Source organism: Salvelinus sp. IW2-2015, linkage group LG3 (assembly GCF_002910315.2).
Source record: "Salvelinus sp. IW2-2015 linkage group LG3, ASM291031v2, whole genome shotgun sequence".
NCBI lineage: Eukaryota > Metazoa > Chordata > Actinopteri > Salmoniformes > Salmonidae > Salvelinus > Salvelinus sp. IW2-2015.
Genome location: NC_036840.1, coordinates 30,153,655 through 30,225,743, shown reverse-complemented (window position 1 = coordinate 30,225,743; position 72,089 = coordinate 30,153,655). Strand labels below are relative to the sequence as shown.

Here is a 72,089-nt window from a genome sequence, read left to right as displayed (position 1 = left end):
TAGAATGTGTTTGTATACGGTATCAGGAGAAGGTGCCTCTGGGTGTTTACAGATCCCTGTTTGTGCTGTAGGATATGTTTGGGCAGAAGTAGGATGCGGTGTCAGTGTAGACACTCGACTTTGTGAGCGTGTACATTCATATCTGGATGCATACTGCGTACTGGTGGGATATCTGTCTCAGTGTGTCCCTGCATGCCTGGTGTGTTTGTGTATATGATTGTATGCAAGAGTGTGTGTGTGTGCCTGTGTATGTGTGTATGAGATGCGAGAGTGTGTGGGTATCTGCCTGCCTGTGTGTATGCATTTGTGTGTGTGTGTGTGTGTGTGAGGAGGAATGGACGGGCAGCTGTCAGGAGGGTATAAAGCCAGTCCTCCACACCTCCTCCCGAGCACGGCGTGTGCTGAAGACCTGCTGTGCTCAGCCCGGGCTCTGCTCTGCATACATAATAACCACCTTATTACTGATTTAAAAAGCATCCTGAACAACTTACAAGTCACCAAAGGCCTTCTCAACTCAGAGAGAGCAAATCTCTCAGCCAGTATAAGGGATATTGTCACAAGAAAAGTTTGTTTTTAGCACGTGGTTCAGTTTGTAGAGCATGGTGCTTGCAACACCAGGGTTGTGGGTTCGATTACCACAGGGGACCAGGATGAAAATGTATGTACTCTCTACTAAGTCTCTAAATTCCTTTTCTTTTTAAATGTCAAATGTAGGATATGCCTTGCCATTGCAAGGATCCCAATGGGTGTTTAAGACAAATGTGCTAACATGAGAAATGAGTGTACAGAAAAGGGACTGCGGTGAGTCTTTGTCTATAAACACCTTTAGAGGAAAGAAAAAGGGTAYACTGTACAAGAAAATCAAGGCACTGTCTGCAACCATTGCCATACAGCAGATTGATTTGAAGTGGAATTGACCCCAACCCCTGATATACTACAGAAAAGATGAGCAGTGCCCTGCATTCATGGTTGCCATTCATGAAACTGAAAAATTATATTGAAACGTGCCATTGAAACATAATATTGAAACGTGCCACTGAAACTTGATACTGAAACATGATATTGAAATGTGCCATTGAAACATGATATTGAAACGTGTCATCATCCATTTTTGCATTCTTCTGTTTTTGTTTGTGTTTCACACTTRAGTGCACCTAGAAGTGGTTTTTGTCTTGCGTCCAGTGATTGTGTGTGTTTGTCTGCGTATAAATGCATGTGCGTGTGCGATGTCTGGTATARGGTGCACGGTCCCCTATGAGTAGCATATGGCGTCAGCCCAGGAGGCGTGCAGCCATCACTAATGAAGACGGATGACAGGGAACTGTAGCCACTTCCTGTGAGCACAGTTCTGCGTGTGTGTGTGCGTGCATTTGYATGAATATGACTTTATCTGTGTGTCGGAGAACACTCRGTCCTTACCTGCTTACGCCTGAAAACCCCCCTCATGTCATTCTGTTTTTAGCTTCTGTGTCTGTTGGGTATTTGTYTTTTGTGACTTTGTGGGGAAAACTTAGTGGAAGGTAACTCTTCTTCCCAATGGAGTTGTTGGTTAAGAAGAAAGAGACACCATTATGCTGAGCGAGAGCCAGCGACCCGAGCTCCTTTCGCCCACTGCCACATCGTGCCCGCCTCAGCCTCACGTTCATGCCACAACACAACCACCCAAAGGGAAGTATGTAATCATGTAACTGGGTTCCACTGTTTGTTGAACGGCGCCCTCGGCCGGCAGCTAAAACGCTGTAATTAGCTCCTCCCCCCTCCCCCCACACACCCCTCTACATTTGACCCCTTTCCCGCCTCTCCCTCAGCCCTGGCCTCTCATTGGTGCTGACAAATAAGAACCCGATGCTCCTCAAATGCCATGGCATTTTGGAAATGCGTGCACGATTCTCGCCTGCTGACATTCAAAAAGTTGGGGCGTGTTTTTGGAAGGAGGGGCCCCATAAATATGGATGCCAGTGTGAATTTTATTTTCCTATTTTGGGTGGGGCAGGTGTACTCTGTGTGCTGTCTCTAACCTTTTTAGATGAACATTCACAAATATGGGTCAGTAATCCGCGGAATGGGAGCATATTTTGGAGAGGTGGCAGAACTAAGCTGTTGCCATCGCTGGGATAGTGGYGCGTCACGCTTCCCTGTCCCCCGTCTGGGCGCTCATCACCGCCGCACTATTTTTAGCCTGTTGCCATGGAAGTGCTTCAGTCACATAAGTAATCAAAATAACTTTGGCGATTGACACCGCCCCCCAACTCCAAAGAGAAGTAGTTAGTTACGCAAAGCTGTAATGTCATCTTCATTCTCTCAATTGAAAGTGAGGATTTAAGCAAGGACCTTTTACAGACGCTCAGAGAGAATGATATGATGTGGAGTTGTGTTTTGAATGTCTGTAACGTTCAAATTGACTCACTCACTTTTCTTGAGTGATTTTCAAAGCTTACACTGATACGTTATCTGTTTACACAGCACTACATGCACCGAGGCTGTTTTGGATGTAGCATGTGGCTTAACGATCAACAGGAGTTTGGTTGCGTCATGACTCTTTCCCAAGTCATTTTTACTCGATTCCTCCCATCCTTTACCCTCACCTCCTTCTCAAAAGGCATTGGATGAGAAGGTCTGAGGGGAGGGACCTTGGACTTTCTCCTCCAATATGATTGAAAGGAGGCGAGGAGATTTGCAGAAAGACAAATTGAGAAAGAGCCAGAGTCTTTGACCACTATCAAGCTTTGCTGCCTGCGACATACAAATATCAGTTGGACATTTACCCTGTATAAAAGTAACCACTAGCTGCCTGAGACTGTTCAGGTATAGGCACTGCAGTAGGAACAGCTCAACCTACTTCCCCAATGGGCTTTGGGTTACTTTTGTTACAGCCCTGCTCGATCACACCTGATTCAATTATTCTTATGATTAGACTATTCCTCGGCTGCTCATCAGAACCTTGATTAGCTGAATCAGCTGTGGTAGAGCAGAGCAGGAGTATGAATACAAAATGTATTTGAGTAAAAACCTGCACACCAAGTAGCTCTTCAGAAGGACGGTTGACCACTCCAGAGGTTTAGAGGGAGTTGCAACTTAATTATAAGTGTACTCTCACCATGACCTCTTCTCCCAATGTGACCAGATGACAGAACGGGAAGTTCTGGAGCGTCGTCGTGGGAACGGGCCACAGCTGGCGGCGACTTTGGAGCAGATGGCAGCAGCGGGGAGGGCGCCCCCGAGTTCAACAAAGAGGCGGAGACTAACTGCTTCTGCCCGAGTGACAGGCGGGAGGAGGGGGGGGGGGTTGTGACGCTGTCCGAGGAGGGGTAGAGTCCTGTGGAGGAGGAGGGGCATGAGGTGGAAGTGGTGGAGGGGGCGGCCCTGGCACTTAACACCCCGCCCTTAGAGGAGGAGTCACACTTGGTTAACCTCCCACAGCTACCATAGACCACACCCTTGAGGCGGGTAATTRGACCTGAGACAGAAGATGCCTCTAAGCCAGCTTCCGTTTTCAAAACCCAAGACTGGGGCGGCAGAGAGGAGTGGGACCTACACTGTCAATCAGGCCATGGCGACAGCTTGGCATAGTCAGGTACAAGGGTTGACTACATTCATTGCAATTCAGAAGATTCATTGAGAGTCAATTCAATCATTGAAAAGTGATGTTTATCTTGGTAGTTGCTTTAGTACTCACTAGCGACGTTTCCGCAACGTAGACCACATCCCCGTTTGTGTTCCCAACCATTATCTGCGTGAGTCTATAGAACGGATAGAGAAAACTCTCCCTCAGCCTCGCATTCACAGTCGGAGCATCTAAACAGTGCTGTTGCTCTGAAAAGAGCAGACAATCTTCAAATCAATCCAGTTGCAAGCCTAATGCCCTACAGAAAATAGTCAAGATAACAAAGCCCCCCCAAACCCTCTCCCATCATACGATAATCCCATCTGTTCGCGTCCTGCTTATTCCTATGGGTTGCTAGTAAAATGAGAGCTGTTTTTTTTACTGTTTCCCACATAGAGGAGCCCCAATGTGATGAATATATTAGATTTGCATGGAAATCTGCGAAATATATTGTTCCAGAGTTTGGAAACACAAAAGAATGCATTTGTTCTGTATTGATATATCTTTATGTATATAGATGATAGTTCCAGTCACAGATCAGGTATGGTGCCATTTACATATAATTTTCTCTAATCGACAAATAGAAAATGTGTCACGCCCTGGCCATAGAGAGGGTTTTAGTCTCTATTTTGGTTAGGCCAGGGTGTGATTAGGGCTCAGCACTCCTGGCCTCCAGTGTGTCTCTACGGCCAGGATATCCTGCGCCGGCTCTGCGTACTGTGTCTCCGGTGCACCTGCACAGCCCAGTGCGTCCTGTGCTAGCGCCCCGCATTTGCCGGGCGAAAGTAACCATCCAGCCAGGACGGGTTGTGCCAGATCTACGCTTGAGACCTCCAGTGCGCCTCCCCGGCCCAGTGTATCCGGTGCCTGCTCCACGTACCAGGCCTCCAGTGTGTCTCTCCAGCCCGGTGAGTCCTGTGCCTGCTCCACAGACCAGGCCTCCTGTATGTCTCCCCAGCCTGTTGAGTCCTGTGCCTGCCCCACGGACCAGGCCTCCTGTGTGTCTCCCCAGCCTGGTGAGTCCTGTGCCTGCTGCACGAACGAAGCCTCCAGTGATGATCCATGGCCCGAAGCCTCCAGTGATGATCCATGGCCCGAAGCCTCCAGTGATGATCCATGGCACGAAGCCTCCAGTGATGATCCATGGCACGAAGCCTCCAGTGATGATCCATGGCACAAAGCATCCAGTGATGATCCATGGCCCGGAGCCTCCAGCGTCGATCCGTGGTTCAGAGCCTCCAGAGACGGTCCCCAGTCCGGAGCCTCCAGCGACGGTCCCCAGTCCGGGGCCTGCTGCGAGGGTCCCCAGTCCGGGGCCTGCGGCGAGGGTCCCCAGTCCGGGGCCTGCAACGAGGGTCCCCGCACCAGAGGCACCAGCAAAGTGGGGGAAGCCAGAGGTGGAGCGGGGTCTACGTCCCGTACCGGAGCCGCCTTCGTGAATAGATGCCCACCCGGACCCTCCCCTTTAGAGTCAGGTTTTGCGGACGAAGTCCACACCTTTGGGGGGGGGGGGGGGGAGTACTGTCACGCCCTGGCCATAGAGGGGGTTTTAGTCTCTATTTTGGTCAGGCCAGGGTGTGATTAGGGTGGGCATTCTATGTGTTATATTGCTATGTTTTGGCCGGGTATGGTTCTCAATCAGGGACAGCCGTCTATCGTTGTCTCTGATTGGGAATCATACTTAGGCAGACTTTTTTCCTTTGTATTTTGTGGGTAGTTGTCTGTGTTAGTGGCCTGTATAGCCCTAGTCAGCTTCATGTTTGTTTTTGTTGTTTCTTGTTTTTGTTGGCGACATTTATAAAATAAAAAGAAATGTACGCTCACCACGACCACGCTGCACCTTGGTCCGGTCATTTCCACCTAGACGACGAGCGTGACAAAATGACCTGTGACTGCATGTACCTTACACACCAACACATGATATGCTGTATTTTTTTTGTTGCAAAAGTTGTTTGAATGAACCTGCATGACAATCTTTCAAAGTCACATGTCCAACTTGTTGCGTAGGAGCATAGACAGGTAATTAATATGGGCATCAGTGCTGCACGAGGAACGTCAAAGTCCTTGTTTTCACAATTAACTGATTATCATAGTTGTCTATTCTTATATCAAGCTTTGTATACCGGCTGCATAACCACACATACTCACACACACTCGCTTGTCTTAAAACCAAAGTCCAGACCCTGCTACGGTATTCTGATTCAGTTCTCTCCACATTCAGGTGGCAGCTGGCCTCTCCATGCAAGCATACCATCAAAGCCAGAATCCATGAAGTGCTTATTCTGCAGAAGGCTGTTTGCTATTTTTAAATCTTTGACACAAAATAGAAGCCTTGGCGTGTACACACACACACACACACACACACGTACACACAGAGTGTAGGCCCGCTGCCAGCCAGCTGATTTGGAATATTGGCGAGGTGTTTCGAGGAATCTGATGACTTTATAAAGCAGATGGGATTTGTCGCTAATGAAATTGTGAAGCGACGTGGCGCCTTGGGCTTTAGCAAAACGCCCGAACAGCGTGCCAGTTCACCACGATAAGGGAGTGTATTAATGACATCCTCAGGTGTCTCGCCTATTTGGACTTTTTCTATGTGTCTGTTTGAAATGAACAAATGGACAGAAAAAAAGTTTCAACTAGCATTTTTGTTCAATTCAGGGCAGTGGCGTAGAGTTGATTGTTGTCTTGTTCTAGAAGTGAGATGGTAGCCTACAATGTGAGCCCTGCCCTGTGGTAGTCAACCAAACTGACTGCCGCTCAGAGAGACCTCCATCTGYGCACACACTTGTTGAATCAACGTTGTTTCCACGTAATTTAAATTAAATTACATTGACCCAATGTGGAATAGATGTTGAATTGGCGTCTGTGCCCAGCCGGCTGGGTATTGAAGAAGTGAGCAATGTCAGCAGCTCTCATGGGGTTGCTTGAGTTGTGACATGGATTGAAGGTGACGTTTTACTTTTTTTGTCCCCCCCTCCCCCTTCTGACAGATACGTTATTGTAAATAAGCTAACCGGTATGCAGGCTTTTGCTCCAGCCCTGCTTTTACACACCTGATTTAGCAAATCAATGTTCTGCGGCTAAATCAGGTATGTTAGAGCAAAAACCTGCTGGCCAATGACATGTTGCTCTTCCTCCACTCTCTGTGACAGGATTACCTAGGAGACTCCCATTAGTTGTCAGGTGGTTGCCAGGTGGTGGTCTCAGAGCAGAGAGCTACCAGGCTAGTTTGATATTGCCCCCTGTGAATGGGCATGTTGTAAAATGGAGCCATGGTCACCACTGCCAAAACTGATCTCAGCCCTACATCTCTGACAGAGACATTCACGACCCAATCGCCAGCCAGCAAAAACATAATGTGTGTGTGTGCAGTGGTGTAGTGGTGCAGTGGTGTAGTGGTGCCTGGAGAAGTGGGTGTACTCTAATGTTGTGCCTGGAGAAGTGGGTGTACTCTAATGTTGTGCCTGGAGAAAGTGGTGCCTACTCTAATGTTGTGACTGGAGAAGTGGGTGTACTCTAATGTTGTGCTGGAGAAGTGGGTGTACTCTAATGTTGTGCCTGGAGAAGTGGGTATACTCTAATGTTGTGACTGGGAGAAGTGGTGTACTCTAATGTTGTGCCTGGAGAAGTGGTTAGTTCTAATGTTGTGCCTGGAGAAGTGGGTATACTCTAATGTTGTGACTGGAGAAGTGGGTGTACTCTAATGTTGTGACTGGAGAAGTGGGTATACTCTAATGTTGTGACTGGAGAAGTGGGTATACTCTAATGTTGTGACTGGAGAAGTGGGTATACTCTAATGTTGTGACTGGAGAAGTGGGTGTACTCTAATGTTGTGCCTGGAGAAGTGGGTATACTCTAATGTTGTGACTGGAGAAGTGGGTATACTCTAATGTTGTGACTGGAGAAGTGGGTGTACTCTAATGTTGTGCCTGGAGAAGTGGGTATACTCTAATGTTGTGACTGGAGAAGTGGGTATACTCTAATGTGTGACTGGAGAAGTGGGTATACTAATGTTGTGACTGGAGAAGTGGTGTACTCTAATGTTGTGCCTGGAGAAGTGGGTATACTCTAATGTTGTGACGAGGGAAGTGTGGTATACTCTAATGTTGTGCCTGGAGAAGTGGGTAACTCTAATGTTGTGACTGGAGAAGTGGGTGTACTCAATGTTGTGACTGGAGAGAGTGGGTATACTCTAATGTTGTGACTGGAGAAGTGGGTGTACTCTAATGTTGTGACTGGAGAAGTGGGTATACTCAATGTTGTGACTGGAGAAGTGGGTATACTCTAATGTTGTGCCTGGAGAAGTGGGTATACTCTAATGTTGTGACTGGAGAAGTGGGTGTAGCTCTAATGTTGTGCTGGAGAAGTGGGTATACTCTAATGTTGTGACTGGAGAAGTGGGTGTACTCTAATGTTGTGACTGGAGAAGTGGGTGTACTCTAATTTGTGCTGGAGAAGTGGGATACTCTAATGTTGTGACTGGAGAAGTGGGTACTCTAATGTTGTGACTGGAGAAGTGGGTATACTCTAATGTTGTGCCTGGAGAAGTGGTTATGCTCATAAGTTGTGCCTGGAGAAGTGGTATACTCTAATGTTGTGCCTGGAGAAGTGGGTATACTCTAATGTTGTGACTGGAGAAGTGGTGTACTCTAATGTTGTGACTGGAGAAGTGGTATACTCTAATGTTGTGACTGGAGAAGTGGGTGTACTCTAATGTTGTGACTGGAGAAGTGGGTATACTCTAATGTTGTGACTGGAGAAGTGGGTGTACTCTAATGTTGTGCCTGGAGAAGTGGGTAACTCTAATGTTGTGACTGGAGAAGTGGGTGTACTCTAATGTTGTGCCTGGAGAAGTGGGTATACTCTAATGTTGCAAGAATTTTCCAAGCGGCCCACCCCGGCTAAGGAAAGGCTCCCTGTGGAAGAAATGATATGAGAAACTGTACACACTCTGACATAAAATGCTAAATCCCATATTGGTCTTTCACAGTCAGACCAATCCAAGCTGTACTGTGCAAGTAGCCTAATAGTAGGCCTACTATTGAAACAGATAATTAGGCTGTCAACTGAGTCAGAAATTCACAGGTTTCTAATTTTCCCAATATTTTACAGGTTTTTGCTTTTTTAATAGAAAAACAACATTGGATGTTCTAAGTCCATAACAACGCTTAAACCATATCAGAAGACAACTTTTGAGGTCTGGGAAAAATCTCAGAAATGTAGTTCCTCTTTAATTCAAGTGCACAGGCACTAGTACTGTTGATTGGTTAGGGGTGTTTCTGGAGTACAGGCACTGTACTGTTGATTGGTTAGGGGTGTTTCTGTAGTACAGGCACCTAGTACGTTGATTGGTTAAGGGGTTTCTGTAGTACAGGCACCTAGTACTGTTGATTTGGTTAGGGGTGTTTCTGGAGTACAGGCACCTAGTACTGTTGATTGGTTAGGGGTGTTTCTGTAGTACAGGTACCTAGTACTGTTGATTGGTTAGGGGTGTTTCTGGAGTACAGGCACCTAGTACTGTTGATTGGTTAGGTGTGTTTCTGTAGTACAGGTACCTAGTACTGTTGATTGGTTAGGGGTGTTTCTGTAGTATAGGCACCTAGTACTGTTGATTGGTTAGGGGTGTTTTGTAGTACAGGTACCTAGTACTGTTGATTGGTTAGGGGTGTTTCTGGAGAACAGGCACTAGTACGTTGATTGGTTAGGGGTGTTCCTGTTACAGGACCAGTTGTTGATTGTTAGGGGTGTTTCTGGAGTACAGGCACCTAGTACTGTTGATTGGTTAGGGGTGTTTCTGAGTACAGGCACTAGTATGTTGATTGGTTAGGGGTGTTTCTGGAGTACAGGCACCTAGTACATGTTGATTGGTTAGGGGTGTTTTCTGTAGTACAGGCACCTAGTACTGTTGATTGGTTAGGGGTGTTTCTGTAGTACAAGGCACCTAGTACTGTTGATTGGTTAGGGGTGTTTTGATAGGACTAGTACTGTTGATGTTAGGGTGTTCTGTGTACAGGTACCTAGTACTGTTGATTGGTTAGGGGTGTTTCTGGAGTACAGGCACCTAGTACTGTTGATTGGTTAGGGGTGTTTTGGAGTACAGGCACCTAGTACTGTTGATTGGTTAGGAGTGTTTCTGTAGTACAGGTACCTAGTACTGTTGATTGGTTAGGGGTGTTTCTGGAGTACAGGCACCTAGTACTGTTGATTGGTTAGGGGTGTGTTTGGAGTACAGGCACCTAGTACTGTTGATTGGTTAGGGGTGTGTCTGGAGTACAGGCACCTAGTACTGTTGATGGTTAGGGGTGTGTCTGGAGTACAGGCACCTAATACTGTTGATTGGTTAGGGGTGTTTCTGGAGTACAGGCACCTAGTACTGTTGATTGGTTAGGGGTGTTTCTGGAGTACAGGCACCTAGTACTATTGATTGGTTAGGGGTGTTTCTGTAGTACAGGTACTAGTACTGTTGATTGGTTAGGGTGGTTTCTGGAGTACAGGCACCTAGTACTGTTGATTGTTAGGGGTGTTCTGGAGTACAGGCACCTAGTACTGTTGATTGGTTAGGGTGTTTCTGTAGTACAGGACCTAGTACTGTTGATTGGTTAGGGGTGTTTCTGGGTACAGGCACCTAGTACTGTTGATTGGTTAGGGGTGTTTCTGGAGTACAGGCACCTAGTACTGTTGATTGGTTAGGGGTTTCTGAGATACAGGACCTAGTACTGTTGATTGGTTAGGGGTGTTCTGTGAGTCAGGCACCTAGTACTGTTGATTGGTTAGGTGTGTTTCTGTAGTACAGGTACCTAGTACTGTTGATTGGTATAGGGGTGTTTCTGTAGTAAGGCATATAGTACTGTTGATTGGTTAGGGTGTTTCTGGAGTACAGGCACCTAGTACTGTTGATTGGTTAGGGGTGTTCCTGGAGTACAGGCACCTATACTGTTGATTGGTTAGGGTGTTTCTGGAGTACAGGCACCTAGTACTGTATTTGGTTAGGTGTTTCTGTAGTACAGGCACATAGTATATGTTGATTGTTAGGGGTGTTCTGGAGTACAGGCACCTAGTACTGTTGATTGGTTAGGGGGTTTCTGTAGTACAGGCACCTAGTACTGTTGATTGGTTAGGGGTGTTTCTGTAGTACAGGCACCTAGTACTGTTGATTGGTTAGGGGTTTCTGGAGTACAGGCACCTAGTACTGTTGATTGGTTAGGGGTGTTTCTGTAGTACAGGTACCCTAGTACTGTTGATTGGTTAGGGTGTTTCTGGAGTACAGGCACCTAGTACTGTTGATTGGTTAGGGTGTTTCTGGAGTACAGGCACCTAGTACTGTTGATTGGTTAGGAGTGTTCTGTAGTACAGGTACCTAGTACTGTTGATTGGTTAGGGGTGTGTCTGGAGTACAGGCACCTAGTACTGTTGATTGGTTAGGGTGTGTCTGGAGTACAGGCACCTAGTACTGTTGATTGGTTAGGGTGTTCTGGAGTACAGGCACCTATACTGTTGATTGGTTAGGGTGTTTCTGAGTACAGGCACCTATACTGTTGATTGGTTAGGGGTGTTTCTGGAGTACAGGCACCTAGTACTATTGATTGGTTAGGGGTGTTTCTGTAGTACAGGTACCTAGTACTGTTGATTGGTTAGGGTGTTTCTGGAGTACAGGCACCTAGTACTGTTGATTTTAGGGTGTGTTGGAGTACAGGCACCTAGTACTGTTGATTGGTTAGGGGTGTTTCTGAGTACAGGACCTAAGTACGTTGATTGGTTAGGGGTGTTTCTGGAGTACAGGCACCTAGTACATGTTGATTGGTTAGGGGTGTTTCTGGGTACAGGCACCTAGTACTGTTGATTGGTTAGGGGTGTGTCTGAGTACAGGCACCTAGTACTGTTGATTGGTTAGGGTTGTTTCTGAGTACAGGCACCTAGTACTGTTGATGGTTAGGGGTGTTCTGGAGTACAGGCACCTAGTACTGTTGATTGGTTAGGGGTGTGTCTGGAGTACAGGCACCTAGTACTGTTGATTGGTTAGGAGGTGTTCTGTAGTACAGAACCTAGTATGTTGATTGGTTAGGGTGTTTCTGGAGTACAGGACCTAGTACTGTTGATTGGTTAGGGGTTTCTGGAGTACAGGCACCTAGTACTGTTGATTGGTTAGGGTGTGTCTGGAGTACAGGCACTAGTACTGTTGATTGGTTAGGGGTTGTTCCTGGAGTACAGGCACCTATAGTACTGTGATTGGTTAGGGTGTGTTCTGGAGTACAGGCACCTATTACTGTTGATTGTTAGGGTGTTTCTGTAGTACATGGTACCTAGTACTGTTGATTGGTTAGGGGTGTTTCTGGAGTACAGGCACCTAGTACTGTTGATTGGTTAGGGGTGTGTCTGGAGTACATGAGATGGAGTTTGCTAAACAGATGGCCACTGGATTGATGCAAATAATCCTGATATCATTCTGCCAGGTAGGCATAGGCTACTTTGTAGTTAACGTTTAATTGAGAAGGTTTTGGGAAAGCCTTTCCATCTACCAGAGTACGGTTAGGCTTGTCATTAGCATGGCTATATTTGTCCTGTTCCTTAATTGTTTGAAAGCTGGACGTTTTACTRCATATTATGACCATGTCTTACCTTGCTTCAAAGTAGCCCATAGCCAAAATCTCACCATAGAAATGTGGAGGCAATTGTTTTATAAAGACTTCCTCATAACCAATAACCAATCTCCTGTTCGATTGGTTTTCTTTCTTTCATGGTCCAGCAGCCAAAGACATTATACTAATTATATTAGCAAKCCATGATAGTTGTTGCATCTTTAGAACTCCTCTCTTTCTACATTTCGAACAGATATTTCCATCTCTGTCCATAAAACCGCTTGCATGGGCGATATGCATTTTAGAAAGGTGTTTTCCAGCTAATTGCATTTTTGAACATTCACGCGTAGGCCTACCGCCATGGGCACATTGCTGTGCCTAGAATGTGAAGAAAGAATAGTTGATCAACATTTTAAGCATTCTGATCTGTTCCATCAGCCTTATTAATTGATACGGAGGACACCTCCACTACACTACTTTGATATGAATCCTGGGYATTAAGGAGTGAGTATAGGCAATGCCCACTGAAAAACATGAGGGTATATGGCGTAAACCTGCGTATACCCTCCACTACACCACTCTCTGTGTGTGTGTGTGTGTGCGCAAGAGAGTGTGAAAGGGAGTGTGTGTGGATGTGTGTGTTCATGTGTGGGTGTCAGTTTGTGAGTCCGCCTGGGTTCTTATGTAAGTATGAATTTGTTTAGAATAGTTACGTAGTTTTGTTTAAAATACTATTTGTTAAAAATTGTGTGTGTGTGTGTGTGTGTGTGTACAGGTGTGCCTTATTATATGTACCTGTCAGTGAATTTGTTTTGAGATCCAGTGTGGGGATTTTGGCAGCACTACAATCTAATCACATTCTCACATAGGGAGATGCTTTGCTCCAAACACTTCAGCCTAGCCCCCCCTCATCTCCTACCCTGGACAGACACACACACACCGACACACACACTACCCTGGAAAAACAGACAGTGGCCCAGCCGGGTCACCACGGAGCCTGCCAGCTCTAATAGGTGTGATTGGAGGAGGCAGGAGGCAGCTGGATGTYGTGGGATTTGACACTCCATCATCGCCAGGGAACTAGGGGGAGAGCAGAGGGTGGGGGGYACACTTGGAGTCAGCGGTTTCCATGCCAACCACTCGGCGGGGTTAATTACTTTACCAGCCAGGTGCCCTGGCCACTGATGGCCAATGGCAGTGTGTCTGTGTCCCACGTCTCATTCAGTTCTCTCTTCTTTACGTTACCTGACTTCTATCAGCAATCCCTGGGCGAGGGAGCCAATCAGAGTGCACCGAGCGAGCCCACGGGGTCGTTGCCTGGTGTTGTGATTTGAAAGTGTAACTTTCTGCTCAGTGGATGACAGGTCTGTCATTATCTCTGATGGGGAGGGGGAAAAAAACAGTGTGAAATGTCTTGTCGGATATCATGTTTCCTGTTTGTTTGACACCCACGCATGGATGAGCCATTCAACTCGTTCCCACCCTTGTGCGAGCGTCTGCTTATTGAATGATGCTGTGATTATTGCATTGTGTCTATACGTTCAGATCCCCATATGTCAGTGCAATGTTTTTGATGATGCTATCTTTGATTAAAGAAGCAAATAAAGCTGCCGCCCGCTAGCATTAGCGTTAGTATCAATCACCCGAACCCAACAGCAAACATCAAACAACCTCTCCTCTCCACAAAGGTCCTAGATATACTGTAGAGTTACATCTCTTCACTGTTATTTACTACGTCCAATTACATGTGTTGTGCTTCCCCACAAGGGCAAAGTCCCGGGGGAAACAACATGCGGAACCACTCGGGTTGTTGCTTTTTATGGCCTTATTTATATTCCATTTGATTTGTTTATGCACAGGGAATTGAGGTGGAGAATCCGTGGGCAGTTATGCAAATACTTTGTGTAAAATCACCCAAGTTGAGTAGCTACTCGGGTCGAGTCGAGTTCAGACACGTTCATCCACGTCACTATTCTACTTTGTTGATGGTTCTTTGTCCGTTGTGACCTACACTCTTAGAAAAAAGGATTCCAAAAGAGTTATTCGGCTGTCTCCATAGGAGTACCCTTTTTGGTTACAGGTAGAACTCTTTAGGGTTCTGTGTACTGTAGAACCCTCTGTGTAAAGGGTTCTACATGGAACTCAAAATGGTTCTTCAAAGGGTTCTCCTATGGAGACAGCTGAAGAACCCTTTTAGGTTCAAGATAGCACCTTTTTTTCCTAAGAGTGTATCTCACAGTTTCCGCTTTTCCTTTGAGGAAACAATCTACCGCTGCACCAAAATGGCTCCCGAGGCCCCCTTGTGAGGCCGGCGTCAGATGATGTTGTGGAGGGAGGGATGGAGAGTTGTGGTGGGCCGATAAGCAGAGAGGCCACGCCGGGGGTCAGCACACTGCCGAGGTGTACAGTGTGATCTCTATTAAGATAACAGGGTGGGTCGGAAAGATAAGAAGAGACAGGAGCCACTGATATATGCAGTAAGGGGATAGACATCACTGTCCTGGACCGGCTTGTACCTTGGGTAAAGTTGACCTCTCCTGGATGGTAACAGACTTGGGTCAAATACGTATTTTCTTTTCTTTCAAATACTTAAAGTGCTCTTGATTTAGCTCACCTGGCATTGTGCAGTTGTTGATTATGCTCTCCTGGAGTATGCAGTTTTGGGACTATTCTATTGGTTCCATTGTGCCTGACAAGCTAAATCAAGCACACCTCAAGTACACAATATGCATTCGACCCAGGTCTGGATAGTAATGAGGTCGTCTTCAGTTAAAAACATTTACTCAAATGTGTTTGGAGTGTTTACATGATAGTCAATTGACGTGTTGTTAGATGGAGCATCCTCCAACACTCCTACTCAATCTTTAACTATTGAAATTGTGAATTGTGCTTGTTTGTGTGCCTCTCCTTGCTGGGAGAAGCCCCATCATGCACATTGTCGTCAAGAGCGTATCAAGTTGGAGTTGGCTGCTCCAGTGCATCACCTCAGGGCATCTCTACCTGCAGGGCCCCCATTACTCCAGTGTGTGACAACCATCTTTAGAAACTGCCAGCTTTGTCATCTCGAACTCCCACACACTCCCTCTTGATCAATGCACCGCTGTCTCACTCAGGCAAAATGAGCCATCCAACAACCTGGTTAGTCACTCGCTTTGTTATCCCATAGGGAAAAAAAGACTTGGATAACTAAAGCTTAAGCTAAATGTTACAGGGAAAATATTATTATTTTTCAACCGTGAGTAATGGTTGAGCTATTTCTGTTGATTGAAATGACACACCTGCATGAGCATTAAGCCTTTAAAAGCAGGTTAGGGGGCGACACATTGAGCGACCACATCATTCCAGACCACACAGTTGCCGAGAAAGAGAAACAGTGAATGTATATGAGTCAACCAGCTTTAGCTCACTTATAGCATCAACGTGTGTGTCTATAATTATAATGAGGGGAGTCGGGACACCAGCATATAAAAACCTGTTCTATCTAGATCTGAAAGGATAAGGGGTGAAAATCCTAATTTACAGTTTGGATATTTCTGTGCTTTCCCCATCTAAGGTGCTCTTCAGCACTGACCTTTAACATTCCAAATGTGTCTAACTTTGTGATTAAACCATGGATCTAGATATTGCTGCCACTTTATCAAATAATGGTGTAATTCGTGTATGGGCAAACGGTAACTTAATTTTCCACAGTGATTGGCCTTATTAAATGTTTATAACTTTGGCTAAAGAAGTGCTTTAACTAACCCTAGGTACAATACATCCATTTATTGTAAAGTGAGTAGCTCACAAGGCATGCCGTTTAAACTGTGATCTGTGAGTTGTTTCCCAAAGATGTCTGTCTCCTTCAGTGGTACTGTGATATTGTGATGATGTTCTTGTTATTTCATTGTATATTATGCTGATATTTTGTTGTTTCTTAAGAGTGTATGAATGAGTTCAGATACTAAACACACATATCAGGACTATACATTAACAAATTACTATATGTTTACATTAAATAAYTGTTTATTTCAATAATTTATTTGCATCTTTTACATTTTCACAGATCTGTGTTTGTAGAATCTATTTCAAAATATCGAAAGACGTCCATTTCCTTAAAAGCGGCAACTTTTGTCACGAAATCACATCAATTGTTTAAGGTAAGAACGAGATAAGTGATTCCCTACTACATCATTCAAACGTTCACGCCATATCATGATCCAACACTTCTCATTGTCTGTAGTTGACTCTCTGTTAGGGACCGATTCCAGTTAATGGGCTTTTCCCAGTCCGGCTCGACTGTCTTATCCCAGAGTAGGACTGCTCACTCCGATGACACAGCAGGCAAACGGTGTGGCAGGGGCTTTGGGCAGAATGCAGATCTGTCCTCACTCTGAGCCAAAGTTGCCCAGGTCTCCCGGGTGGCTGGGATGGTTCGCCCCCTGGGGGTTGAAGTGGGGGCCGGCGGAATCACAACTCTCATTCAGGTCCCTGTAGCGGTGGATGTGGATGGCACTTTCCACATTGATGGGGAACCCCAAATTCTTGTTGGGAAAACCCTTTAGGTAGACCATTATCTGCAGTTGGCAGTCTGGGTAGTACTGCTTGAAGAYGACCTGCCCATAGACCTTGGGTTGACCCTGGGGTAACGTGGGGTTAGGTTTAACATCACAGGTAGAGTAGATGGTGCCATACAAGTCATTGACCTCAGGAATTTTGTCCTCAGTTTTTGAGTCTGCCTCCTGGCACAGTACACTGTCCCATCACTAACACAACTAACAACAGATAGAAGGGCGTATTGTGTTCCATTTTTGTTTATCCTGTAACGGAATGGCATATGTAAATATATGTAATATTATTGGAAAGGGTAGGCGCACTGGTTACATCTGTGCATCCTCACAATAGCAACACAAATGGAAAATGTCTACAACCATTGCTTCTTGCAGATTCTTGGATCAAAAGTATAATTGATCATAATTGTCTAATAGCACAAGGGGCCGACATAGATTGTTTTAAGTGGTGTTAAATATTTTCCATGGAATAGTTTCACAACATTGAGAAAGTAGCTTGGATATTTGAAATGAAGTAACGTGATATTCGACAATGGACACGAAAAGTAACATCCCTACCACCACACGTGCAAGAACACAGTGCTAACGAAGTGAATTACCTGAAGAGAACCACTGGAGTTGCTTGAATGACAGAATTTAAGCAACCAAATGGAGTGGGAGTGTTTTGGAGGAGAATCTCTACTCCAATGAACTCAAACATGACCCCAGCATTAGATTAAGGAATAATTAGTAATAGTTTGTAAATAGATTCCTGTAACTGGCTCGATGGGCTTCATAGTAAAATGCTATCTTCTGTCATTTTTCCAGACAAAWTGACAATAACAACAATAATAATAATCAATATTTAGAACCGGATAAACATGTATTCAATACCCTGTCTACTTACGTTCTATTGATTCTACTCTAAGATGTCAATGTTCATTTTGGTGACTTGAACAGCTGTGGTGCAAAAAAAAAAAAAATACACTCTAGATCTTGCAAATCTGTTGAAATAACTATTTTGAACAATACCAGTTTTATTGTCAATTGTTATACAGTTACTTGATGTTTAGAGTGCAGCCCTGCAATCCTCACATCTTGATATTATTGAGAGGATTTTRCATTCAGGTAGCAGGCTATTGTCCCTTTTCACAGTTAGATAAAAGGGCTATTCCTCTCCTGTGTCAGTGTGGTATTGGTCTTCTCTATGTCTGTCAGCAGCTCTGCTTGGCAGGCCTATTTCACACACAATTGGACTGTTATTTAATTGCCTGTGAAAGAAAGGGAGAAAAAAGCCTGGTATTTTAAATTCGCCTTGGATATAGAACATTAGTGAGGCTTTGTTGTAACGTTGACCTCTCCTTCCCCATCACCATCAATCCCTGGTTACACGCAATGAGCCATTTGCCATTATGATGCTTGTTAGCAATGTCCAGGCTGTGTAATTACCTCTGTCGATGACAATGATTGTTTCCAGTGCCAGCTGATTCATCACTACATAATCTTATAGGTTGAAACATTCAAGAAATCTCTTGGAAGAGATGTAAGCACTGAACATGTCTCATGTGGATAGGGTTTTTCATATGTTCTTGAAAGATTGACAAAGCTTGAAATAATCACTGACATAACATCACTGACATCATTTTGGCATAACAAAAAAAAGGACAGCCCTCTTCAAATATGTATTTATCATATACCGGTACATGTTATTTAGAAACAAATGTTCTCACATTTTTGGCTTTGGGATGGATTCTACAACTCAGTTTATCTTTTCTATGTTATCACCATAGGCCAATTTGGTATTACACATGGACCCTCTTTTTCTATTAGGGGGAGGCTGCATTTGGTCAGTCAGAACATCCCCAAACAGCCAACCACCGACTCCACGGCAGCAGCTGTCCTTTACAGTTTCAGGTGGCGCAAATATTGAATATATCTGGCTCGACAAAACTAACGTTAAATTGCWGTTTTTCTGTCATTTTCCGCAGAGATAACAATGATTGAGGTAAGTGCTTCCGGTCGCCATATTTGTGGTGCTTAGCAGCACTGTGCAGAAATTTCATGGCATAAATCATAATCGACCTACTTTTGTTCCTTATTTTYGATAGTTATGTACGTGTAAAAAAAGATGTCTAAACGACATTGGTTGGATTTGGGAGATGATTATTCATCGAGTTAAACGAGAACGTCTTCTAATGGTTATGTATATGGAATAATATGGAGAGGATCCTTTGTATTTGTGTTTCGTCGGCACTAACGTTACAGCGCAGGAAATTTTTGGCTGCAACTAACGTCAGCATGTTAGCTAGCTAGATCATTACTAGTTCATTGAAACTATTTGAAGCTGGCTCTGTAGATACTACTAGCTAGTTAGCTAACTAATGGGCCCGATAGCTAGCTAAGTCAGAACGTTATCATTAACGTTCTGCAACTGAAAAGGAAAATAACAAATTCCCTAAGATGTCTCATTTGCATGTTACCCAATGARTCAGTCAGTGGACATCAAAACCTATGGCCAACTTTGTTGTCAGAACAGACATTCTTGAAATCCTTCCATGGAATTGGGTACCGACTGTCATGCCAACATTCTAGGCCCATAAGGACATGAGTTCTGAGGTGGTGTACCCAAGACAACACGATGGTCTGCTGATGTTCCTAGGAAATATAACTAGTTAGCTGCAGTAACGGGATATGTGATGTTCCATTATCCGTTACAGTTTAGCTATGTTCGTGTAAAGCCTCAGAAGGAATATTTCGACCAACCTGTTATTCGTGATACGTTCTTTGTTCTCGATTCGGAATAAGTGTATCTTATAATTGTCCAGTTGCAGGTTTTTCACCGAAAACCAGAGAATATTCAGAAAGTTATCAAATCCAAATATTTTTTTTAATCGAGTGAGGAGTTCCCTTGCCATCTTAGCCGCAAGACATCTTGTATTTTCCAATATCTTTACAGGAACTAATCGTTTCTATGCGACGCAGCCGCAAACACGTGTAGAAGTAGATGACAGCAGGTCACACAGTGCGACCAAAACAATGATCTACACACATGCAAGAGGTATTTCTCACTCGATACAAAACGTGGATTTAATATCTTTCTGAATATTCTCTGGTTTTTGGAGAACCACCTYCAACTGGAGACTGACATTTTATAAGATACACTTTTCTTCCAAATCGAGAACAAAGAAGGTTAGCCAAGAACAAGTTAGTTGAAAAATCTCTTCTGAGGCTTTACACTAGCTAAACTATTGGAGCATCACATTTCCCTTTACAATTCAGTAGCTATAGGAAATAGTGCGTTGCTCAAGAGACATGACATAGGCTACTTTGGGGGCAATTCCATTTTAACAGCGTGACTCAGATTTGACCCTTTTAAAATGTATTTCAAGCAAAAACCAATGATTGCCAAGTTAACAAACCATTTAACTCTGAACAAGGACTACTTTTAACAATTTACACTGAACGTGTTTTACAAAGACACATTMGCTTGAAGAACTGTGCAAGATGCAAAGTTTGGTAACAAAATGGGAACAAACAGCTCAACCCATCATTCTGTTACCAAACTGCATCTGCACTGTTCTTCAATAAAATGTGTTTTTGAACAAATTTGTATGGTTTGCAGTCATTGGTTTTTGTTTGGCATACATTTTAAAGGAACAAATCTGAGTGMCAGCATCACTCTGTTTTCAACATTGGTCTTGTCAAAGAAGGAAATTCAAGACTTGGGTTCTTGGGTGCAGACATGCATTGTAGCATGATAAAAAGGAAATAAAGATATCGCCCATTTGTGAAAGGAAAGTGTTAACCATTTGACTTATGATATTTTAGACTGTTAATTTCTTCATTAATCTGACCTTTGAATGCTACACTTGATTACGTTCTTCTGTAGCGTGAAAGGGAAATGCGCAGTAACCTTTTCATGTTATTTGAGGAAAAGGACACGTCATAGCCAAACCGCGTTGCACTTTTACCCTCTCGGATCTGAGTTGTTCTATTTCTGTGTTGGCGTCATTCCATTTTGTTCCATAGCCCTTACTCTAGCCCCTAGCCCTGCCAACATGTAAGACGTAGGAGATGGGAAAAGACAAGGGAATGGGGCCTGGCTGATATAAAAAAGCTTTGTCTTGTCTGACACACTACTAACATGTAACCTCCACCACAGGTGAGACCGCGACAGGGACCGAGACTAGCGGTCGAAGGACAGGGACTGAGACCGGGACGTCAAGCACTTTGGCATGGCCCTGAACCCAGCTGTCTGCGGCGGCAGTGCGGGCCTTCTCTCCATCAAGCAGACAGCCATACAGCAGCAGATCAACCCGTTCACCAACCTGCCTCACACGGCATGCTACTATGAGATCCTGAAGAAGAGGCTGCAGCTGCCCATGTGGGAGTACAAGGAGCAATTCAAAGACGTCCTGGCACGCCACCAGAGCTTCGTGTTTATCAGAGAAACAGGCTCCGGCAAGACCACACAGGTAAGCAGGGAAAGGGGTAGACTCGTGCATGGGGGTACACACACTCTGTCTTTTACTTAGTTACTTACTAAGGCTCAATCCCAATACCCCCCTTTCAAATAAAATAAAATTAGTTGTAGCCCTCCCCCTCCGTTTTGCACGATCCTGCATCCGAAGTGGTGTTCCAATTCAACTCTCAACGTTGGGTAGTTCCTTTTCAGCCCTCTAGTTGGCCCTAGACATGCAGACTAGACATGCAGACTTCCTATCGAGTGGTTATCAAAACTCCCATAAAGCTCGGCGACCCAAATTGCTTCAGAAAGATGGCTGTCAAAAATACTAGGATGGAAGTAATTGTAAGTAATTAGAACTTCATAATGAATCATGCAAAAAAAAGTACAGTTAAGAGGAATATGTTAGTTAATGTAGCTGGAGAAAAAAACGATTCTGCATATTTTTGGGTCAAAACGTTAATCAACTAAAGTTGCTATTTAAAACTGCAATATGTAACTTTTTGGGCGACCTGACCAAATGCACATGGAAACCATGTATTTGATGCCATTCCGCTGATTCCGCTCCAGCTATTACCATGAGCCCGTAATCCCCAATTAAGGTGCCACCAGCCTCCTGTGTCTCTACACTATAATTGCTTGTTTTGTCACATAAACTGAAATTAGGCGAACTATTAGAATTTTAGCAACCAGGAAATGGAGGAACGATTTCTACATAGTGCATCTTTAACAAGCCAGCTGATTAGCTAAAATTAGCGAACTAGCTATACATTTAGCTTGCCATTTGGGCATTTGACATTTGTATAAATTGCAATTCGTGTTGTTTAATGTTTTAGGGACTCCTGAGAAAACCAGCAAACCAGGCTGTCATCTTGTGAAACCCAGTGGATGTGAAGAACCTAGCCAGCTAGCTAGCTAAAGCATTTACTGCCAATTTAATGTACAATTCTGTAAGCTTGCCTTGCTATTTATAAAAAAAGATTTCAAATTCAATCACTTGTCATTGATCTTTAGTGTAGTAACGTACCGATAAATAAATACACCTGTATTTGGTGCCTAGAAGGCCAGCATCCCCGACTCGCCCTCTTCACTGTTGACGTTGAGACTGGTGTTTTGCGGGTACTATCTAATGAAGCTGCCAGTTGAGGTCTTGTGAGGCGTCTGTTTCTCAAACTAGACACTCTAATGTACTTGTCCTCTTGCTCAGTTGTGCACCAGGGCCTTCCACTCCTCTTTCTATTCTGGTTAGGGCCAGTTTGCGCTGTTCTGTGAAGGGAGTAGTACACAGCGTTGTACGAGATCTTCAGTTTCTTGGCAATTTCTCYCATGGAAATAGCCTTAATTTCTCAGAACAAGAATAGACMGACYAGTTTCAGAAGAAAGTTCTTTGTTTCTGGTCATTTTGAGCCTGTAATTGAACACACAAATGCTGATGCTCCAAATACTCAACTAGTCTAAACAAGGCCAGTTTTATTGCTTCTTTAGTCAGGACAACAGTTTTAAGCTGTGCTAACATAATTGCAAAATGGTTTTCTAATGATCAATTAGCCTTTTAAAATGATAAACTTGGATTAGCTAACACAACGTGAAATTGGAACACAGGAGTGATGGTTGCTGATAATGGGCCTCTGTACGRCTATGTAGATATTCCATAAAAATCTGCCATTTCCAGCTACGATAGTCATTTACAACATTAAKAATGTCTACACTGTATTTCTGATCAATTTGATGTTATTTTAATGGWKAAAAAAAAATGCTTTTCTTTCAAAAACAAGGACATTTCTWAGTGACCCCAAACTTTTGAATGGTAGTATTTATACGTGTTTGTTTTGGTCTTCGTCCCCATCGTTTTCATGATGTACTTTATTTTGGGTGTAGAAATAAAAAACCCTATTACGTATTCCTGCACCTGTCTCCTATCATTATACAGTGTGACATTGACAAAGGTCCTTCTCCCCCGATTGCTCAGTTTGGCCGGGCAGCCAGCTCTAGGAAGAGTCTTGGTGGTTCCAAACTTTTTCCATTTAAGAATGATGGAGGCAGATATGTTTTGGTACCCTTCCCCAGATATGTGCCTCAACACAATCCTGTCTCAGAGCTCTACGTACAATTCCTTCAACCTAATGGCTTGGGTTTTGCTCTGACATGCACTGTCAACTGTGGGACCTTATATAGGCAGGTGTGTGCCTTTCCAAATCGTGTCCAATTAATTGAATTTACCAKAGGTGGACTCCAATAAAGTTGTAGAAACATCAAGGATGATCAATGGAAACAGGATGCACCTGAGCTCAATTTRGAATCTCATACCAAAAGGTTTGAATATGTATGTAAATAAGGTATTTCAGTTTTWAATTTTTWATTCATTTGAACAATTTCTAAAAAACGGTTTTCACTTTGTCGATATGGGGTATTGTGTGTAGATTGATAAGGAAAACATTTTCTTAATCCATTTTAGAGTAAGGCTGTAACGTAACAAAATGTGGAAAAAGTCAAGGGTTCTGAATGCTTACCGAATGCACTGTATATGGTAACAAAGCTAAGAAAAGCCAACTGATAACTCAATAATGAGATGCCTGGGTGTCCTCACAAACTCGCCCACTCTTTATTTACTGCAGACTCATCCTGTCGCTGAAACCCATCTCCTTTCCCCCCCATCTTGATTTGTTGACATGTTAAATGCAGAGTGTGTGTTTTCCCTAACCGTGGCAAAGAGGTTGGTTGCTACTAACGGGAACTCATCCGAGCCCAAGGCTAATCCAGCGGAAGGAACAGTTCCTAACTTTAGGTCTCCTCGTGTTTTGAACAGCGAGTAGGGGGATCCCCACCGGGCYTGCACATCAGTAGAGAGCTGTCAGACTCTGTCTAATACAAGCTATCTTCGCAGCATTTCTGGAGCTCGCTGTCTATTTTATAGGAGAGGGGGGGCAATCGGGGATGCTGCCACGGGGTTTACAGACGGTAAATGGTAGTTTATTAATGCTTTGCTCTTCAAAACATCTGTGCTATCAAAACGTCTGTGTTTCTTACTCAAAGCTATCGTCAGTATCATTTTGTAAAGTGCTTTTGAATGGTATTGGTTTGGCTCCTGATTTGTGGAAGGTGGGGAAGGTAAAGAGAGAGTACAGATGAGTGTGCTTGAATGACCTCTTCCTCTTTCCATCTCCTTTTCTCCCTCTCCCCCCTCCCCAGAAGGTGAAGTTCTTGGGCAGCCCTAAGAAGACAGTGACCTGTACCCAGCCCATTAGGGAGGAAGCCATGAGCATGGCCCAGGGGGTGGCAGACGAGGTGCACGTCTTGCTGGGCAAGGAGGTGGGTTACTCAATTAGATTTAAGGACTGCAGCTCGGCCAAGACCTTCCTCAAGTAAGGGCTAGTCTACTGAAGCCAAAAACTGGGGTTGTTCAGTGGGGGCGCATCGTAGCAATAACAATTTTCAACGGAAAACCAAAATGAGCATTGGAGAAGTTCAGATAGCACCTGCCTGTCTTGTCTCTCTGTTAGCAAAAAAAGTTAGATTCTAAATATCCTTAACAAGATAGACCTGGTTAACATAACAGGACACAGTATTTCAGTTGTTTGATTAAAATAAAGACCTCTCCGTTGTGTTTTCTCCCTCGGTGCGCGCACATGACAGACGGTATGTTGCTGCGGGAGGCCGTGAACGACCCCCTGCTGGCGCGCTACGGCGTCATCCTGGACGAGGCCCACGAGAGAACACGGGCCACAGACATCCTCATGAACACGGGCCACAGACATCCTCATGAACACGGGCCACAGACATCCTCATGAACACGGGCCACAGACATCCTCATGAACACGGCCAAGACATCCTCATGAACACGGGCCACAGACATCCTCATGGGCGTCCTCAAAGAGGTGGGTCCGGCAGAAGTCCGACCTCAAGGTACATGTCAAACCTCCATACCCCCGGGTGCAATGTACTGAGTGTTGTGGGTACAAATGTCCTGAATAGAGCAGACCTGATTTCTAATTGTCCGAGGAACATGTCAGTTCTACGTGGTATTTCTATCTGAACGTTTCATTAACTTTGCCCCACTGAAAGCGATCTGGGCTTTCACGCGCATGCTTGCTGAATGGAACCCTGGCCTTGCCAACAGTTCCCACTCGCCAGTCTACATTCCACATCATCTCATAGAGTCATACGGTGTTCTTTACTGCTTCTATCTGTACTGTCTGATCCTACTGGCRTCTCCTGCCTTTGCTACATGTTACCATACCAGTGCATCTTTCCTTTGTCCACTCTCCTAGACTCAATTACTACCTTCCACTAGGTACTCCTGCTCTATTCTATACGAGAGCCTGCTTCTCTGCGTGCACATTCCTACTTGCGTACACACTCCCAATTATTAGTTCCCCCCTCTAAATTTATTTTTGTGGCCTGTGGCCCGTGTTCTCTCGTGGGCCTCGTCCAGGATGACGTTTTTTTCCCCTCCCCATTTTTTCCTCCTCATCTTTTCACCTTTTGCTGACAGTCTCTCCACGGGCTGACAGCTGCGTGTCTATTGAGGAAAAGACAAACGGCAGTCATTCAGCTCAGAAATGCACAGCGAGTCCCCTCTGCAGCAGCACTGAGATTGCTCCCCGGGTCAGCCCATTTTGAGGTAATCAGCCAAGGATGGGAGGGGGTTGGGAGTGGGAGGAGACCAGAGGCATGCAGTTTTTTATAGGCCGAATGTGCCGGACACAATTCTCATAAAGCAGATGGGTAATGACTAGTTGTTGTCAGGGATGGCATCGAAGGTTATACATGAGATAAGGGACTGTTAAATAAGGTCTAGGTTACTGGCAACCATCCTCCTGGCCCGACCCCGCTCACGTCCCCCTGCCCCCCTCCCAAATTTGAAGTTTAATTTGCCTTGATTAAGAGTAATTATGTCTCGCAGTGCATAAAGCGAAATGATGGCGAGACGCTGGGCCGAACTATTTGAGCGAAAATGGAAGAGCAGAGAGGCGCGCCGCCTCCCATCAGAATCCTAATGTGCTTCTGATCTAATGGGCCCTGGGGAGAACATGGTGTGCCCAGACTTATTCGGACGTTGAGCGCCATGATCCTCATGTGTCAGGGGTTCTGTCCTCCTGTGATATATCCACCATCTTGGCTCCTCACTTGGCCTGTGTCCAATCTACACTCTCTTTCTGGCTTATGCTGTATATGATCTGTTCCATGGGTATGACAAAACATGTATTTTTACTGCTCTAATTACGTTGGTAACCAGTTTATAATAGCAATAAGGCCCGAGGAGGTGTGGTATGTGACCAATATTCCACGGCTAAGGGCTGTTCTTAAGCACGACGCAACGCGGAGTGCCTGGATACAGCCCTTAGCCGTGGTATATTGGCCATATACCACGAACCCCCAAGGTGCCTTATTGCTGTTATAAACTGGTTACCAACGTCATTAGAGCAGTAAAAACACAAGATATATTTATGATATACCATGGCTGTCAGCCAATCAGCATTCAGGGCTCGAACCACCCAGTTTATAATGATCTATTTCATCTGTCACTCTGAACAACCCTGTGGTGAGACTACACCAGACCATACCATTCTCCAACTTCTAAATACCTCTTATCTACTTGCACTTCTACCTGCACTATACTAACGTCACTCTCCCATGCCTATCTGCCAGCTCTTCCCTCCTGCTCTGAGCTGCTGTTTCTGATTGGCCCTTAGGCACCGATCTAAGATTAAGGTAATCCTTACCTGAACCACTAGGAGCGAACTACAATCTAGAACTCAGATCAGTGTTTAGGGGCGACTTTATCCTATAACCCCATCGGCAGCCATTTTCTCTTCCCAGTTCACGTCTCATTGTCTTCTTTCTTTGTTCCCTCGTCTCGTCTGGTCAGGTCATCGTCATGAGCGTCACGCTGGACGCCGGCATGTTCTAGGTGTACTTAGACAGCTGTCCGCTGCTGACCAACCTGAGAGGGACTACCTGGAGGCAGCCATCAGCACGGTCATCCAGATCTCTTCCTCAACAAACGAGGTAGGCCGATTTGACACTTTTTACAATTAGTTTGTATTTAGCAGGAATCATGATGCAAAGTAATATACTCATACACAGTGTGTTTCTACTGCTACCTAACGGTGTTCCGTACACATTTTGCATAACTGGAGCATTTAAACGAGGCTGTAATGAAAACGAATGGGAATGTAGCGACTGTGTTGGCATCAAAATCCAGGGTGTTAGCTATGTTGACATGGTACAGCTGCACCATCGAGAGCATCCCGACGGGTTGCATCACTGCCTGGTATGGCAACTGCTCGGCCTCCGACCGCAAGCCACTACAGAGGGTAGTGCGTACGGCCCAGTACATCACCGGTGTCAAGCTTCCTGCCATCCGGGACCTCTATGCCAGGTGGTGTTAGAGAAAGGCCCTAAAAATTGTCAAAGACTCCAGCCACCCTAGATTGTTCTCTCTGCTACCGCACGGCAAGTGGTACCGGAGCGCCACGACTAGGTCCAAGAGGCTTCTAAACAGCTTCTACCCTCAAGCCATAAGACTCCTGAGCATCTAATCAAAAGGCTACCCAGACTATTTGCATTGCCCCCCCCCCCCCCCTTTCTACACTGCTGCTACTCCCTGTTTATTATCTATGCATAGTCACTTTAATAACTCTACCTACATGTACATATTACCACAATTACCTCAACACCGGTGCCCCCGCACATTGACTCTGTACCGGTACCCCCCCTGTATATCGCCCCGCTTTTGTTACTTACTGCTGCTGTTTAATTATTTGTTATTCTCTTATCTATTACTTTTATTAGGCATTTTCTTAAAACTGCATTGTTGGTTAAGGGCTTGTAAGTAAGCATTTCACTGTAAGCATTTAAAGTAAGTGAGCATTTCACCTGTTGTATTCGGCGCATGTGACAAATAAAATTTGATTTGATTTAATGGACCAATAGTACTTGAGAAAATATGAAAAATCGCACCCCTCCGACACTGTACGTTACATCGTGGCGTGTCACGACGTAACATACGGCAAGCATTATGCAACTCATTGTGGCCGTACAGCGTCTTCCCATCAGGGGTAGTGCTTCTCTCGCAGATTAAAAACATACTTAACCAAATACACTTGTAAGAAAKCTTAATTATTCAMGATTTTCARTTAAATGAGCATTAGTATTAATATTATTATGGCTAATATTAAACACATTTTTCATGAGTTGGGTGCTAATAGCAATGTGGTCATCAATAACAAACACTGAATCAATCAATAATTAATTGCATAAGACTTTGATGTGCAGAATCTGAAAAGGAATACCAGTGCTCCAACCTCTGATCTGCATTTAAACAAGCAAACCCGTCACCTGCTGACAGAGCTTTTGTTTTTTTGCTCTTACGTTTGCCGTGTTAACGTTTTGAAATACCTTTGCTGTGCCAACCGATTCACGAGAGCTCTGTGAATAATACACCCTATGTGTGCAATAACACATGCCAATAACGTATATCCTACATTTCTTACGTGTGCTATSTATTAAACTTGTTTGCAAATGACATGCTCTAACCCAAATTGAGACGCATCATTCCTGCGCGCCTCTCTTGCTGCTCTTGATTGTGCCCAGGTGAGGAAAATGAACAGGACTCCGTAAAAGACAGCTTGTAACCAAACTGCAATAGTTATGAACTATATGGAATGTTTTTGGACCATTGGCTTCCCTGTAAACATGTACTGACAGGAGGCACGAGCCACCTCCCTCAGGCTCTTCCCTGCATTCACCTCCTCGTTAGCAGCCTGTAGCTGTTCACAGGTGTAGAGGCGCCGTTTCTTAGGCTCTCGTTGGGTCTTTCCGTTTCCAGACATTTTCCTGTCATAATTCAATTATTATAATACATTTTTAAAAAGAATGCAACATTTTAAGATAGTTTCAAGGAAATGCACTCACCAATGTAGATATAATTTCTGTGTAATTCGACAGAACATTATTGTATATTTCATGGAAAGAGCAGGTGTTCATGTACACACACTGTATATGATGGAGTGAGAGGACAAGAGGTGAGTCGTTGTTACAACTGTTAGATTTATTTTTCATATTAACATCGTTGCTTTATACAGTAATGTTAAGTATTCATCTTGTGCTGTTGGAAGTTATAATATTAACCCGAATCAATCTCATGCTTTGTTCATTAACATTTTCCTTCATCTCTCACTTTGAACAGAATCACATCCTTCGACTCTGAAAATAAAGTTCCCTACTTTGTGTAACTCGTATTTAACAATATTTATTTAACAATATTTATTTATTAAGACGTTATCAATGGTGAGTGTAAAGTGAATTACTTGTGAGTTCATCCGTAGTTCATTTTTCATCATGACTCTCAAAAGCCGTGACAGCCGCAGTTCACTTTAGCACCTCCCTAAAACCCATATTCATATTTGACACAAACCTTCAAATAGGTATGTAATGAGACTGTCACGTTCCTGACCTGTTTTCTGTTAGTTTTGTATGTGTTTGTTGGTCAGGACGTGAGTTTGGGTGGGCAGTCTATGTTTTCTGTTTCTATGTTGGTTAATGGGTACCTAATATGGTTCTCAATTAGAGGCAGGTGGTTTTCATCTCCTCTGATTGAGAATCATATTAAGGTAGGTAGTTTCACAGTGTTTGTTTGTGGGTGGTTGTCTCCTGTGTCTGTGTCTATGTTGCACCATACGGGACTGTTTTCGGTTTGTTTGTTCGTTTCGTTTTATGTAGTCATTTTTCCTGTTCGTGCGTTCTTCGAGTTACATGTAAGTTCTTACGTTCAGGTTTGTCTACTCCGTTTGTTGTTTTGGTTCGATTCAAGTGAAGTTCGTGTTTGTCGTCTTTACTTAAATAAATCATGTCAAATCGCAACGCTGCAGTTTGGTTCAATCCCTGCTCCTCCTCTTCGGATGAAGAGGAGGAGGAACGCCGTTACAGAGACATTATATAAACTCTTTATAGTGTTTTATTGACAGTTTAGAGGTGATAAAAGCTGTTTCCCCACACGACATATCTGCCCCTTTCACTATTGCTCAGTAGCCTTCGCTTCCTGCTCCGTCATTTTTAAAAAGATCGAGCGAAGCTCCATTGCCTTCTTCAATCATGCAGAGACGGGCAGGGTAGAGGTCTCATTGTTGATTTTGCTGTAAAGGGGAGAAATTGTGCTTTACAATGGTACTAATATTACAGTTGACCTGGAAGTATMACYTTTTTTTTGGTGCTAAAATTAGGTCAAGTGTACGGAACGCTGATATACGGAATACCGTTAGGTAGCAGTACTATACAAATGCACATAAACGTGTGTAGAGCTACTGACGTGCACACACAGACACCGTCTCTCACACACACACACACATCTTGTCCCATTGTGTTGTACTCACACATTGTACTCATTGTCACTATTCCAGATTTCCAAAGAGACACACACACACACACACACACACACACACACACACACACACACACACACGACCAAGACGATCAATGCTTAGATTAATAGATATTTCATGCATGTGGGCTTGCCTGTTTGGAACCTACCAGGTTGGAGGGGAAAAAAGACAGTGACCCAGATTCTGCCCTCATGAATCCCTGAAATTAAGTAATTTATTATTTGTTTCGATCCTGCAAATGTTGTCCACTGATGTGTAATGGAGGGCGAGGTTCATGCTCAAAATGATTAATTTAACCCATCAGAGTCTAAACCCTGTCTAAGCGAGGGGAGGGGTTCTACTAAGCTATCTGGAATTGTTTTAAGAAAGCTAAATTATCCTTGGTATGACCTATTTGAATCAAAAAAATTATAAAATAAATATTTCATGAAAAACTATGTTGGGCCTGCAATTAACCCATACAAACGCATTGAATAACAGATTCACTACATGGAACAAATACTCCCCCCCCAAAAAAAACGAAGTTTGTTCTGAAGTGTCTATCCTATATCTGAGAGATATAAGAAAGATCAGGATTTTTGTATTATTTTAAAACATGTATTTAACCCCATATTTTTGGCATTAAACATATATACTTCCATAAATCTTTTTAACTTGTACCGGGAGACCTTCAGACGATTCTTGTGAGACCTGTGGGCGTCCTTGAGCAAAACATCCAACATGTACAGTACCAGTCAAAAGTTTGGACACACCTACTCATTCAAGGGTTTTTCTTTATTTTTACTATTTTCTACATTGTAAAATAATAATGACGACATCAAAACTATGAAATAACACATAAGGAATCATGTAGTAACTAAAAAAGTGTTAAACAAATCAAAATATATTTTATATATTTGAGATTCTTCAAAGTAGCCACCCTTTGCCTTGATGACAGCTTTGCACACTCTTGGCATTCTCTCAACCAGCTTCATGAGGAAGTCATCTGGAATTCACTTCAATTAACAAGGTGTACCTTGTTTAACACATTGTTGGTTACTACATGATTCCATATGTTATTTCATAGTGTTTATGTCTTCACTATTATTCTACAATGTAGAAAATAGTAAAAATAAAGAAAAACGTTGGAATGAGTAGGTGTGTCCAAACTTTTGACTGGTACTGTACATGTTCGTGAGAGTCTCACTTTTGCACAGAGGGGTATTAGTGTGTAGCCTAAACGGTTTGGACGCTACAGACAGAATTTGGCAGATCAACTTTACTTGTGGAGGTCGTAGAGCAAAACGGAGGACACCATCGTGTTCGTGAGCGTCTCATCTTTCCACAAACAATAGTTTGTAGGCCAAACCTTTCAGACACTACAGACGAGAAGACCGGTTTGTGAGAAGACCGGTTTTCGGGATGTCTCATGATCTGACAAACACCGCTCTAGCTGTCACCTTTCACTGCAGACGCGGAAGTGCGACATCGACGGATGCGGTGTATTGAGACGTATCCAATGCAAAAGATCTCGCTCGCTTAATCTGACTGAWATAGATGGGGATTTTTGTATTATGCTAATTAGATTTACGCGGGGGCACGGACATCAACCTTAGGTTAATCACAGCTGGGCGGCACACTTCTGCCTGCCTTCCCCCAGAAATGTCTGTCGGCCTCTCAGATCATGAGTGGGAGAGGCAGCCGGTCTCAGGACTCGGCACTGCTGCAGCGCCACACTACTATTCTCACCATTCTCTCCCTATGTAATGTAACAGTTTGTGTAGTTTACGGTTGTGCCATGGGAACTATGAACGCAACCCCAGACTGAGTTTAAGGCCGAGCTTGACTGTTAATGTGCCTGGAGCTTTTCATTTTCAATGTATGGATTTTGGTCCAGATTGTTTTATTTCATAGGTTCCTTGCGCTTCTCCCTCGAGTTAGAGCCGAGTCGCCATGCAGCATAGCCATCTTCAAAATCAAATCCGTCAAACACCCACCCAATTAGCCTATTCATTAACGGTGGTCATTCGTCATTCAGCGGCCGGGTGGGACGGCGCTGCCGCGCACTTACATCTGTTTTCGTTCGCCGATGCCCAGCTGGTTCGGGAAGGGATGAAGTCCCAGAGGAGCATTGTATTTGAAGTGGTCTCCTTCCAGTCACTGACGGCCAGGGAACAACGTTCACCTCTTTTATTTGAATGTGCAGAGGAGATGAGAAGCTTGCGTTAAACATTGTTTGGAGGTGGACGTCTTTTGATGAGCATGCCTCCCTTCTCACCTCCCAGTTCGATAATTCTGAATGTCAAGCTGCCGAGGCAAAACAGTAGTCAGAGAACACTCCCAGGGCGACTTCATTAACACTCCTAATTGGTTTAAAGAAGTTAATGTGAGGTTGGTCTGGAGGAGATGGGCGTTCAAAGGAGCGTATCTTAACCTCTCTAGTGTCCCCGCAACTTTGAATGTCGACTAATGATCGGGGACGCAGATCTGCTGCGAAGCGCGGACCATTTTTATATGGCTTTGAGATTAAGCCGTTTTTAATTCATGACAAATGAAAAGCGAAGGGGGTGGGATTCTTTCCCTCCCTCAAGTATTTGGGGGATATTTCCCTGCCACAAACCATTAAAAACAAACAGACACAAACTCCCCATAAAAGAGAGGCAAGGCTTATCACCGCTGCCTCGCCCTGATAAGCCTTACCATTTAAGCTGCCCTTCAGCGGTTCACTTCAAAACGTAAAGATACGCCCAGGCCTCAGCTAATTAAGTGGACCGAGGCGAGTGCCTCATTGCATCTGGTTAGGTGCCTGGCGCCCAACCGCATCACTCCTGGGGTCGCGGGGGCCGGCTGGTGGACAGGTTCCCACCATTGGCCGCCTGCCCCGCTGTGCACGTGCTCCATTTCCTTTCAGACACAGGCGCACCAGCTCACCTTGGCAACGACGTCCATTTTTCATGACAGCTGCTGTATCCAGAGGGTTGATGGTCTATTAATAACCAGGCTAATTTTATCAATCCATTCATATTTACTATTTTCCACTCTAACTTGTCAACGTGTTGATTATGAGGTACATAGCCATCGGTGGAATGGATTTGACTTGTGCAGTGAGTGAACACAGCAGGAAAAAATTGATCTGGGAATACATTACTGTCTGCAAACACACAGYCGTAGCTTATGTTTTTGTGTTGTATTCAACTAAGGCAAAGCCTTGCCAATTCTTACCCTGAGTAAAGTAAATACCACGTCAAGAGGAAATGCTCCGGGACAAAGGAGGGCAGTCGTTCTGCTGGCTAGCTGTAGGTTGCAGTCAGTGTCACATTGTGCCCTTGACATGACCGTATCAAAAATGGTTCCCTTCATTTCAGAATACGCCAAGCCAATACCCCTTTCTGTCCCAGCCCCCTTCGCACTCCAATAAAACATTATTTTAAGCTGTAAGTCACGTGTCTGGGTTTTTGCATTAAGGTCACTAATTAGTAAAGAGCTCCCCTCTTGGTCTTACATTGAAAGGAAAAACCAAAAACCCACAGACACTAGGCCCTCCATGGAATGAGTTTGAGTGTAAATGTATGTGTCACGTGACACTCCCAGCCAATCTATAGAAGGAGCTGCATTGCTCACTTGGGCCTGAAGGTGGTGCAACAACATAGGCTGTGGCCTTTTACACGTTGGCTTAGGCTACTTGTTTAAGTAGGACATAAACATGGACTTAATCAGGCAGCGGTTATCGCTTCAGGACCTTTTCTGGTCTTTTCATAGCTAACATTGTCCAATGTCTGYAGATGGAAAAAAGTCAAGCGTGGTCATTTAGTGTAGAGATTCCAGGAATTCTAGACTATTATCAGGCTAGAATGTAGACTAGTCACTTAGGGGTCCCGTGGACATGGTTGATAGCAGTGTAATTGTCTTAAATATACATGGGCCGTTTACCGAGTTGATATGTAGCATTTGCAAATGTCACATTATGGTCGTCCGTTATGTTCAGGCTGGCTAGTTCAGTCGGAGACCTAGCCTTGTCTACTGTCATGTTTTCATATTTCCCTGGCTGCTCAGGTCCTCCTCTCCTCTGTCTGAGAGCCCACTGGCTCTATAATGTTCAGCTCCACTAAACTGATCTGCCATGATTTGCCTCTGGTTTATGCATCAGTGCAGCATCCTCATTTCACATTTCTCCTACAATATTGCGGTATGGAATAATGAACCGTGTGTGTGTGTGTGTGTGTGTGTGTGTGTGTGTTTTCCTGATTGCTGCATTTGACAACGGAGCCATGGGGAGCTCACCCAAGCACGCGGCAGTCCAGGTTTAATTTCCTCAGTCAGATGGAGTGATAGGCAGAACAAATGTACTGTGGCGGGAACCACCATCTCCCTGGCCCTTTCTCCTTTCTACCCCTCCTCTACTCTACTCTTCAGACGTTCCTCTCCCCATTCTCTCCTGGTGTTATTCAGACCAAGCCCCAGGTGACTGTTTGTGCGCCAACACGCTGCTGCTCGGCAGCCTTCCATCACCTGCCTGCCCCTTTTGAATGGTTCCGCTTCATCTTTCAGGAAATCGACGACCTGGGACCCGATGTGGGGGACATCAAAATCATCCCGCTGTACTCGACGCTGCTGCCCCAGCATCAGCAGAGGGTCTTTGAGCCGCCCCCACCCACACAAGCCCAACGGAGCTATTGGGAGGAAGGTAAATGCCGCCACTGCTCAAATCACTCCTCAGAAGCACAGAGCATCCCAGCAACTCAATAGCTCCCTTTCAGAGAGAGAGAGAGAAGGAGAGAGTGAGAGTTAGAAAGCAAGAGGGCTAAAGAAAGCGAGAAATGGAGAGATGCAGAGAGACTTGACAGGGAAGTATGTGGGTGGATATGGAGAGGGTTGGGGGGTGGATATGGAGAGGGTTGGATGGATATGGAGAGGGTTGGGGGGGTAGAAAGTTGTTTTTTTTCAGCTTTGGTGCAGGACTGACTCACACACCATATGCTGCTTTTGTCAGCATACGATTCCCTGCTCTAAATTATAACTGGTGTGGATATTACTCATGCCCTGCGCGCGTAAGGCACCGGAACCACTGTCTTTTCACCTCTTCCCCTCTATTGGTTGGCACAGCCTCTCTCGCGCTTACAGTCATCTGGTCTTCTCAGTGCCAGGGTAAGGCAGCATGCGTTACCAGAGCAGGGGAAAAAAACGTTGCTCAGCTACAATAGATGGGTTAGGGGACAACGTCATGAAAACGATGCGCATCCTTTAATTGTTGTTGTGATTCTGGATGGCCAGATAGCTAGCTAGCAATAATGACAAGAAGCTGTCATGTGGGGAATCATAGGTGGCTCGTTTTAGCTAGTTTTTTTAATCTTCGTCATACCATGTCTGTTTTGAGATGTTTTGACCGTCACGTCTATGCTAATATGGCAAAAATATCTACCAAAGCAACAACTGTAACAATGTATTTGAGAGACAAGTGTTCATTGTGCACATTTACAGTTAAGTTGGAAGTTTACATACACCTTAGCCAAATACATTTAAACGCAGTTTCACAATTCCTGACATTTAATCCTAGTAAAAAATTCCCTGTCTTAAGTCAGTTAGGATCACCACTTTATTTTAAGAATGTGAAATGTCAGAATAATAGTAGAGTGATTTATTTCAGCTTTTATTTCTTTCAATACATTCCCAGTGGGTCAGAAGTTTACATACTAATTGAGTGTATTTGGTAGCATTGCCTTTAAATTATTTAACTTGGGTCAAACGTTTCAGGTAGCCTTCCACAAGCTTCCCACAATAAGTTGGGTGAATTTTGGCCCATTCCTCCTGACAGAGCTGGTGTAACGGAGTCAGGTTTGTCCTAACCGACTTGCCAAAACTATACTTTGTTAACAAGAAATTTGTGGAGTGGTTGAAAAACTAGTTTTAATGACTGCAACCTAAGTGTATGTAAACTTCTGACTTCAACTGTATTTGTTTTCAATAAACATTTAGAGACTAAATATAGATGACATGTCAACAATGTAAGCCAGCGTTTCCCAACTCCGGTCAGCTAGTATCCCCAACAGAACACATTTTTGTTGTAGCCACGGAGGAAAAAAACATGATTCAACTTGTCAAGGGCCTGATGATTAGTTGACAAGTAGAATCAGGTGTGCTTGTCTGGTGCCACAAGAAAAATATTTACTGTTGGGGGTACTTGAGGACCGGAGTTGGGAAACACTGATTTAAGCTAACCCGGTCGGTTCTGCTCCATAGTTGCGCAAGCGGCGGTTTTATTGCTAAACAACCAACCCGTCTATAGAATGTGTGAACATTCCTCTCCTCTTGTTCCCTTGTCCTGAACTGGTCCCACACAGCAATGTACACCCCTTCGTCTTCGTGTTTCTGTTATTAATACGGACCGCAGACGCGTCCAGCGTTTTGTTTATAGCTCGGCGTTCAAACAGGCGCACTATAATCACAGCAGTGGAACCACCTGGATGGCCACGGCGTTGGCAAGGAATCTGACGGAATATCAAAACCCCGTCACACCGCCAGTAAATTTGCAAACATTTGCCTCAACATCTGACAGGGATTTGATGAATGACTCATCGTGTGCTTGCCTCTATGGAGCCCAGAAAGATTATTGATGACTTATTTGGAATAATGAAGTCACAGCCCGAGAGTTTTTTWAATTTTTTATATATATWTTTTRRCCACAATGTTTAATGCCTAGTCTAGCCAGGCTGCTGCCTCACCCTTATTTTTACCACTGTGGTTTGATCCACAGCGTTTTGACAGGCCCCTCTTTTCCTGTGGTACGTGACGAGGCGGGTGAACTGCTCACTCCGGCCTCCCTCCCTCTCTCTCTCTCTCTCCCAGTCTGGCAGCATTTCATCTCTCTCCTCCAACGCTGTGTGTGGTGTGTGAGTGAGTGTTTAAAGGAGGCTCAACATTCTCAACAGTTTGATTAGCCTAAGCCGGGCCGGGGATCTTTTCCAAAGTTCAAACATGATCCCCATGTTTGCTCTCGCTGTTCAAAGGGATGTTGACATGAAAGAGGGGCACGGGTATCACAGGGAGCTGTTTGGACACCGCCTGGTTCCAGCAGACGCCACCTCCACATCTTGATAGATTGGGACAGTGTGTTTTGCGTGGTTGAGAGGACCGGTAAGCGGCTATAAATTTGCATCCAACAATTCTCTGAAGTCCTAACACTGGACCTCTCCCCAACGTGCTAGCTCTCTCCTATCTGGTGATTACAGACTGTGTCTGAATGGCATGCTACCTCTCATGTAGCCGTTTTATCTTGTCCGTCTGCCTGGCCTGAAAAGAGAAAGGGGGATACCTAGTCAGTTGTACAACTGAATGCATTCAACTGAAATGTGTCTTTCGCATTTAACCCAATTGTCTCAGAGGTGAGCTTGAGGTGTCGGTGTCTCAACCCCACATTACAAACAGGGAGTTGAGGCTAGAATGACCTTGTTGGTCACAACGATCCTTGAACCCCATATGACTTGCCTTCACTCAATGGCCAGGTTCATGAATAACATCAATTCTGGTCCCTCACTAAGCTCGATTGGCCAAGGGTCTTGAACATAGCAGTGAGCCGCTGATGTGGCCGGGCCCAAATTGTTCGAGGTGCCCTCCATTTCTACCAATCAGAGGAATGCTTTATTTGTCAACAGGCAGCTCCTCCCAGAGGGTTGGAGTGAAATATGGCCCCTGTTAGCCACAGTGCTCGCCCCCCTGCCGGTTAATAACCCAGAAATAATGTGCAGAGATGATGCTCTAATGATATTACTGATGAAAAGTCTGGAAAGCTGTATACAGCCGGCAGACAGACAGGAAGGAGCCGGGCCTGCGCTCATCTGTGTAACGGGTCCCAGCCTCCAGACACATTCTGAATCAATGCAGTCAATGAGAGGCCTATATGGTTATGAAGTGTGAGGATTCTATATGTATTACTATTCGATACTGTGATTTTATTGTGATAATGTTCCAAACATATTGATCACCATGTCTGCTGCAGAGAGACGAGAGAATGAGAAAATTTGCTTTGATCAGTCATGGAAATAAATAAAAAAAGTGCTGAAAACATGTTGGCTCACTATTTAACAAGCTATAGGATGAAAAATACTTGCATTTTAGCATCGGGTATATCCGACTGGCGCAAGCTAACGCTACCTAGTAAAAACATATGTTTTACTTGGAGTCAAAGTATTGAAATATTGGGTCCAAAAATAATATTGCCCCAATCACTAAGACTCACCCCCTAGAACCTTTCCCAGCTCCCTTTGAACAGGACATGACCTGCTCCTTGCCAACCGTTCCTCTTGGGGAAAATGTTGGCAGACATTTTCTGAGCGATGGCCCAAGCTGCCTGTATCTGCTAGGCTAGCCGTCTTTGTTCCAGAAACACCTACGGGACACTGAGTGTGGCTGAGCATTCTTAATGTCGTGAACACTTTGCCAAGCAATTGGCTTTGGTTTAATTCCAGTGTTGCTTTGGTCTTCAGCGTTTACATTTGTAATAGGTGATTGATTCTCTTAGTTCAAAGAGATCCACTCAAACATATTATTGGATGACACCTCTAGTGTTCACTCAGATCAAGATGTACATCCCTCCTGAGGGGGAGGTGTAAACAAATCAATTAGGTCCGGGACGTTACCAGTACCGCGATACTAGCTATAGCACACAATATTTGACATACAGTAGGTTTTCAAAGGAACAAAGCATTTGGTCTGCTTCGTGTTTTCATTTTTGCCACGAAAAAAAAAAATCTGCGATACTGGTGTCGTCCCGGCCCTATAATCAAAGCGACCGTTGGCTTGAGCAGGCTGCCTGTTGACAGGTTTGAAATGGGCCGTCTTTGCTGCCTCGCTCCTCAGCATGAATACAAAACAGAATGGTTCTACATCTGACGGCAGAATTACACAAGGCCAAGGGCTGAGCAGAAATAAAACTCCCAAGGCATTAATAACTAAAAAACAGTCAGGTATTTTTTGGCTGGAGAGAAATCCACACTTAAAAAGGTAGGATTTTAAAAAGCCTTTGAGGCTCACAGCTTTAGACAGCCAATAGAAACAGAGCTATGCCGGTGCTCAGAATCTGTTCTGGACATGTATCGATGGATGACGACTCACAGAGAAGTGTTTTGATCAAGAGATGTGAATTTTGTGTGTGAATTTTGCATATTTTTCCCAAGGAAAAATACTATCACTTTTGTGATCACTTTTGTTAGAGAAAAGGGGTACTCTTTTTTTTTGTCCTTTGGAGAAAGTTTTTCACGCCTATCCTTCCTGCAAGGAAGTGTGTCTGTTCAACGCTTTTGCAGATATAATACAAATAGCTACCTTCATTTGCATTTTTCCTGTGCTTGCAGTTGTATTGGTCTTGCTTTTCTATATATGTAAGGGACAGTGATGAGGCAGTTTTATTAACACCCCTTTACATTATGCTGAGACATTGGAGTGGAAGTTCCCACTACAGCAGGATTCAGACTGTCCGACAGTGTCATGGTGCACAACATACTCCGATGGTTTCTGGGGCCAATCAGGCTCTGCCGTTACATAACGAGAACCCCCCCCCCGCGGCGGTCAAGGCTCGCATGAGAGCAGCTGCAGATCTGTCTTCCTCCCTCTCCCCCGTTTGTGTAAACGCTGACAGAGACCCATAGGGTGATATGACTCATTTTATTATTTCGGGTGCTCTGATTCAGCTGTCATTTCTCATAGACAGCCTTGCTACAGGGGATAATTGTAATAGAAAAAGATATGGGACTGGGAGACGCGCGACTCCACAGCAGCTTCCCGGCTCACGTCGCTCCCACAACCCAAACAGCTTTTAATTTCAGTTTTTTCCCCTCTCATCCCGTACGCAGTATTTGTCTAGGCCCTATTACATTTGAGAAAGAATGAATGTTGCAGCCGGCCATGATGCTTTGATCGACCGACACACCTTTCTGACAGCTGAGGAGTGGGCTTTTTTTCTTCCTCGTCTCCCCTCAGCTTCTTCTCAGCTCTGTATTACTATGTGCTGCCTCTGGTGAATCTCTCTTAAAGACATGCTCTGGTACTTTGGCAACTAAGAAAGTACTTTTTAAACCTCTCACCTCCCAAAATTTGTCAATGTGTAGTTCATACATGTATAATCTATGAGCAGAAGTGCCTAAATTAGCCACGAAATCCCTAGTTTGAAAGCGACTGTTTTCTTGAGGCTGTGCCGGGCCATTTCCCCGACATTTCCCCCGACGTGGGCCAGCCCCTTAGCAATTAGAGTTCTAGCCAATGAGCTTCAGCCCCTCGCATTTGAGTGACAGCTAGCAAGAGGCCTGCCCAGTGTTATCCAATGAGGTTGCAGGGCGAGAGCGAGACAGACCGAGAGCGAGACAGACCCGAGAGCGAGACAGACCGAGAGCGAGACAGACTGTGAGAGACAGACCGTGAGAGACAGACCGAGTGAACGTGGTGCACACATCTGCACATTGTGACGCGGAACAGGGACCACTTTTGGCTTGTGAGTGCTACTTTCAGAACTACTGGCTAACCCAGTCGTAATGTTTCCAAAATGATATTCGGAAATGGTGATTCATAGAGAAAGATGTAGGAAACAGGTCTCCTTGTCTTTGAGGCAGTTGAAAACAAACCCTCTGCTCGCATCACCCGCTCTAGTTTAGAGCCTCATTTGCCGTGACTCATTTTATTGTGACTCAAAACATAATAGCAGCAATCCTCCAAGCTTATTAATTTTAATGCAACTTAACTCCTATTTCGAGGTGGGTTTGGAGCACTCCTCTGTCAGGGATTTTAATTTGGTGGGCGCTCTCGCGCTGACACACGATGCCTGCACCTTGGGGCGCATGAATCATCCGCGTGTTTTGCTTTGTTTGTCGAAGTCGACAGGCACGGTTACTCACAAGCGAAGCAGAATTGAATTTCCTTTCATTTTTTTCACCTAAAACAAATTCCTCCAGTCTTGTCAAACTATCATCACGGAGGACGAACGCACACAGTGATTCTGAAAGGACTGTACTTTAAATGCAGACAACCTGCTGGAAAAGGAACTATTACATAAATTATTTGTTCGAATTTCGAAGACCTGTGGGAAGGGCTGAGGATGACATCTCGTGGAGACGGGTAGCGTGCTGCGAACCGACAGCGGCACCCCCTCCAAAACCGGCAGCGCTAATGCATGCGGAAGGGACGCTCCGCGGCGAGGCAGCATGCCGCAGTTTGCAGACGCCTCATTCGACTTGATTGCAGCAACTGTTACGGTACTCTCCTGTTGGATCTATTAAACAGTGAGTCTGCGATAGACCACAGCGATATCTGCAGGACTTAATTCATTCAGATGTTGCAGCTTGCTCGTTACGGAAGTGTAGTGTCTAGTGACGAGTGTTGAGCAGTGCTTCAAGTCACCTATCCACTAAAGGGTGATTTGTATAGGGCCACAAATGATCTTTCTTCCTTTTATTAAAAATTTTTTTTGCTCTCTCCATCTCATTATAAAATACTGTATCAGTGCATAGTGCCATTCCATTGCAGGGCCTCAACCCATGTTACACTCTCTCTTCCACAACCCCTCCCCTAACGACTGACTACACCCAGCTGTGCTCATTTCCGCAGGACGTGGTGTCAACAAACATCACAGAGACTTCCCTGACCATCGACGGCATGGTGTTTGTTATTGATCTCGGATTTGCCGTCCCTCCTCTCCCCAGCCTAATCTCCTCCGATCGTCTGCCTCTGTTGCCTGAAAATCCCCTGATAAACAGAGCAGCGCTGCACCTGACAGCGGCAGAGATAGAAAAGCCAGTTATTAATTCTGCTGACATTTCTCCAGCACGGAGCCAAGTCATACATGTGGCTCAATCAGAGATGATATATGCACCCGGCGGATTGTCTGTGTGTGCGCGTTTGTGTGTGTGTGTGCGTATGTGATATGGGAATGTGTGTTAGTGTCTRGTCCTCTGTGTGTGAAACTCAATTCCCCCTGTAACCTGCACACAAACACTGGTCTATTTCTCCACCTCGTAACCTTGATGCTCCCTATGCCACATCCCGTTTCTAAATGTTAGTGTACCTGTGTTTTGGGTTGCAAAGAAATTCCCTGGTTTTCCCCAAAATCCCAGTTGGAGGATCCCTGGAATCAGGAGGGAATAAGCAGAAAATCCAGAATTATCCAACCAGGATTTCTGTTAAACCAGGGTATTATTTTTAAGTTCCCAGATTTCTGCTACCTTCCCTACCTGTGTTTGTTTATGAAAGAGTGATTTGAATCCAGTCTATGCCACACCTGTCTGCCTGTTTCTGCCAGGTGTATAATCCTCATATCGGAGTGGAGTACGTCCTGGTGACAGCCATCAGCAAAGCATCGGCCCAACACAGAGAAGGCCTACAAGACCGAGATGCAGGTTCGTCGTGGCACAGCTAGAATAATCACATTGTTCCCAGATGAATTGATGTCTACAACCGATTGATTCTTCAAAGCTTAGAGGATAGGAATGCTAATATCCGGTGGTTTAGCCATACCTACATCATACATTATTTCCAGAGTTTTCATTTATCGCTTACTCACATCCGTGATTCATATAAGCGTAGTTCACTTGTACCTCGAGGCTATACAGAGAAAAAGCCTATGCACATAGAAGTATCTCCATTCCCAGTTATCCAGTATTTCCACCCAGAACTAAAAGTCGCCTTTTCTTTTTTCAGCACTTTTCACTCGGAGAACTGGTTTCCCCACCAATCACCCACAGCCTTTTTTAATAACCTGCGCCAGTGACACGGACCCCCCCCCCGTGACAAATGAACACGTGAAAGACCCAGTCCTCCACTTTAACAGGGTAATTCTTTCACGTCATGCCGACTGGCAGAGGGATTTGAAAACAAGTTAAATAGCCCTTCAAAACAGCCCCAGACTTCCATTTTCTGTTCACTTTGACGTACGAGATAATCGGCACCCTGACTAATTCATTTTGATTTGAACCCCTCCCCTCCGGTTTCCCCTCTTCTTACTCTATGACAGGACAAAACGTATCCAGATATTTTGAGGTCCAACCTGGATTCGGTCGTGCTGCAGCTCAAGAAGCTAGGTACCGACGACTTGGTACATTTCGACTTTTAGGCATTTAGACAAAAGGCATCCATTTTGTTTTTGTGATACTTGGGGCCCTATCCAGTCAATCTCAGTCGAGGCTAAATGAACATTCTGGCTGTGCATTGCGTGTGTATACAGTGTGATTGTATACGTTGCCGACAGTTTGTTTCACAGTGTAAATCACAAAGCCAAACATGCATTTCTTTCACAGAAAAAAAGGTGAATGTTCTTGACTCATCCTGGAAACCCTGTTACGTAGATTGATTGAATAAGGCCCCAAGTTGTATGTTGTGGGCTTTGATAAATAACATCATGGTGAATTTGTCTCACTGATCACAGAACCATCTGTTAAGGTCTAATGAACAGACATAGACCGGTAGAAACTGTTGCTCTGATGTCCACAAAACCTTTTGTTTAACTGTAGATGTTTGATGTATGACACCCAATCTGGATCAGAAAAGTCACTTGAGAACTTAAATCTTAAAAAAAATAAAAACACATTCTAGAGTAGTTAATAATAAATAAATAATAATTTAGCAGTCTTGAAAGTTGAGCAGAATGGTCAGATTGGACCTTGTGGTTATTTGCTTTTTTGTCAGAATAGGTGGTTAAACTCCACTGTCAAAAGCAGTCTGTTTCTATCCGCTTTGTGGGTACATGGTGTAGTTTGTGGCTGGTCAGTCGGTGTGTTTGGGCTACCGCTTCTCCAAGCGCTCCCCCTGTTCATCTGTACTGGGCTGGAGCCTGGACAGAACACACAGAGGCACTTAGTCTCATCCCAATGTCACACTCGAAAGACACTAAGCCAGGCCACTAACTTCCTTCCCTTCCCAGCAGCCCTAGAGCCAATGCGCCGTGTGTGTTCTTACTCTCCCCAAGGAGAACCCCCCTTCCCTCGGCCTCTCTCTACCTAGCCTCAAGCCCACACACACTCCCCCTCTCTCTCCACCTTAATACAGTTTTCATCTCKCCTCCGAGATTAAACCCATCTCTCCCCATCCGCTGCGGCAAACGCCATTTTGAGAATGAAATTGGTTACATCAATAGCCCCGGTATCACCTTGGCTATTGCCTTCTCTTTATATTCCGCCAATGAAACGTGACTGACCTACTCTCCCTACCTCCGCCACCCACCCCCCTCACCCTCTCCCAGCACGCAAGCTTTAGCCCCCTGCCGGCCCACTCAAGCCCTGTCCATTAAGTCTAATTGGAAATGAGGGGAAGGAATGATGACCTTATTCATCTATACTGAAAAATATATATAAAACGCAACTTTTTTTTTTACACCGAGTTACAGTTCATAAAAGCAAATCAGTCAATTGAAATAAATTCATTAGGCCCTAATCTATTGATTTCACATGACTTGCACCCATGACTTAGGCCCACCCACTGGGGAGCCAGGCCCAGCCAATCAGTGATTTTTTACAGACATAAATAGTCCTCAGAAATAATATTTGTGCGCGTATGGAAAATGTCTGGGATTTTTTTATTTCAGCTCATGAAACCAACACTTTACACGTTGCGTTTATATTGTGGAATATATGGAAGTTGTACACGCTGTCAGTGGAGGCGCTGGGTCTGTCTAACTAGCTGCTCAGCGCCCCGGGTACACAAGCTGATTGGAATAGAAAGATAAAAGAGCCAGAGGAGGCTGTGCCATCGCTCCAACGCACTACAAAGCTTCTCCTCCAAGAAAAGCCTTTGTATCTCGCTGGCACACAGGTCAATTTGACATGCGGTGCATAAGAACCACTCCCTGAAAGGCTACACCGGAGTTGTGGGTTCAGCCAAGTGAATCTCTGGACCTGGTTAAAGAGAGCCATGGAATTGGATCTCCAGGTAGAGGGGCATGATTGGAACATGTTTTTCTCCTTAGCCTGTTTGATTGTCCGGGTGTTCGCTTCATTAGGAGACATGGGAACACACACACACACAAAAAACAAAGCGTCTGCTCAACAAAGGGCTTGAGAGATGAAATGCTTCCTTGAGACAATTGAAAACCTCTGTTGCTCGATAATGGTGTGGAGGATGCTTCACATTATCCTTTTGTTTTCATTTGTCATTCATTTGGGCACATTAAAAGGATTTAATCGTGACTTGGGTTTGTGCTACTGTTATTAAGACAAAGTGGGAATATTGTCATGGAGCTGCTGTCCGTTGTGGCTGTATTTCATGAAACAGGCAGGCTGATACCTAGGAGTGGGCTAGGATTATCAAGGGTTATCAAAGAACCCAGGCATGAAGGCCATTGGCCTTTAGTCTGTGTTAGGCTAGATTGGAGTTCGGCCTGAATCTTAGGGTGGAAATTGAGTTTCTTCGTTGTAACCAGGGAGCACACGAACGGCCTGTCTATTTCTCTGTTGACCTGCCTCGCTCCACGCTCAATAAGTACCGTGGCATGAACCCATATGGAAAATCTAAGAGAAATCAGTAGCGATTTACAGGAAGGACCAGCCCTGGGTGAGATTCATTTGCTTTGTGACATTTGCAGAGTAGTACATTTCAAAGCCAATGTGAGTTTAATGTACCTTTTAGCCTTTAGTCCCATTGATTTGGCCCTTGGTTAATATATCGGATTCTCGTGTATTGAGGCGGTCAATAGTTTCTTTCTGATGAGGTGAGCCATAGATTGCATTTCCACACAATCTGTAAAATCCGATTTTCGTCCACAAGGAGTGGGTGAGCCACAAGCCATTGGTGTAGTAACACACTGGCATCAACATGGTTGAATCAACATCATTAAACTCACATTGGCTCCCGAGTGGCACAGTGGTCTAAGACACGGCATCTCACTGCAAGAGGCGTCACTGCAGTACCTGGTTCGAATCCAGGCTGCATCACATCCGGCTGTGATTGGGATTCCCATAGGGCGGCGCACAATTGGCCCAGCGTCGTCCGGGTTTGGCCGGTAGGCCATTATTGTAAATAAGAATTTGTTCTTAACTGACAAAAGCAATTCAAGTAAATTGAACCAACATGGAATAGACGTTGAATTGACGCCTGTGCCCAGTGGGAAGTGATGCGGCTAGCTCTCACTTTAGTATAAAAAGTAGGGTTGATGCCCCAAATCGATATTTGTTCATCATAAGAATATACCCCCTTGCTTTTTTCTTCCTTATTTGAGAGAGATGAAAGCGAACAACACGGCCCTCAGCTGAAGCTAATTTTCAGTTAACATGCAACTGGTCATTAGGCTTCAATTCTCCCGAGCCAAAGGTCAATAATTGCATCTTGGGGAAAAATCTTTTAACCAAACATTGGGAGCCTTGTGTTGATGCATTAAGTTAAGGGTTCCCCTGTAATTGCATTAGTTGTTTTGAATCGGGGGAGCGGAGGATTAAAAATGAGCCTCCCCGCCACGGTTACAAAATTGGCGTCCAGGGTAACGGCCATCATACACACACACACACACAGAGGTGCTTTCCTTCTGTTCTTCTTTACCTCCTCTGCCATCCCTTATTCTTCCTTGTTTTCTCTCCAATTTCAAAATGTATTCAACTGCTCCAACGAGATCCTGTCCATCACAGCCATGCTGTCAGGTAATAGTCAGGGAGAAAAGTGCGCTATGCCAATCACAAGCCTCCGTCACTATTGTAGGCGATACCTTGCCCTCCATCCCCCACAAAATATAGATTCAGTGAACTGCACCTGTTGCTACTTGTCCCCTTAGTTGTCTAGATGATGCTCTCTTTCAACCTTGACCCCTTTCTTGTTTAGTCTATTTGACCAGACAGTTTTTGGAGGTAATTAGATATGTTCAAGTAATGAACTTCTCCTGAAACCCAACATTTTGATGTGCTTAGGTTTGCAGACAACATTTGTTGACACTAAATCTGGTCCATTTCACACCAGCTGTTTCATTAGAAAAACATATTTGTCCGGAAAGATCGTAAAACCATGCCTCTTTGTCAGTGTAGCAATGCCATCTCTCTAGCACTGAGACTACAATGAGCTCCAACAAGAGCTGTGTAAAGGAGGTGTAATCTCAGTAACGATGTTGATGATTGTGATTTGACTGCGGCTTTAGATCTGCCTACTACAGACAGACTAGTCTTTGCTCCCTGCATGTAGATGGGAGAGGGCATGAAGGTTCGCCCACGACCCCACTGGGCACAGTGATGTACAGTGCCTTGCGTAAGTATTCACCCCCCTTGGCATTTTTCCTATTTTGTTGCCTTACAACCTGGAATTAAAATAGTTTGGGGGTTTGTATCATTTGATTTACATAACATGCCTAACACTTTGAAGATGCAAAATATTTGTGAAATAAACAAGAAGACAAAAAAATACTTTGTAGAGCCACCTTTTGCAGCAATTACAGCTGCAAGTCTCTTGTGATATGTCTCTATAAGCTTGGCACATCAAGCCACTGGGATTTTTGCCCATTCAATGCAAAACTGCTCCAGCTCCTTCAAGTTGGATGTGTTCCTGCTGGTGTACAGCGATCTTTAAGTCATACTACAGATTCTCAATTGGATTGAGGTCTGGGCTTTGACTAGGCCATTCCAAGACATTTAAATGTTTCCCCTTAAACCACTCAAGTGTTGCTTTAGCAGCATGCTTAGGGTCATTGTCCTGCTGGAAGGTGAACCTCCGTCCCAATCTCAAATCTCTGGAAGACGGAAACAGGTTTCCCTCAAGGATTTCCCTGTATTTAGCACCATCCATCACTTCTGGATGAAGAAAAGTGATGAAAAAAGTGAAAAACATCCCCACAGCATGATGCTGCCACCACCATGGTTCGCTGTACGGATGGTGTGCTCGGGGTGAGGTGTTGGGTTTGTGCCAGACATAGCGTTTTCCTTGATGGCCAAAAAGCTACATTTTAGTCTCATCTGACCAGAGTACCTTCTTCCATATGTTTGGGGAGTCTCCCACATAACTTTTGGCGAACACCAAACGTGTTTGCTTATTTGTTTCTTTAAGCAATGGCTTTTTTCTATCCACTCTTCCGTAAAGCCCAGCTCTGTGGAGTGTACAAGCTTAAAGTGGTCCTTTGGAGCTTTGCAGCTCCTTCAGGGTTATCTTTGGTCTCTTTGTTGCATCTCTGATTAAATGCCCCCCTTGCCTGGTTCGTGAGTTTTGGTGGGCGGCCCTCTCTTGGCAGGTTTGTTGTGGTGCCATATTCTTTCCATTTTTTAATAACGAATTTAATGGTGCTCCGTGGGATGTTCAAAGTTTTGGATATTTTTTATAACCCAACCCTGATCTGTACTTCTCCACAACTTTGTCCCTGACCTGTTTGGAGAGCTCCTTGGTCTTCATGGTGCCGCTTGCTTAGTGGTGTTGCAGAATCTGGGGCCTTTCAGTATATATACACTGAGATCATGTGACACTTAGATTGCCCACAGGTGGACTTTAATTAATTATGTGACTTCTGAAGGTAATTGGTTGCACCAGATCTTATTTAGGGGCTTCATAACAAAGGGGGTGAATACATATGCACGCACCACTTTCAATTTTTTTCCATTTGATTTCACCAATTTGGACTATTTTGTGTATGTCCATTACATTAAATCCAAATAATCTATTTAAATTACAGGTTGTAATGCAACAAAATAGGAAAAACGCCAAGGGGGGTGAATACTTTTGCAAGGCACTATTGAAAAGAAGAGGGATAGCAAAAGGAGCTGGAGGTGTCAGTTAGTTAATATTTGTCAGGCAGGAAACATGTTTGTCTACAGTAAATTAATGAGTTTATAGGCTKGTCTCAGCAGGACCAATGTGCTCTGGCAGTAATTGCACTTTAGGCTTGCCAAAGCAGAATGCTCCTCATTGAGATTAATCCGATACTTTTGAATGGGGGGGAAAGGGAATTTAACTAGCTAGCTATTTGGACACACCACACATTTTATAACYGGTGTGTCAGGGAACCCAGTTTTCTGCTGAGTTCACTACCGAGTCAGCAGTGGAACCTAGGCCTCGCACAGGCAACCAAGTGCAGGGGTTCGTTAAACACTCCGCTTTCACCGGTTAAGTCCATGACGGAGCATGCGGCTCCGAGCAAGTTGTGGGAGGGCGGGAGGTGTTTGATGCAGTCTTGATGTACGAGTGCTTTTCCGCTTGGGTGCAAGACCAGGGTTTTCCCTCTCTTAATTTAACTGCTCAGGCCCAGATTGAGTGGTTAGGAGGACACTTTGCCTTTGGTCTCTTTCTGCACCACCGCTGAAAGAGTTTGAGTCAGATGCAGGCTAGTTTCATTGATGCCCTTTTGCCAACAAGTTTGAGTAAATATACTTTTTTGGGGGGGGGTTGCAGCCCCTTTCCATGCCCCTCCTCTCATCCCTTGGTTGAGTTTCGGTTATGCAGTACACAGCTCATCAAATAGCCAAACTCAGTCCTGCGCAAAGCAGGAGAAAGCCATCCCTCCTTCACACTCTCCCACCTCCCTTCACCTCCTGTTCCAATATGCACCTGTATGCCCTGTGAAGTGCTCTCTGACCTTGTTCCTCTCTGTGGGAATTGATCAAATCATACATATGCGTGGCTGTGTTGGAGTCCATACCAACCTCGTTTAGTCCCACAGTGTTTCGTGTGACCCACGGAGGCTAGGAAGGCGGCCGAGGAGTCCAAGATAAGGTTCACCCACATTGATGGAAATCACCTGACCCTCCTCAACGTCTATCACACCTTCAAACAGAGTATGTGTCCTTCACTAAAATGTCCATCAAGCATGCTTTGTAACCCAGGACTAGACTAAATCTGTCTCCGGTAAACCAACCTTAATGTCACCTAACATAAATCTCTCGCCTCTCACAGACCACGAGTTGACGTAGTGGTGCTACGACAACTTTGTGAACTACCGGTCGCTGACAACGTGCACCAGCAGCTGTACCGGATCATGGACCTCTTCAACCTGCCCCGCTGCAGCACAGAGTTCACCAGCAGACACTACTATATCAACATTCACAGAGCACTGGTCCCCGGATTCTTCATGCAGGTCAGTGCTCACCGGCCAAACAGAGAAAGGGCCCAGAGGGTTCTGTCTCAGTATGTGTCATCATGCTCGACGGTGCCATTATGGTCCCCAACAACACAGCACTTGGTTTTGACCTTCAGGCAGAAGTCCCTTGTTCCCAAAACATCACAGACCAGAGTGGAGTATGTAGATTAGTCAGCTACACCATAGCTGTGTTCAAATACTCATACTAACCGTACTATTTGTGACATTCATTGAGTATGCTTATTGGTCATAGTATGGATCGAGTTTGTATGCCAAAAGTTCCCGGATGTCGTACTAAATTCACCAAAATATGAAGTATACACGCAGTGGACATTATTTCTGTACTTTTAGGGCCCATAATGCAATTCTTCAGGAAATGGGCACAGCTTCACAATATTTCCAGAATTGAAGAAAATATGCAGCCGAAGTCCGACAAGAGCGGATACAAATGAATTGCTTTAACTAATTATGACAAATGTTAAGAAAATGTTGAGCAATGTAATAAAGTAATTACTTTTCAAATAAGTTACGCTACACGTTATGTTGGCTGACAATGTGTTGGCTACGCTATCCTTATGAACCGCATAGCATATCATTACAGCAGTATGTACTGGTATGTTATCTAGCTACCTCGTTAGTTGGCTACTAATACATTGAACTTGCCAGTATATTAACTATATGCTAACTACCCAACGTTTATTGACTTGATTATTCATGTCATTAGCTCAGTGGTATAGTCGTTGTGCGTTCAATGGACATAAATTTGCTCTGGCTATCTACTCCGATTTCAGAGCACTCTCGTCTGAGTGTGCTAGAGCGCAGAATAACTGATGAACAAACACTCAACACCCGTTTAATATGGCTGGTGTCAGTAAACGTCAGCAAAAAAATTGTAATTAAATTGTTGCCAGCAGCACAGTTACAGTGACCAACCCTCTGGATAACGTGAAAACAGCCTAACCAGATCTGCTATGGTGAGTAAAATGGTCATAGTGAGGTATTTTCTCATTTGTCTGAAAGTAGCTAGCCAGTTAGCTTGTGTGCTTGACTTCAGTGCAGTTGTGATGGTCAGAACGCTCGGCTCAACCCTACTCCTCGGCCAGTGTGCGCACTGAACGCTCTGAGAGGGGAAATGCTCAGAATCAGCAAAGCAAAGTTGCTCTATTGGGTTGAGGTCTGGGGACTGACCAGGCCACCCAAGTAAACTGAACTCACTGTCACGTTCCAGGCAATGTTTTTACACTCCTCAATTGTCCCAGGAGGGCGGACGTTTCTGGATCCGGCGTGCCTGGCAACGACGATCATACCACGCTCAGTCACTTAGGTCACTCTTTTTATCCATTTTAATGTTCAATCGAACTGTAACTGAATGCCTCGATGCCTGTCTGCCAGCTTTATATAGCAAGCCATGGCCACATGACTCACTGACTGTAGAAGTGATCCATTTTCGTGAACGGTGTAGTGAATCTAATAAACTAGCCGGTGTGTCTAGTTAAGCTTATGAATGACGACACACACCACGTAGACATAGAAAGTGTTCATTAAATGTACTTTTTGGTGAAAAACAAAAATGCCCATATACAGGCTATGGCACTTTCCAAAACAAGATACCGCATACTTCGGAATTTTGGCAATAAAGCCCTTTATCTACTTCCCCAGAGTCAGATAAACTCATGGATACCATTTGTATGTATCTGCATCCAGTATTAAGGTAGTTAAATAGGTTACATTCAGTCACAGAAAGCTAACTTTGCTAGCTAGCTTATCACTTCACCCTAAAACTGTATTTGTTTAATGCAAACCATAACGCAAAGTATGCTGATTGGCTGCAAAAACGTTAACTGGGTTACATGACTGGTATTTCACTTTCTTGACAAACTGTTGCATATGAGAGGAGTGTCTTGAGAGTGATGTCTGCAACCAGTCTTAAAGCAATATACACACAATATCCCATAATGACAAATCGAAAACAGGTTTAGAAATTTCTGCAAATCTATAAAAAATTTAAAACTGAAACACCTTATTTACACAAGTATTCAGAACCTTTGCTATGAGACTCGAAATTGAGCTCAGGTGCATCCTGTTTCCATTGATCATCCTTGATGTATCTACAACTTGATTGGACATGATTTGTTAAGTCACACAGTTGACAGTGCATGTCAGAGCAAAAACCAAGGCATGAGGTCGAAGGAATTGTTCGTTGAGCTCCGAGACAGGATTGTGTCGAGGCACAGATCTGGGGAAGGGTACCAACACATTTCTGCAGCATTGAGGGTCCAAGAAAACAGTGGCCTCCATCATTCTTAAATGGAAGATGTTTGYAACCACCAAGATTCTTCCTAGAGCTGGCCACCCGGCAAAACTGAGCAATCGGGGGAGAAGAGCCTTAGTCAGGGAGGTGACCAAGTACCTGATGGTCACTCTGACAGAGCTATAGGAGTTCATCTGTGGAGATGGGAGAACCTTCCAGAAAGACAACCATCCCTGCAGCATCCCACCAATCATGTCTTTATGGTAGTGGCCAGACGGAAGCCACTCCTAAGTAAAAGGCACATGACAACCCGCTTGGAGTTTGCCAAAAGGCACCTAAAGACTCTCAAACCATGAGAAACTAAGTGTAGATTATCTGGTCTGATGAACTCAAGATTGAACTCTTTGGCCTGAATGCCAAGCATCACGTCTGGAGGAAACCTGGCATCATCCCTACAGTGAAGTATGGTGGTGGCAGCATCATGCTGTGGGGATGTTTTTCAGCAGTAGGGACTGGGAGACTAGTCAATATCGAGGGAAAGATGAACGGAGCAAAGTACAGAGAGCTCCAGAGCGCTCAGGACCTCAGACCGGAGCGAAGGTTCACCTTCCAACAGGACAATGACCCTAAGCACACAGCCAAGACTATGCAGGAATGGCTTCGGGACAAATGTCTGAATGTCCATGAGTGGCCCAGCCAGAGCCCGGACTTGAACACGATCAAACATCTCTGGAGAGACCTGAAAATAGCTGTGCCGCAACGCTCCCCATCCAACCTGACAGAGCTTGAGAGGATACGCAGAGAAGAATTGGAGACTCCCCAAACACAGGTGTACCAAGCTTGTAGCATCATACCCAAGAAGACTCGAGGCTGTAATCGCTGCCAAAGGTGCTTCAACAAAGTACTGGGTCTAAATACTTTTATGTAAATGTGACATGAGTTTTATTTTGAATAAATGAGCAAAAAATTCTAAAAACCTGTTTTTGCTTTGTCATTATGGGGTATTGTGTGTAGATTGAGGGGAAAAAGCAATTTTGTAACGTAACAAAATGTGGAAAAAGTCAAGGGGGTCTGAATACTTTACTTAGACACTGTACATCTTGATTTACCAAGTTTATCAATAGAGATTTACCATTGAAATCTAAATATTACCATTATGTTGTTAGATTAGGTAAGACAAAGTTACATTTGGTTTATTAAAAAATTGATTAATCTCTGGACCACCTGTTGTCATCAAAATGTTCTAACGTAATGATATTGACTATCAGCATAAAATATCAGACAGACATCGGCCTCCTTGACCCCTCTCCAATTTCTATATTTAAAAAAAAATCTGTATCGGCCTGCAAAAAAAAATGCATATCAGTCGTTGTAACACAACAAGTCAAGATACTTATTGTAATGGATAGCCTCCCCTAAGTGTACACACACACAGGCGCTACCAGTTAAACACATAATAAGAAATCAAGTCAATTTGCTGCCCACTCAGGGAAAATAAATGACATTTTGTTGAAAGTCCATTTCCGGAGGGAACCTGAAAACATGCGACCTGACAAGTTGAATTACGACATTAATATTTAAATATTTGTCAACATTAACCTTTATCACAAAGACAAATTTGTAGCTCATGTTGCAGTTTAGGGGCGTTTGAACGCACGTCTTTGTGCGGAGAGGTCTTTATTGAGACTGATTGCCCTGGTTAATCGCAACAGCCGTCGTCTGCATATTAAAGTACCACGAAAGGAAACAAGAAAACTCACCGCCCTCTTAACTTGGCGAAGTTTAAATCGCCTATGCCCAGAGCTGCCGCTCCCCCCCCCCCTTTTCTGTGGAATTGATTGTGTTCATTGTACATTAAGGTAGGCACTACATTCCATGAGGTCAGTGTTGTTCAACCCTACTAGTCCCATTTGGCATCAAGTATCCTACATGGTAATAACTGTTCGATTGTTGCATCACTTCAGGCTAGAAAACAAACCTACAGAAGAGGAGCGCTCGGTCAGGAAACGTGTTAAATGCATATGGACTTTATGATATACTGTATGGGTTGGATTTTGATAATACAGGTCTGTGGAAGTGATCTTGACATGTACTGTAGTTAGTCTTGTGTGGCCTGTCTGGCTAATATCTAGCCTACTTTTTCCTGTCTGTGTGTCTACCAGGTAGCCCATTTGGAGCACACAGGCCACTACCTGACGGTGAAGGACAACCAGGTGGTCCAGCTGCACCAGTCCTGTGTGCGACCACAAGCCGGAGTGGGTGATATACAATGAGTTTGTGCTGACCACCAAGAACTACATCCGCACCTGCACCGACATCAAACCAGAGTGGTATTTAGAAAACATGTGTATTGTTTGCATTGTTAGGTATACTGCACTGTTGGAGCTAGAAACAATCATTTCGCTGAACCTTTCTATAAAATACGTGTACGCTACCAATAAAATTATGTGTGTACACGTGGTAAGTTGTCAGCAGCTTACTGGCTGCCTAGCCCTATATCCATCTTGTCTAGTGAGTTGACTGCAGGCCTATAGTCAGTCCTCTCCTAGATTCTGCTAGGTGTGTGTCTATGTGCTTGGCTGCAATCAACCCGCCTGCTCCGATATTCCTCTAGACCTGTGAGAATGTGTGTGTACACGTGTGTGAACAAGCAGTCAGCCTGCTCCTTGTGTGTGTGTTTGTGAGACAGTGTGCACATTGTTGGATTACGTGGGTGTTTGTTCATCTGTCTGTGTGTGCTTGCGCATTTATGTGTCGGATGAAGTGTCTGCGGCAATCTCTGTGTGCGAACGCGGGAGAGAAAGCCTTCTCTCTCTCTCTCACACACACACACACACACACGTCATGACTAATATGTTTACTTGTCTCCTTTCCCAGGCTGGTGAAAATCTCCCCGCAGTACTAAGAGATGGATAACTTTCCCAACTGTGAAGCCAAGAGACAGTTGGAGCGCATCGTCGCTAAACTCTCAACCAAGGAATACTCTGTACTAACACTAGTGTGCATGAGAACCATCACCACCAGCATTAAGGAACTCTGAACTCTTCATCTGAGCCTTGCATTTTCTTATTTGTTGATTTTTTTTTTACCACCTGTGGTCATTGTGATTAACAGGTGGTTGGCATTGCTGTTGATCCGGGTTGGGAGTGAGCTCAGAAGGTTGAAATATTAAATGTATTTTAATAGCAGCAAAGCAGGAAGTAAAAGCAGGAAGTGTACCCATCAATATCAGCTGTGATCGTATGATTCAACTCAAATGACATTACAAAAAATACATTCCAGGTGTGTTCGTAAATTTAAACTGGAGTGCCAGAGAGTGCGCTCTGGGAGTTCTTAAATTCAGAGCTCTTAAATTCAGAGCTTTGTCAGATTGCCCGTTCGTAAATTCAGAGCATTTCGCTCTCAGAGCGCACACTGGACTCTCTGGCCGACGAGTAAGGTTGATCCGAGAGTTCTGACCTCACAGAGGTAGTCAAGCACCCAAGCTAACTGGCTAATGTTGGCTAGCTACTTCCAGACACAAATTAGAGAACAGCTGACTCTGACCATTTTACTCGCCCTAGCAGAGATGTCGATGTTTACTGACACTGGCCATATTCAACCGGTGTTGAGCGTTCGTAAATTCATTAATCAGTTATTCTGCACACTCAGGCGAGAGTGCTCTGAAATCGGAGTAGATAGCTAGAGCGAATTTACAAACGCACCCTCCATTGCATGAGCGGCAGCAGTTAGCATATTTGAAATGAACCTTCTACATTACCATGGAAATGATTGCGTCACAATACCAGGCAGTCATTGCGAGTGTACCCATGAGTTTACCAGTCAAATTGTCAGGGTTAGAGCGTCCAAGCCATTCTATGTCAATGTATGCTACTGCTGCATTGTGGGAGGTGTTGCCTAGGCAACCAAAGACTTGTTTGCTACAACATATTGCTTGTTTCCGCAAGGGAGAGGCTCACGCCTGGTGACCAAAATTTATGACGTAAGTCGCGCAGCGAGGGTTTAGGGGACGAACGGATTCAGTTATAGATCACCAGTTGGCTCCCTTTTCTGATCATCACTTGATTTCCCTGAATTTACAAGCTACTAAAAAAATTTAAAAAAGGTACTTGAGGATATTGGAAATTAAACAACACACTTCTTAAAGATCCTATTCTTATTGAAACATCAAATCGTTAGCCAAAGATATTGTTGCAAGAAAATACTTGGACATTTTTCAAATCTAAAGTCAGAGTTGTAGCCATTAAATGTGCCAAAGAGCTGATGCACTTAAAGAAACTTAGAGAAAACGAGTTGATGAGCATACTTGACAGTTTTCTAAAGAAAGATAATCTATCTGAAGAAGAGTCTGTATTTAAATCTTTACAACTAGAATTAGAACAGCTTTACAAAATGGATTGAAGAGGGAAGAAACACTAGTTACTTTTTTGCACATGAAAAGAGAAACTACAAAAGAAAGTCTAACTGCACTCAAAATGAAGGATGCGTAATGCAAAGATCCCATTACAAACAACATTTTTCAATTCCTTTTCTGAAAACCTTTACAACTCACAATTTCAGGAAGATGGTTGTGAAAGCTACATTTGCCACATTCAGAATTATGTCCCTGTAATTGATGATTTCCACTCAGTTTGCGATTCACCTGTGTCAATTGAAGAAATTAGAGGCTCTGAATTCAATGAAAAAATGGGAAATCTCCTGGCCTAGATGGCCTGTCAGTTGAATTCTTTAGGCAGTTTTTGTAGTTACTAGAAGACCCTATTTTTAAGATGTTTCAAGATTGCTTTAAAAAAAAAAAAATGGGGAAATGGTCTCCACTATGAACAGGGCCTTATTATTGCAGTGATTCCAAAGCACAATAAAGACCCTTCTCTGACAATTGGAGACCAATTACTTGATTAAATACTGACTACAAATCAACTGCTCTTGTTTATGCCAAAAGATTAAAGAATGGAATAGATACCATTATAAATGAGACTCAAACAGGATTTATGAAGGGCCATCACATAACCACAAACATTTGTTTAGTCTTGGACCTTCTAGATTATTCAGATGCAATTGATTCAGATGTGGTCGTCTTAGTTTTGGACTTCTGTAAAGCCTGATACAATTGAACATGAATTTCTCTTTAGGTCACCTACAATTCACCGAAACCAAAAAGTTGATCAAAGTCATTCGCATGTTTTACAAAGATACAAATAGTTCTGTGTTACTAAACCTTAATACATCCAAAAGATTCACTATCAACAGAAGTGTACGACAGGGATGCCCAATTTCGCCATTTTTATTCATTTTGGTTGTGGAACTTCTATCTCTAGATATTCTGAATAATGCAAATCTGCATGGTATAACCATTTTTAACAAAGAAATCAATTTCCTAACCGCCGGATGATGCTGCTCTTTTTTAATAGACAAAGACCAGGTCGCCCATGCCCTTAATGATATCACTGCATTCTCTATTGCATCAGGATTAAAACTGAATGCTTCTATATGTGAAATCTTATGTTTATAAACTCAGGGAAAAAAAGAAACGTCCCTTTTTCAGGACCCTGTCTTTCAAAGATAATTTGAAAATCCAAATAACTACACAGATCTTCATTGTAAAGGGTTTAAACACTGGTTTCCCATGCTTGTTCAAAGAACCATAAACTATTAATGAACATGCACCTGTGGAACTGTCCTTAAGACACTAACAGCTTACAGAAGGTAGGCAATAAAGGTCACAGTTATGAAAACTTAGAACACTAAAGAGGCCTTTCTACTGACTCTGAAAAACACCAAAAGAAAGATGCCCAGGGTCCCTGCTCATCTGCACGAATGTGCCTTAGGCATGCTGCAAGAAGGTATGAGGACTGCAGATGTGGCCAGGGCAATACATTTCAATGTCCGTACTGTGAGACGCCTAAGACAGTGCTACAGGGAGACAGGACAGACAGCTGATCATCCTCGCAGTGGCAGACCACGTGTAACAACACCTGCACAGGATAGGTACATCAGAATATTACACCTGCGGGGCAGGTACAGGATGGCAACAACAACTGCCCGAGTTACACCAGGAACGCACAATCCCTCCATCAGTGCTCAGACTGTCCGCAATCGGCTGAGAGAGGCTGGACTGAGAGCTTGTAGGCCTGTTGTAAGGCAGGTCCTCACCAGACATCACCGGCAACAACGTCTTCACTGACGCGGTTTCGTCTAACCAGGGGTGATGGTTGGATTCGCGTTTATCGTCGAAGGAATGAGAGTTGGAGTGGGATCGATTTGGAGGTGGAGGGTCTGTCATGGTCTGGGGCGGTGTGTCACAGCATCATCGGACTGAGCTTGTTTGCAGGCAATCTTAACGCTGTGTGTTACAGGGAAGACATCCTCCTGCAGGCTCATCCTGACATGACCCTCCAGCGTGACAATCCCACCAGCCATACTGATCGTTCTGTGCAAGATTTCCTGCAAGACAGGAATGTCCAAATTCTGCCATGGCCAGCGAAGAGCCCGGATCTCAATCCAATTGAGCACGTCTGGGACCTGTTGGATCGGAGGCGGAGGGTTAGGGCCAGGGCAATTCCCGCCAGAAATGTCCAGGAATTTGCCGGTGCATTGGTGGGAGAGTGGAGTAACGTCTCACAGCAAGAACTGGCAAATCTAGTGCAGTCCATGAGGAGATGCACTGCAGTACTTAATGCAGCTGGTGGCCACACCAGATACCGACTTTTGATTTTGACCCCCCCTTTGTTCAGGGACACATTATTCAATTTCTGTTAGTCACATTCTCTGGAACTTGTTCAGTTTATATCTCAGTTGTTGAATCTTATGTTCATACAGATATTTACACATGTTAAGTTTGCTGAAAATAAACGCAGTTGACAGTGAGAGGTCGTTTCTTTTTTTGCTGAGTTTGGGTCTGATGAAATAGAAAATATTCCTATAAAGGACTGTGTTAAATATTTAGGAATACTTCTGTCAAAAAACCACTTAGACAACATATGAATTTCTCTCCTAAAATTAAGAAAACCAAAAAGTTGTAAGTTGTAAGGTAAGTTATTATTATGCAAGCCACTGATGAGGCTGCATAATCATTAAACAGGACCCATAAACATTCCCTAAACATTCTTCAGGATTCGTCATCAGGATTGGACAACTAGTTCTTATGATCAAACTTTGAACAGAAATGAACCAAACATTTCTTTACTTCCCTATCCAAGGAAGTTGGATGAGCCCTGGAGAAGTTTCTTCGAAAGCTCCCCTGTCATCCTATGGGTCAGGAGCCCAAATAAAGCACGCTGCAGTGTGAGGCAGAGCATAAAGCCACAAGGAATTGGGCGTCAAGAGGACTCCTCAGAGAAGACAGCCATGAAGCCGGGGCTGTCCCACAGGCTGAGGTCAGCCCAGGTCCCAAATAAGGCTAGCCCAACTGGGAGAGCATCTTGGGTCCTTTCACCCCTGAAGGCTCCCTCATGGTTGCTTTGGGTTAGGGGCGTTTCACAGCGTGTGTTCAAGGCAGCTTCGACTGGCTCTGTCTGAGCTCGTTGACTTCAATAAAATCTCAGTATTATTCAGAGTTAAAGCCTCCTGACAGTTACATGAACTTTAGCGTTTTTTGTCCCCCCATGGTGGATTATGCTTTAAGAAAAATGTCAATGGTTGTGGATATGGTCTTTGAAATTAAGTGCTTATTTCCGAAAATGGTGCTTTATGCACTCTGGCCGTTGCGGGACATTCCGCTTGTGACATTTATCTTCCTGTCCCTCATTGCATATTCTCAGTTGGTCTGCGTAGGTGGTCTAGTTTCCACCGGCTCACCTCTGCCATTTCAGTTACTTTGTCCATTTGTTAAAGAAAAAAAAGTCTGCCTTTGTGTCTTGTGTTGCTGGGCCAAAACATAAGCGTTTGCAGAGTCACAGTTGATGTTTATGCAGCGGACTGTACGAGAACACAGTTTTCCAGGGCACCCAGGGGGTCTTTATGTTTTAGTTCTGTGTTGATCCATTAATCGTAGATGAGGACGATTATTATGAGTACACCTATGGCATAATATATATCTCGGCCGTGTGTGCCCGAGAAGGGATGAGTCTTGTACGATGAGGCATGACTGAGAAAGACATGGGAACTTCATAAGCGGCCCTTAGCATTTGCCCCGATTTGACATTTCAAAGCGAAGTCAACTAAGTGGGGAGGCGCAATTGAAATGTTCTCTGAGCTGTCTTTATTAGCGAGAGGAGAGGAATATGGCTTCCTATATACGACTGAGGGAGTTGCTATGGCTTGCGCAATATGCAAGGCAGGAGATTAGCATGTTTATTTTTATATTTTCAGACTGTTGGGAGGCAAGCGGTTCAGTTTTTAAATAGACTGCTTTTTGCAAAGGAATGTAAATGTAACCATGAAAATGGTGCCAGGGAGATTAGCACCCCTAACTGAAGCCAATAGAAAACCCATTAGTTTAAGCTGATCTGGAAATTATATGGTATTGATCCTGGGGTAGCTAACAGCATTTTTCATTCTCAATATTTCCAATTGATCCATTCTGTCATACATAATTACAAAAGAAAAATCTAAAAATCATTTTATTAGTGAGTGGCTAATGAATCACAGTGAAAAGGAAAACATATATTTAACCAATTTCCTTTTTAGACCCATCCACCGTATCTCCTTTTTCTAGTGTGTACAGCATTGTCTTACGTCAGTCAGACGTTTGTTGCGTTAGCATGATGCCATCAAATCGGAAGACAATGGTGTGTACAGTTCATTCCAATGGTGAAATATGTTTTAGGTAAACACAGATGTTTTCTATGATTGTGTCTGAATTGTAATTGCATGACAACACGGCCCGTCCACTTACTAGCTGATATTTTCACAATTCTTTAAAAATCACAAATTTATGCCTAGTCATTTATGCATGATCGAAGTTCAGTAATCTCARGTTTCAATAGAAAAGGAGTTGTATAATTTCAGCAAATGCATTTTTTAGAGGCTTAACCTTGAGTCCTGGGTGATAAGAAGCCATGGATGCATTATTATGTAGAGGAAGGAGATTGCCTGGGCATCACTGTTCACCCAACCCTCACCTGCTGACACAGTCATTCTCAGCCTTTGCTGAGGTGCTCCCTTTTGAATGTGACAGAGGACAGGTACCGTTCAAGAGCTGTCTTCAAACATAACTTCCCAAAATCACAAACTCTGAGACAAACATACTGATGGAATGGCTTTGTTCCCCACTAGCCAATCGGCACACAAATCACCATTTTATATTGGAACGACTGCTTTTCTGGACCTCCCACGGGGCGCTGGATGGAGGCCTRATCAGTTTGGGCGTTGGGCGGCGGGCGGGGCTGGGAGGGGGGTATTTTCCACTAGCCTTTCCTCCCGATCCAAGCCCAGACAGGTGTCTTATCTCCATCACGCAGCACAAGAGCAGCCAATCTCACAGGAAGATGGCGACTGGAATGTGACAAATCCATCTGTTCTGGTTTGAATGTGTATGCTAATTTGAAGTAATAGCCTCTCTGGTGACAGTGAGACGGAACAATTCAATCATGCCACCTGACAGTCGCTTGCCAGCCTTTTCTGTGATATATATATATATATGTGTGTATATATATACCATGTATGAACCACTGTGTTAGGCCTGCGATTGGCTACAGTGTCTTCAGAAAGTATTCACACCTCTTGACTTTTTCCACATTTTGTTGTGGTACAAAGTGGGATTGAAATGGATTTGTCATTTTTTTGTCAATGGTCTACACAAAATACTCTGTCAAAGTAGAAAAAAAATCTAACTTTTATTAATGGAAAACAGTAATGTTTTGATTAGATGAATATACACACCGCTGAGTCAATACATGTTAGAATCACCTTTGGCAGCGATTACAGCTGTGAGTCTTTCTAGGTAAAGTCTAAGAGCTTTGCACACCTGGATTGTACAATATTTGTACATTCTTTAAAAAAATATTTAAGCTCTCAAGTTGGTTGTTGATCATTGCTAGACAGACATATTCAAGTCTTGCCACAGATTTTCAAACCAATTTAAGTCAAATCTGTAACTAGGCCACTCGGGAGCATTCACTGTCGTCTTGGTAAGCAACTCCAGCGTATATTGGGCCTTGTGTTTTAGATAATTGTCCTGCTGAAAGGTGAGTGTCTCCCAGGGTCTGTTGGAAAGCAAACTGAACCAAGTTTTCCTCTAGGATTTGTCTTGTGTTTAGCTCTATTCTGTTTATTTTTATCCTAAAAACTCCCTAGTCATTGCCGATGACAAGCATARGCATAACATGATGCAGCTACCACCATGCTTGAAAATATGAAGAGTGGTACTCAGTGATGTGTTGGATTTTCCCCAAAACTAAATTTACATTTTAAATGTAACCTTTAATTAACTAGGCCAAGTCAGTTAAGAACTAATTGTTATTTACAATGATGGCCTACCGGGGAACAGTGGGTTAACTTTTTCCCTTGTCAGCTTGGGGATTCGATCCAGCAACGTTTTGGTTACTGGCCCAACACTCTAACCACTAGGCTACCTGCATGTATTCAGGACAAAAAGTTTATTTCTTTGCCACATTTGTAGCAGAATTCCTTTAGTGCCTTAAACAGGATGCATGTTTTGGAATATTTTTTTTATTCTGCACAGGCTTCCTTTTTTCACTGTAATTTACAGGTACGTTAGTATTGTGCAGTAACTACAATGTTGTTGATCCATCCTCAGTTATCACAGCCATTAAACTAACTGTTTTAAAATCACTGTTGGCTTCATGTTGAAATTCCTGAGCTGTTTCCTTATTCTCCAGCAACTGAGTTAGGATGGGCGCCTGTATCTTTGTAGTGACTGTGTGTATTGATACACCATCCAAAGTATGTTCACAGAGGGATCTGTGCAGAAAGATCTGTGCTGGCAGAAAAATATTCTATCTATTTTTTATTTCCTCAGTAGATAGGTGATATCAGGATATCTACGCTTGTTCATAGGTGTGATCCACTTATGGGAATTATTGAAAATGCACATGATCGCTACAGTGGATTACTACCCGTCAATACGATTCTCTGAAAAACAAATATGTCCCTAGAATTAGACAGATCACAGAAAGCAAATATTCAGTATACCAATGGACCCTGAGTGGTATAGTACACCATTTGTTTTGAAAAGGCTTGCTCAGACTATCGTGATATCTCTCGCTGTGCAGCTCCCCTGTTTCGTGCAAATGCACGGTGCTCCGCAATCTTTAAATTAATCTACAGTAGAGGACAGATCATGGAGATTGAGACAGAGCTAAAGAACAAACCACTCTCCCCCCGGTGTTAATTTCGCTTGCATCACTCTTTTTACCCCTCTCTTCTTTCATCGAGGCCTCTTTACTTCTAAGACACTGAATTGGGATAGACAAGGCCACTGCTGACCTGCAAAACGACGAACCAAAATCTAAAACTGACCCTAACCCTAACCAATTCTTCACCCTTAACCTAATTTTAACAAATTAAAATATTGGTTTGCAGGTCAGGAGTGTCCGAATAACCTTTTCCCACTGAATTGGTTAACAAACTACACTGATAAAAAAAAAAAGATTTTTCCATACGCACAAAAAGCTTCTCTCAAATGTTGTGCACAAATTTGTTTACATCCCTGTTAGTGACCACTTCTCCTTTGCCAAGATAATCCATCCACCTAACAGGTGTGGCATATTAAGAAGATGATGAAACAGCATGATCATTACACAGGCTCACCTTGTGCAGGGGACAATAACAGGCCACTCTAAAATGTGCAGTTTTGTCACACAACACAATGCCACTGATGTCTCAAGTTGAGGGAGCATGCAACTGGCCTGCTAACGGCAGGAATGTCCACCAAGCGGTTGCCAGAGAATTGAATGCTCCTTTCTCTACCATAAGCCACCTCCAACGTCATTTTAGAGAATTTGGCAGTACGTCCAACCGGCCTCACACCCGCAGACCATGTGTATGGCGTTGTGTGGGTGAGCAATTTGTTGATGTCATTGTTGTGAACAGAGTTCCCCACGGTGGCAGTGGGGTTATGGTATGGGCAGGCATAAGCTACGGACAACAAACACAATTGAAGTTTTAAATTGATGGCAATTTGAATGCACAGAGATACTGTGAAGAGATTCTGAGGACTATTGTCGTGCCATTCATCCACCGCCATCACCTCATGTTTGGGATACTCTGGATCGACGTGTATGACAGCGTGTTCCAGTTCCCGCCAATATCAAGCAATGTCGCACAGACATTGAGAAGGAGTGGGACAACATTCCCAGGACACAATCAACAACCTGATCAACTCTATGCAAAGGAGATGTGTCACGCTGCATGAGGCAAATGGTCACACCAGATACTGACTGGTTTTCTGATCCACGCCCCAATAATTTTTTTAAAGAGATACATACAGTTGTCGGAAGTTTACATACTCTTATGTTGGAGTCATTAAAACTCCACAAATTTCTTGTTAACAAACTATAGTTTTGGCAAGTTGGTTAGGACATCGACATTGTGCATGACACAAGTAATCTTTCCAACAACTTTTTACAGACAGATTATTTCACTGTATCACAATTCCAGTGGGTCAGAAGTTTACATACACTAAGTTGACTGTGCCTTTAAACAACTTGGACAATTCCAGAAAACAATGTCATGGCTTTAGATGCTTCTGATAGGCTAATTGACATAATTTGAGTCAATTGGAGGTGTACCTGTGGATGCATTTCAAGGCCTACCTTCAAACTCAGTGCCTCTTTGCTTGACATCATGGGAAAATCAAAAGAAATCAGCCAAGAACTCAGAAAACAAATTGTAGACCTCCACAAGTCTGGTTCATCCTTGGGAACAATTTCCAAACACCTGAAGGTACCACGTTCATCTGTACAAACAATAGTACGCAAGTATAAACACCATGGGACCACGCAGCCGTCATACAGCTCAGGAAGGAGACGCGTTCTGTCCCCTAGAGATGAACGTACTTTTGTGTGAAAAGTGCAAATCAATCCCAGAACAACGGCAAAGGACCTTGTGAAGATGCTGGAGGAAACAGGTACAAAAGTATCTATATCCACAGTAAAACGAGTCCTATATTGACATAACCTGAAAGGCCGCTCAGCAAGGAAGAAGCCACTGCTCCAAAACTGCCATAAAAAAGCCAGACTACGGTTTGCAACTGCACATGGGGACAAAGATCATACTTTTTGGAGAAATGTCCTCTGGTCTGATGAAACCAAAATAGAACTGTTTGGCCATAATGACCATCGTTATGTTTGGAGGAAAAAGGGGGACGCTTGCGAGCCGAAGAACACCATCCCAACTGTGAGGCACGGCATCATGTTGTGGGGGTGCTTTGCCACAGGAGAGACTGGTGCACTTCACAAAATGGCATAATGAGGCAGGAAAATTATGTGGATATATTGAAGCAACATCAGTCAGGAAGTTAAAGCTTGGTCGCAAATGGGTCTTCCAAAATGGACAATGACCCCAAGCATACTTCCAAAGTTGTGGCAAAATGGCTTAAGGACAACAAAGTTAAGGTATTGGAGTGGCCATCACAAAGCCCTGACCTCAATCCTATAGGAAATTTGTGGGCGGAACTGAAAAAGTGTGTGCGAGCAAGGAGGCCTACAAACCTGACTCAGTTACAGCAGCTCTGTCAGGAGGAATGGGCCAAAATTCACCCAACTTATTGTGGGAAGCTTGTGGAAGGCTACCCAAAATGTTTGACCCAAGTAAAACAATTTAAAGGCAATGCTACCAAATACTAATTGAGTGCATGTAAACTTCTGACCCACTGGGAATGTGATGAAAGAAAGAAATCACTCTCTACTATTATTCTGACATTTCACATTCTTAAAATTAGGTGGTGATCCTTACTGACCTAAGACAGGACATTTTTACTAGGATTAAATGTCAGGAATTGTGAAAAACTGTGTTTAAATTTATTTGGCTAAGGTGTATGTAAACTTCCGACTTCAGCTGTATATTCCCAGTCATGTGAAATCCATAAATTAGGGCCTAATATCCTTATATGAACTGTAACTCAGTAAAATCTTTGAAGTTTTTGCATGTTGTGTTAATATTTTTTCTTCCCACAGAAACAAGGTTTAGGCTGTGTGTAACATGGAATTKTAAATAATTACCTAAATAGGAAAGGTAACATATTTTTCCTGACTAGTAATTGTAAAAGTTCTGTATAGGAAAAATTATAGGGGAAACATGACACTAATAACCCTTGGTGAAAAATACCAATTAAGACAATTTTATATTTCATTTGACAAATTAAATACAAATCACAGTATGCATTTTTATGTGAAATTTGCATGATACACATGACTTATTGGCCACATTAAATGGTCCTGGACAGTCATTATGAAAAGTACTTTTCCTGTCATGGCTAACTACCGGGACGTTTGAAAAGACAGGCTGAGTGGGCGGGGGATTTATATTCATGAGTTCGCCTTGACTGACAGCTCTTTGAAACGCCTACAGTGCCTTCAGAAAGTATTCAGACATCTTTACTTCTTCCACATTTTGTTACGTTACAGCCTTATTCAATCGTCCACCCCCCCCCCCRRCCCTCTATCTACACACAATACCCCATAATGACAAAAAATGAAATATACATTTACATAAGTATTCAGACCCTTTACACAGTACTTTGTTGAAGCACCATTGGCAGCGATTACAGCATCGAGTATTTTGGGGTATGACGCTACAAGCTTGGAACACCTGTATTTGGGTAGTTTCTCACATTCTTCTCTGCAGATCCTCTCAAGCTCGGTCAGGTTGGATGGGGAGTGTTGCTGCACAGCTATTTTCAGGTCTCTCCAGAGATGATCAAATCGGGTTCAAGTACGGGCTCTGGCTGGGCCAGTCAAGGACATTCAGAGACTGGTCTTGACTGTGCTTAGGGTCGTTGTCCTGTTGGAAGGTGAACTGTTGCCTCAGTCTGAGGTCCTGAGCACTTTTCACCAAGGATCTCTCTGTACTTTGCTCCGTTCATCTTTCCCTTGATACCAAGTAGTCTCCCAGTCCCTGCCGCTAAAAAGCATCCCCACAGCATGATGCTGCCACCACCATGCTTCACCGTAGGGATGGTGCCAGGTTTCCTCCTTGGTCACCTCCCTGACCAAGGCCCTTCTCCCCCGACTGCTTAGTTTGGCAGGCGGCCAGCTCTAGGAAGAGCCTTGGTGGTTCCAAACTTTTTCCATTTAAGAATGATGGGGGCCACTGTGTTCATTGGGACCATCAATGCAGCAGACATTTTTTGGGACCCTTCTGTGCCTCTACACAATCCTGTCTCAGAGCTCTACAGACCATTCCTTCAACCGCATGGCTTGGTTTTTGCTCTGACATGCACGGTCAACTGTGGGACCTTATATAGACAGGTGTGTGCCTTTCCAAATCATGTCCAATCAATTGAATTTACCACAGGTGGACTCAAAGCAAGTTTTAGAAACATCTCAAGGATGATCAATGGAAAGAGGATGCACCTGAGCTCAATTTCATCTCATAGCAAAGGGTCTAAATACTTACATAAATATACCTGTTTTCACTGTCAGTATGGGGCATTGTGTTTAGATTGCTGAGGATTTTTTTTTATTTAATCAATTTTAGAATAAGGCTGTAACGTAACAAAATTAGGAAAAAGTCAAGGGGTCTGAATACTTTCCGAAGGCACAGTATGTCAGACAATTTGAATGCAATGAGCAGTGTTGCAGTGGTCATCTCAAGCGAATTTGGTGATACACAAAGAAACTTGTACAACAATGAAATTGCATCTATGATATTAATTTTGTATGTTTTTTTTTTTTATACATCTCTTGTTCGGCATGTTTCTTGGGATGCGGTTCACAACAGCACTGACATATGTGTTGACTTGACAACTGCGTCAGAGTTTTGAACAACCCCCCCTTATTCCATGCTGGCTGAAGACCTAGCTAGCCAGTAACTAGATAAACACCAGACAGATGAAAGGGGAAACATATAAGTATCTTTGCAATAGGTGAATAGGGTAAACTTTGAATTACATTTTCTAACACCCTACAGTCACATTTTGGCAGKAGAGTAGCTATCTAGCTATATAAACCACGCCCCTCTGCAAACATCTTCTCTGCTGTTGGTTATGATGGTGGTACTTATTTAAATTTAGTAACAGAATAGCATGTTCCCATTGGTGTATTAAATTTGAGGTAAGGTGATGTCACCTTGTCCCCTTAATAATGAATCCAAGTGTTTGACATGGGGTAGGGGACCAGTAACCTTATGATAAAACTTTATCAATGTCGAAGCAGACATTTTTCAAACTTTAGTCATCATACTTTGATCTGTTTTCCTTCAAATATCATCCAATTTCATGAAAAACATGATTTTGACTSTTCATAAATCTTATTCCTCTTACTCCAAACCAAGTGACCGTGCTAAAATCTGAATGCTGTATGAAAAGCCTTTTACAGTGAACATGCTATTAACATGAGGGAGGAAAGAACAATCAGTGTCAATTTCATCTTTCCATTACTCCAGTCAGAAGTGAATCTCTGACAATTTGTGCAAATGAAAACGCACAACATCGAGCCACTCAACCAAAATTCTAAAGGTTACAGCTGATGCGTGGCGAACACACGTCAGATCAAACAAGGAGGAGAGCAAAGATTGAAATGGAGAGAGAATGAAAGGCTTTGGCTGCTTTGTTGTCCTCAGCAACACGTCATGATAACAGGGCGAAAGACAGCCCTATAGACAAGCTCTTGTTGAAGTGAGTCGAGAATGAAGGCAAGAGAATCACCCTTGTTTGATGAGCAACATTGGATATCCTTTAATCTCGGCAATCCAAAAATCTAATCTTATTTGTTTGGCCTAGTGTGACTGCCGGAACCAGGGCGGATCCTCTTTGGTAGTAGACAAGTCCACACAGACCTTCGCTTGAAGAATTAGAGGCAATAGTACTGTTTGTCCAGCCAGTATACACCTCCTCATACATTGTCAGAATTAAAGGAAGATGACTCAAGAAATCTGTCATTCATTTTGACATTTTTGCAGAGGAGATCTTAATCGCGCAATTTTGCATCTGACTACGATGTTTGGTGCAGTATTTGTCAAATAAAAAAATGTGCATGAGGACGAGTCATCTCTCATTGAATGACAACTGGCATTTCATTGAAGAATCCCTACCGTTAACCAATCGCCGAGGGGGCGTCGACTTTAGCTACCGACTTCAGGTTGCCTCGAGAGAAAAAAATGTGTGCCCGAACAGCCGAAAAATCCCTTGCCGTAGTCCAAAACGTCATCATAATATATGCATGAACTGTTCCGAACTTTAAATCTGTTACATTTTGTTCATCAATCAAGATGATCAGGGCTCGTATTCATACAGGTCCCCCCTGTCCATATAATCATATTCATGATCTAAAAGGCAAAACTAGTGTTAGATCAGCACTCCTACTCCGAGACGCTTTATGTATACAGGTTCAGATCACTATTCAATCATGGTTCAATGTCGCTACACAATGTTTTGTATCCAACGTTTGTGTCCACATAGGGTCTATTTTCTTTTCAATCTCTACTGTATAGAGTCTGCACGGAAGTTGCAGCGATGGGACAAGACAGTAAGCACCAATATCGCCAACCGGACAGTGTTTCCTCCGACACATTGGTGCAGCTGGCTTCCGGGTTAAGCGAGCACTGTGTCAAGAAGCAGTGCGGCTTGGCAGGGTCGTGTTTCAGGGGGACGCATGGCTCTCGACCGTCGCCTCTCCCGAGTCTGTAGGGGAGTTGCGGCGATGGGACAAGACTAACTACCAAATGGATATCACAAAATTAGGAAGAAAAAGGGTTCAAGGAGAACTTGTTGTCAACTGGCCTACCTGGTTAAATAAAGGTGAAATAAAAAAACAAGTAACAAAAAATAATAAAAACAATCTTCCTAGGCTTAACAGCTTTAAGTTATTTCTATTAGTTATTTAGTAGTTACTTTGTGCACCGTGTTACTGCGTCTCTACACAGGCAGTCCAATTCTGATATTTGTTTTCACTCATTTCACTCTGAAAAAGATCTGATGTGATTGGTCAAAAGACCAATTAGTGGAAAAATATCAATAGGCCTGCCTGTGTAAACGCAGCCCCTTAAGCTATGGGTACCTTAGATAGAAATTGAATTAGAATGCCATTCTATGGGTACAGGCTTTGCAGTAGAATTATCTGATACACCTTTGGGGCGGGCAACATGGCTAGTAGCAACCAGTGTGCAACGCAAATAGTCCATCCCTAAACAAACTACATAAAGCCACATAAATAAGCATGCCCCATTCAAAAACTGTAGAACTAAGAACAGATATAGCCCTTGGTTCACTCCAGACTTGACTGCCCTTGACCAGCACAAAAACATCCTGTGGTGTACTGCATTAGCATCGAATATCCCCCACGATATGCAACTTTCAGGGAAGTTAGGAGCCAATATACACAGGCAGTTAGGCAAGCAAAGGCTAGCTTTTTCAAACAGAAATTTGCATCCTGTAGCACAAACTCCAAAAGGTTCTGGGACACTAAAGTCCATGGAGAATAAGAGCACCTCCTCCCAGCTGCCGACTACACTGAGGGTAGGAAACACTGTCACCACCGATAAYTCTACGATAATCGAGAATTTCAATAAACATTTTTCCACAGCTGGCCATGCTTTCCACCTGGCTACCCCTACCCCGGCCAACAGCTCTGCACCCCCCACAGCAACTTGCCCAAGCCTCCCCCACTTCTCATTCACCCAAATCCAGACAGCTGATGTTCTGAAAGAGCTGCAAAATCTGGACCCCTACAAATCAYCCGGGCTAGACAATCTGGACCCTCTCTTTCTAAAATTATCCGCCGCAATTGTTGCTACCCCTATTACTAGCCTATTCAACCTCTCTTTCGTATCGTCTGAGATCCCTAAACATTGGAAAGCAGCAGCGGTTATCCCCCTCTTCAAAAGGGGGAGACACTCTAGACCCAAACTGCTACAGACCTATATCTATCCTACCCTGCCTTTCTAAAGTCTTCGAAAGCCAAGTTAACAAACAGATCACCGACCATTTCGAATCCCACCGTACCTTCTCCGCTATGCAATCTGGTTTCCGAGCTGGTCATGGGTGCATCTCAGCCACGCTCAAGGTCCTAAACGATATCATAACCGCCATTGATAAAAGACAGTACTGTGCAGCCGTATTCATCGACCTGGCCAAGGCTTTCGACTCTGTCAATCACCGCATTCTTATTGGCAGACAACAGCCTTGGAATTCTSAAATGACTGCCTTGCCTGGTTCACCAACTATTTCTCAGAT

General features: G+C 43.9%; 2 protein-coding genes and 2 pseudogenes across 2 annotated transcripts; all 4 read left to right on the top strand.

The window, feature by feature from the left end:
• The window catches only part of LOC139029505 (uncharacterized), a 19,173-nt pseudogene extending 15,598 nt beyond the window's left edge, over nucleotides 1–3,575 (top strand).
• A 14,958-nt stretch (nucleotides 3,576–18,533) lies between these two features.
• LOC139022575 (ATP-dependent RNA helicase DHX15-like) lies at nucleotides 18,534–24,895 on the top strand. Its single transcript, XM_070435842.1, has 4 exons — nucleotides 18,534–18,717; nucleotides 20,875–21,187; nucleotides 24,367–24,486; nucleotides 24,811–24,895. The coding sequence occupies exons 2-4, from the start codon at nucleotides 20,948–20,950 to the stop codon at nucleotides 24,835–24,837; spliced, it is 387 nt and encodes a 128-aa protein (XP_070291943.1). The 5' UTR covers nucleotides 18,534–18,717; nucleotides 20,875–20,947; the 3' UTR covers nucleotides 24,838–24,895.
• Nucleotides 24,896–24,961: 66 nt separating this feature from the next.
• Nucleotides 24,962–43,629, top strand: LOC111954282 (ATP-dependent RNA helicase DHX15-like). Its single transcript, XM_070435843.1, has 6 exons — nucleotides 24,962–25,052; nucleotides 27,047–27,186; nucleotides 35,088–35,223; nucleotides 42,820–42,916; nucleotides 43,218–43,348; nucleotides 43,531–43,629. The coding sequence occupies exons 1-4, from the start codon at nucleotides 24,962–24,964 to the stop codon at nucleotides 42,825–42,827; spliced, it is 375 nt and encodes a 124-aa protein (XP_070291944.1). The 3' UTR covers nucleotides 42,828–42,916; nucleotides 43,218–43,348; nucleotides 43,531–43,629.
• A 6,513-nt stretch (nucleotides 43,630–50,142) lies between these two features.
• LOC111980770 (ATP-dependent RNA helicase DHX15-like) lies at nucleotides 50,143–59,662 on the top strand (annotated as a pseudogene).
• The last annotated feature ends 12,427 nt before the right edge of the window (nucleotides 59,663–72,089 follow it).

What these genes read in the sequence shown, in the direction of transcription:
- LOC139022575 (XM_070435842.1), top strand. Translation starts at nt 20,948, where the DNA reads ATGGCCCTGAACCCAGCTGTCTGCGGCGGCAGTGCGGGCCTTCTCTCC. An exon ending in GCTCCGGCAAGACCACACAG is followed by an intron (nt 21,188 to 24,366) that starts GTAAGCAGGGAA and finishes CCCCCTCCCCAG; the next exon opens with AAGGTGAAGTTCTTGGGCAG. An exon ending in ACGTCTTGCTGGGCAAGGAG is followed by an intron (nt 24,487 to 24,810) that starts GTGGGTTACTCA and finishes CGCACATGACAG; the next exon opens with ACGGTATGTTGCTGCGGGAG.
- LOC111954282 (XM_070435843.1), top strand. Translation starts at nt 24,962, where the DNA reads ATGAACACGGGCCACAGACATCCTCATGAACACGGCCAAGACATCCTC. An exon ending in TCATGGGCGTCCTCAAAGAG is followed by an intron (nt 25,053 to 27,046) that starts GTGGGTCCGGCA and finishes TCGTCTGGTCAG; the next exon opens with GTCATCGTCATGAGCGTCAC. An exon ending in TCTCTTCCTCAACAAACGAG is followed by an intron (nt 27,187 to 35,087) that starts GTAGGCCGATTT and finishes TTCATCTTTCAG; the next exon opens with GAAATCGACGACCTGGGACC.